General features: G+C 45.0%; 1 protein-coding gene and 1 pseudogene across 2 annotated transcripts; one reads left to right on the top strand and one right to left on the bottom strand.

Moving 5' to 3' along the window:
- The first annotated feature begins 127 nt into the window (after positions 1–127).
- LOC135527638 (circumsporozoite protein-like) lies at positions 128–602 on the top strand (annotated as a pseudogene).
- Positions 603–21,853: 21,251 nt separating this feature from the next.
- LOC135540056 (myoD family inhibitor-like) lies at positions 21,854–64,612 on the bottom strand. Of its 2 annotated transcripts, XM_064966377.1 has the most exons (5): positions 64,062–64,612; positions 62,757–62,906; positions 33,493–33,630; positions 23,635–23,961; positions 21,854–23,457 (listed from the first exon to the last, which is right to left on the bottom strand). In XM_064966377.1, exons 3-5 carry the CDS (start codon positions 33,614–33,616, stop codon positions 23,201–23,203), a joined length of 708 nt encoding a protein of 235 aa, XP_064822449.1. In that variant the 5' UTR covers positions 33,617–33,630; positions 62,757–62,906; positions 64,062–64,612; the 3' UTR covers positions 21,854–23,200. The 2 variants fall into 2 exon arrangements, with proteins under 2 accessions (XP_064822449.1, XP_064822447.1); XM_064966375.1 differs by lacking the exons at positions 62,757–62,906; positions 64,062–64,612 and having other exon boundaries at positions 33,493–34,404.
- Between the last annotated feature and the right edge of the window lie 7,477 nt (positions 64,613–72,089).

Raw genomic sequence — 72,089 nt, 5'->3', positions numbered from 1 at the left:
TAACCATAAGCATAACACTAGCCATAACCCTAACCCTTGCCATAACCCTAACCCTAGCCATAACCCTAACCCTAGCCATAACCCTAACCCTAGCCATAACCCTAACCCTAGCCATAACCATAACCCTAACCATAGCCCTAGCCATAACCCTAACCATAACCCTAGCCATAACCCTAACCCTAACCCTAGCCATAACCCTAACCATAACCCTAACCCTAACCATAACCCATAACCCTAACCGTAACCCTAGCCATAACCCTAGCCATAACCCTAGCCATAACCCTAACCCTAACCATAGCCATAACCCTAACCATAACCCTAACCCTAGCCATAACCCTAACCCTAGCCATAACCCTAACCATAACCCTAACCCTAACCCTAACCATTACCCTAGCCATAACCCTAGCCATAACCCTAACCCTAGCCATAACCCTAACCATAGCCCTAACCATAACCCTAACCATAACCCTAGCCATAACCCTAACTCTAGCCATAACCCTAACCCTAGCCATAACCCTAGCCATAACCCTAACCATAGCCCTAACCCTAACCATAACCCTAACCATAACCCTAACCATAACCCTAAACCTAACCCTAACCCTAGCCATAACCCTAGCCATAACCCTAACCATAGCCCTAACCCTAACCATAACCCTAACCATAACCCTAACCCTAACCATAACCCTAACCATAACCCTAACCATAACCCTAAACCTAACCATAACCCTAGCCATAACCCTAGCCATAACCCTAACCCTTAATCCAAAATAATTCAAAATAAAAATACATGTTTTAAATGAGAAGTAGGCATTGGTCTGAAGCCAAAAAAAAAAAGGAAATTCCCATGAGCACCACATTGCCTATTCCACCCATGTCTACCAAGGTTTTCCAGCACACAGCTTTGACCTACTACAGTAGCTATGTTGGTCTATTGTACTTTAAACACTGTGTATGCAGTTTGCTTAGGATTCAAACCTTCTCAAACAGCCTAATTCACATTCTTAGAGGAGGTGCTCCCACAATATTGTGATTTTTACTGCAAAAGATGGTGAACTACACCTGGGCAGGGTGAAGCCAGAGGAAACTCTGGTGGAGGTCCGTAGCGGTCCTGACGTGCAAATCGGTCATCCAACCTGGGTATAGGGGCGAAAGACTAATCAAACCATCTAGTAGCTGGTTCCCTCCAAAGTTTCCCTCAGGATAGCTGGCGCTCGAAGTCTCGCAGTTTTATCTGGTAAAGCGAATGATTAGAGGTCTTGGTGCCGAAAACGATCTCAACCTATTCTCAAACTTTAAATGGGTAAGAAGCCCGGCTCGCTGGCTTGGAGCAGGGCGTGGAATGCGAGCTGCTGAGTGGGCCACTTTTGGTAAACAGAACTGGCGCTGTGGGATGAACCGTACGCCGGGTTAAGGCGCCCGATGCTGACACTCATCAGACCCAAGAAAAGGTGTTGGTCGATATAGACAGCAGGACGGTGGCCATGGAAGTCGGAATCCGCTAAGGAGTGTGTAACAACTCACCTGCCGAACCAACTAGCCCTGAAAATGGATGGCGCTGGAGCACCGGGCCCATACCCATCTGTCGCCAGCCACGGGAGCCTCGAGGGCTACACCGCGACGAGTAGAACGGCCGCTGCGTTGAGCGCGGAAGCCCAGGGAGCGGCCCGGGTGGAGCCGCCTCGGGTGCAGATCTTAGTGGTAGTCGCAAATATTCAAACAAGAACTTTGAAGGCCGAAGTGGAGAAAGGTTCCATGTGAACAGCAGTTGAACATGGGTCAGTCGGTCCTAAGAGATGGACGATTTTTTTGCCTTTTCCCCCAGCATTGTCCCAGCCATATCCACACAGCAGGAAGAATTAAGTCCTCCACAATAGTATGGGGCTTGCCTGTCCTAGCCACTCGGTAGCTCACCATATAAGATGCTTCTAGCCCCTTCTTATTAATGGTATCTGTTGCTTTTATACATGTCTTACTACTCGAAAGTCGTCTTTATTCTTGCTCAAAAAACTCCTGCGGTTTAATTTTCGTTTCATTTCTAAATGTCTGCGCAAGAGTGAAGGTTTCCCATGAGAGAGTAACGGTTAATGTGATTGGTTGTTCATTATTTGACTAGACTACCTGTATTTGACATTGTGCGGTTATTTCGCTGAACAGTAGATGGTTTCGTTTTATTTTTGGCAGTGAAACGAGGCTACTCAGGCGAGAAAAAAACCTCACCCAAATGTATAGCCCCGTTGGAAAATATAAATGTAATGATTTTTTGGCGTACCCCCGACGGCATTACCCCAGTTTGGGAATACCTGGTGTAGAGAATCTTTGTACCATCTCAACCACTGTGAAATATATTTCCCATAACAAAAATATTGTATTTTCAGCTGTTTGATGCTGGTGTACAAAACCTAAAGATCCACCGCTACTTACACTTGCTTTCCATGAGGATGACAGATCTATAACTCACATTTCTATGTGAATTTGATTTCTGTAACCATTAGCTTACCAGTGTAATATTGACATAAGCTCAGAAACACGTATTTTGCAAACACGGTCCTGTTTTTTCAATGGGCAGTTCATTACCTCTGTCAAATGAATATGTAGCTTAAAGTTGTGTGTATTTGTATTTATTTTTTCAAAAAAGATGGTGACGCTAATAATACACATTTACAATAGGCCTATATCTAAAAATACATATAGCATAGTGAGACAAACACTGAGTGCGCAAAACATAAGATCACCTGACATTGACTGAACATGTGAATCCAGGTGTAAGCTATAATTCTTTATTGATGTCACTTGTTAGAGCCACTTCAATCAGTGTAGATGAAGGGGAGTCGACACGTTAAAGAACAATTTTTAAGCCTTGAGACAATTAAGACATGGATAGTTTGTGTGTGTCGTACAGAGGATGAATTAGCAAGACAAAATATATAAGTGCCTTTGAATTTGGTTTAGTATTAGGTGCCAGGCCCAACGGTTTGTGACATGAACTGCAATTCTGCTGGGTTTTTCACACTAACAGTGTCCTGTGTGTATCAAGAATGCTCCACCACCCAAAGGACATTCAGCCAACTTGACACAACTGTGGGAAGCATTGAAGTCAACATGGGACAGCATCCCTGTGGAATGCTTTAGACACCTTGTAGAGTTCATTTTTTTATTTTCCCAGGTAAATTGACTGAGAATACATTGTCATTTACAGCAACGGTCTGGAGAATAGTTAGAGGGGAGAGGAGGGGGGTGGGGGATGAATGAGCCAGTTGTAAGCTGGGGATGATTAGGTGGCCATGGTGGTATGTAGGCCAGATTGGGAATCCATGCCCTGACGAATTGAGGCTGTTCTGAGGGAAAAAGGTGTTCAATATTAAGAAGGTGTTCGTAATGTAAAGTGTGTGTGTGTATATTGTAGCGGTTTCATGGGTTGTGTGGTGGATGGACGTTATGTAGTTATGTTAGTTATGTTAAACAACTACCTCTTCCTCTACTGTATGTATTTATTTATTTTGCTCCTTTGCACCCCATTATTTATATTTCTACTTGGCACTTTCTTCCACTGAAAATCTACCATTCCAGTGTTTTACTTGCTGTATTGTATTTACCTTATCTCACCTCATTTGCTCACATCGTATATATACTTGTTTATACTGTATTATTGACTGTATGTTTGTTTTACTCCATGTGTAACTCTGTGTCGTTGTATGTATCGAACTGCTTTGCTTTATCTTGGCCAGGTCGCAATTGTAAATGAGAACTTGTTCTCAACTTTCCTACCTGAGTAAATTAAGGTGAAATAAAAAATAAAATAAAATGTGAAACGAAAGCCGTGACCATTACTTCACAGAAGAGCCAACATTTATATTTTGGCAGAAAGTCCTTCTAGAACATGCAAACTTTCATGTGCCTTAACACACTTGTATGCCAACTGTAAATACAAATAAAATTGTTTAATTACGAGCATAGTTGGCTTTGCCAGAGAAAAAGAGAGCAACATTCCTGCTAGCCATGATTGTCTGAGGTAATGAGTGGGCTGGACATGCTGAAAGATTGAGTTCGGATTGGTCTGCCATATAGCACGCTTCTGTCTGCCATGTAGAACGCTTCTGTCTATATCATGAGCTGGTCAGTATGTGTAGGTAATAATTTCTAATGTGTCTTTTTTAAAAGATATCACATAGTAGAACTACATGAGTGTTGCTCTCCACTTTCTGGAGGACTGAGTTCTAAAATCAGTGGAATTAGAGAATGATGGCTAAGGAGATGGCTAAGGAGATGGCAAATTCTGCCATTTGATTGCAAATATGTAGGCAGAGTCAAAAAGAGAACACACAGAAGGCTGTTGTATAAAACACCTGTTTCCAGATTACATCTTCAAACTGAGGGCAACCATGGCATCCATAACAGACAGGTTGAAGCGTCCATCCATCTATACGGGTAAGATAGTCTTGCTTGCTAGCTACAGTACATTTTCCGAAATGACACCTTTCTTTTTGTCAAAGTTGTTTCCACTGCGACAACTGTCGATAGACTTAGCTGGTCTGGCTATCTGTGTGCCAGAGTGCAGATTAACTGACACATTTAAAAACACTCAACACCCATTGAATATGGCCAGTGTCAGTAAATATTGGCAAAAAAAGTGTCATTAAATTGATGCCAACAGCACAACATAAGAATAGCCTATCCAGCTCTCATTTGTGTCTGGAAGTAGCTAGCAAGCTAGCCAACGTTAGCCAGTTAGCTTGGGCGCTTGACTGCTGTTAGGTCAAAACGCTCAGATCAACCCTACTCCTCGGCCAGAGCATCTAGTGTGTGCTCTGAACATTCTGAATTTACAAACGGACAATCTGACAATGCTCTGAGTTTAAATGTATGACACACCCGTAGTATAACACAGCCTTTAGTCTTGAAATCTTTGGTGGTTCAGTACATGTGAATCCTTAAAGAGATGGGTGGGGCTAAGGATTTAGAGGGTGTGAACGCTGCTGAATGGGTGTAGACAAAGAAGCGCTCTCCACAAGGTGTACCAAAATATTCAAGGGCCATTTTCTCACAAGTTTCTCAACTTTCAAAGCAGAATTACTTTCTCATTGTTCCTCAACTGTAGTGTATGAGATACCATTTTCTAGCTCTGAGTATACTTTTACCCAGTGTAAAAAACACAATTTCAAATTTTGCTACTTAAGACTAACTTGAGCCAGTCGGTCACAGTTAGGCTGTTTGAGAAGGTTTGAATCCTAAGCAACCTGCATACACATTGTTTGAAGTACAGAACAACAGGTTCTGTAGTAGGTCAAAGCTGTGTGCTGGGAACCCTTGGTAGACATGGGTGAAGTAGCCTTCAGACCTACTCAAAAAGTGGCCATTTGTTTTTAATGTCCATGTTTTTTTTTACCCTGGAAGGTGCTTTTCTGCATAAGGTGCGTTTTCACATGCAAATCCAGATATTGTTTTGGAGCAACCAAGTCTGCTATTGGCAGTGCTATTGTAACCTTAGGGGGGGCTTATTTCTCCTGTTTCACTGCATGTACAAGTGATAACCTTTACGTATGTGAGGTGTGAAATGTGGCCCTAAATCTTTTTGTAGGGAGCCAAGGAATGCAACTATTACATTTATCAGTGATGGACACTAGCTAGAATGTGGGCCAATTATTTTATAGCAACATAGCTAGCTACTAATAGAATAGCCCAACTTCTTAAACATTGTTTTGATGAGCAGGTTAGGATGTGACTTGGTCAACTCATACTTTGTACCAAATGCATTGGCTATCAATAAACATCTTACAATGTATACAGTAGAAGCACATGTATGTTCCTTGTTATTTACTTAGTATTATCCTAATTCATCCAGATATTCACTGTTGATGTGTATATAGCACAAACTTACTAGTTAGCGTGTATTCTCAGAAACAATAACACCAGTGTTACTGTGACAGAATGTGTATACTGTAATATAGGTTATAGCCAAGAGGAGGAAATGGTGGCTTGCTAGAGCACAGACATGGTTCGTATTTCAGTGGTGCTTATAAGGACTCCCATAACAATTAAAATGTCGATGTCGTCCCCTCAAACATATTGTAACATTGGGAACCCTCAGAAGTCAATGTGTTATAGGAACAGGGGCGCAGAAGTAGACTGTGGGCTTTCTGTACATTGTAATAATTTATTTTCCATTCCATTGTTTGCTCAGCATGTAATTGTATTTGGTTATGTAAACATTACAAAAACAGGCATTGAATGATAAACAGAAAAAAACATGGATGCATTCTGTGATATTTTTTAAACAATTTCATCCACATCCTCGCTTTGTCATTACTACAATATTGCTGATTGCTCAGCCTGTGTTCTTGGTCTGCATCACATAGCCTGGGAGTCATCAGTCCTGTAAGGGATGGATCCAAATTTGCAGATTGGGTACCTGGAGGAAAATGGGGGAGGGTCATGCTTTTTCAATTTCATTTAAGGGGAGGGTTCAGTATTTTGTCTTAGTCCAGTGTCGGGTCATGTCATTTCTAATTGATGAAATTTCTATTTCTCAGTGTTTCAGAATTAGTTGCTACCGTATATAGGCCATATACAGTATTAGATATATTATTAATAGTTATAAATCTACGATAGCTGCTGGGATGGTGTACAGTGCCTGCGGAACGTATTCAGGCCCCTTGACTTTTTCCACATTTTGTTACGTTACAACCTTATTCTAAAATAGATTAAATATATAAAATCTCAGAACTCTACACAAAATACCCCATAATGACTCATGGAAAATAGGTTTTTAAACATTTTGGCAAATTTATAACAAAACAAATACTTTATGTACATAAGTATTCAGACACTTTGCTATGACACTTGAAATTGAGCTCAGGTGCATCCTGTTTCCATTGATCATCCTTGAGATGTTTCTACAACTTGAATGGAGTCCACCTGTGGTAAATTCAATTTATTGGACATGATTTGGAAAGGCACACACCTGTCTATATAAGGTCCCACAGTTGACAGTGCATGTCAGAGCAAAGACCAGGCCATGAGGTTGAAGCAATTGTCCGTAGAGCAACGAGACAGGATTGTGTCGAGGCACAGATCTGGGGAAGGGAAAATGTCTGAAGCATTGAAGGTCCCCAAGAACACAATGGCCTCAGTCATTCTTAAGTGGAAGAAGTTTGGAACCACCAAGACTCTTCCTAGAGCTGGCCGCCCGGCCAAACTGAGCAATCGGGGGAGAAAGGCATTGGTCAGGGAGATGACCAAGAACCTGATGGTCACTCTGACAGAGCTCCAGAGTTCCTCTGTGGAAATGGGAGAACCTTCCAGAAGGACAACCATCTCTGCAGCACTACCAATCAGGCCTTTTCCACTGGTAGAGTGGCCAGACGGAAGCCACTCCTCAGTAAAAGGCACGTGACAGTCCACTTGGAGTTTAAAAAGGCACCTATGAAACCTAGATTGAACTCTTTGGCCTGAATGTCAAGCGTCACTTCTGGAGGAAACCTGGCACCATCCTTAAGGTGAAGCATGGTGGTGGCAGCATCATGCTGTGGGGATGTGTTTCAGAGGCAGGGACTGTGAGACTAGTCAGGCTCAAGGCAAAGATGAATGGCGCAAAGTACAGAGAGATCCTTGATGAAAACCTGCTCCAGAACGCTCAGGACCTCGACTGGGGCGAAGCTTCACCTTCCAACAGGACAACGATCCTAAGCACACAGCCAAGACAATGCAGGAGTGGCTTTGGGACAAGTCTCTGAATGTCATTGAGTGGTCCAGCCAAAGCCTGGATTGGAACCTGATCGAACATCTCTGGAGAGACCTGAAAATAGCTGTGCAGCAACACTCCCCATCCATCCTGACAGAGCTTGAGAGGATCTGCAGAGAGGAATGGGAGAAACTCCCCAAATACAGGTGTGCCAAGCTTGCAGCGTCATATGGAAAGAAGACTCAATGCTGTAATTGCTGCCAAAGGTGCTTCAACAAAGTACGAAGTAAAGTGTCTAAAAACCTGTTTTTGCTTTGTCATTATGGGTATTGTGTGTAGATTGATGAGGGAAAACATCAATTGAATCAATTGTAGAATAAGGCTGTACCACAACAAAATGTGGAAAGTCAAGGGGTCTGAATACTTTCCGAAGGCACTGTAAAGAAAACTAGTCTGCAATGGATATTCCAACCCTGAGCCCCGGCCTGCTCTGCTCTTATTGTATGCTGCCTAACCAATTCTGTGCTGTGTAGGCCTAAAGTGGCAGTTCAGGAGGAGAGTCAAAGAATTCTTTAGGTGTTTTTATTTTATTAAGCCTAGTCTAAAAAATGCAATATGTTGAGCGTGGACTAGCCTATAGCCTATGTTCTGTTCAGTTTGAGAAAGTAGAGCATGAAGATGAGGAGGAACAGAGGTCAACTTTGATAGCTTGCTACTACTATAATTCATTTGAATAAAAACTAAATGTTTCCTTCCCATGATGTATATATCAAAGTTATTGATCTCACAATAAGCCAGATTTGAGTAAATTCCATTGTGGTGCTGAAACTTGAAGCAGCAGTCGTGGCACAATCAATCAAATGGGCAGCTTATGGTGCTGAAAGTAGACAAATTCAAGTAGGCAAATTGTCAACCAAATCTACCCACCATAACACTCTTTAAATAACAGCCTTTCACTGACACTGAGGTAGGCTATGTTAAAACCAGGACTCAAAAGAAGGTAGTATGAGTAGACCTGCCATAGACCTTTCATTAAAGAAAAGTGCATATGGGATATCATTGTTTAGTTTATCTGGGGTGGAAAGGTAGGCCTACTGTTGACATTCAGAAGCTGAGCTACAACCTTCTATAGCCGAGGAGGCCAACAATTGACTTTGCTTATGAAGTCATCTAATTCTGTCACTATCAATTGATTAAGCTATTCACTTTCTGTATAATAGAAGATGTTTAAACCCAGACAGCTTTTAGGGAAACAGGCCTCCTCTGTCTGGGGTAGAAAGGTAGGCCTACTGTCTGGGGTGGAAAGGTAAGTCTATTCTGTCGGGGGTGGAAAGGTAGGCCTACTGTCTGTGGTGGAAAGGTAGGCCTACTGTCTGTGGTGGAAAGGTAGGCCTACTGTCTGGGGTGGAAAGGTAGGCCTACTGTCTGTGGTGGAAAGGTAGGCCTACTGTCTGGGGTGGAAAGGTAGGCCTACTGTCTGGGGTGGAAAGGTAGGTCTACTGTCTGGGGTGGAAAGGTAGGCCTACTGTCTGGGGTGGAAAGGTAGGTCTACTGTCTGGGGTGGAAAGGTAGGCCTACTGTCTGGGGTGGAAAGGTAGGTCTACTGTCTGGGGTGGAAAGGTAGGTCTACTGTCTGGGGTGGAAAGGTAGGCCTACTGTCTGAGGTGGAAAGGTAGGCCTACTGTCTGGGGTGGAAAGGTAGGCCTACTGTCTGGGGTGGAAAGGTAGGCCTACTGTCTGGGGTGGAAATGAAGGCCTACTGTCTGGGGGAAAATGAAAGTCTATTCTGTCTGGGGTGGAAAGGTAGGCCTACTGTCTGGGGTGGAAAGGTAGGCCTACTGTCTGGGGTGGAAAGGTAGGTCTACTGTCTGGGGTGGAAAGGTAGGCCTACTGTCTGGGGTGGAAAGGTAGGCCTACTGTCTGGGGTGGAAAGGTAGGCCTACTGTCTGGGGTGGAAAGGTAGGCCTACTGTCTGGGGGAAAAGGTAAGTCTATTCTGTCTGGGTTGGAAAGGTATGCCTACTGTCAGGGGTGGAAAGGTAGGCCTACTGTCTGGGGTGGAAAGGTAGGCCTACTGTCTGGGGTGGAAAGGTAGGCCTACTGTCTGGGGTGGAAAGGTAGGCCTAAAGGTAGGCCTACTGTCTGTCTGGGGTGGAAAGGTAGGCCTACTGTCTGGGGTGGAAAGGTAGGCCTACTGTCTGGGGTGGAAAGGTAGGTCTACTGTCTGGGGTGGAAAGGTAGGCCTACTTTCTGGGGTGGAAAGGTAGGCCTACTGTCTGGGGTGGAAAGGTATGCCTACTGTCTGGGGTGGAAAGGTAGGCCTACTGTCTGGGGTGGAAAGGTAGGCCTACTGTCTGGGGTGGAAAGGTATGTCTACTGTCTGGGGTAGAAAGGTAAGTCTATTCTGTCTGGGGTGGAAAGGTATGACTACTGTCTGGGGTGGAAAGGTAGGCCTACTGTCTGGGGTGGAAAGTTAGAACCTACTCCGTCTGGGGTGGAAAGGTAGGCCTCCTGTCTGGGGTGGAAAGGTAGGCCTCCTGTCTGGGTTGGAAAGGTAGGCCTACTGTCTGGGGTGGAAAGGTAGGTCTACTGTCTGGGGTGGAAAGGTAGGTCTACTGTCTGGGGTGGAAAGTTAGAACCTACTCCGTCTGGGGTGGAAAGGTAGGCCTCCTGTCTGGGGTGGAAAGGTAGGCCTCCTGTCTGGGTTGGAAAGGTAGGCCTACTGTCTGGGGTGGAAAGGTAGGTCTACTGTCTGGGTTGGAAAGGTAGGCCTACTGTCAGGGGTGGAAAGGTAGGCCTACTGTCTGGGGTGGAAAGGTAGGCCTACTGTCTGGGGTGGAAAGGTAGGCCTACTGTCTGGGGTGGAAAGGTAGGCCTACTGTCTGGGGGAAAAGGTAAGTCTATTCTGTCTGGGTTGGAAAGGTATGCCTACTGTCAGGGGTGGAAAGGTAGGCCTACTGTCTGGGGTGGAAAGGTAGGCCCACTGTCTGGGGTGGAAAGGTAGGCCTACTGTCTGGGGTGGAAAGGTAGGCCTACTGTCTGGGGTGGAAAGGTAGGTCTACTGTCTGGGGTGGAAAGGTAGGCCTACTGTCTGGGGTGGAAAGGTAGGCCCACTGTCTGGGGTGGAAAGGTAGGCCTACTGTCTGGGGTGGAAAGGTAGGCCTACTGTCTGGGGTGGAAAGGTAGGTCTACTGTCTGGGGTGGAAAGGTAGGCCTACTGTCTGGGGTGGAAAGGTAGGCCTACTGTCTGGGGTGGAAAGGTAGGCCTACTGTCTGGGGTGGAAAGGTAGGCCTACTGTCTGGGGTGGAAAGGTAGGCCTACTGTCTGGGGTGGAAAGGTAGGCCTACTGTCTGGGGTGGAAAGGTAGGCCTACTGTCTGGGGTGGAAAGGTAGGCCTACTGTCTGGGGTGGAAAGGTAGGCCTACTGTCTGGGGTGGAAAGGTAGGCCCACTGTCTGGGGTGGAAAGGTAGGCCTACTGTCTGGGGTGGAAAGGTAGGCCTACTGTCTGGGGTGGAAAGGTAGGTCTACTGTCTGGGGTGGAAAGGTAGGTCTACTGTCAGGGGTGGAAAGGTAGGCCTACTGTCTGGGGTGGAAAGGTAGGCCTAACTTTTGAAAGTACCATGCTCAGATTCCATTATTTGTCTATTGTTGCAAACAAGTTCCACTGATTTGGCATTGGATAGATATTATAAGATGAGCACATAGACCTCTCTCTCTCTGTCCATTAGCCTGTCATTTCAGTTAGTTGTATTAATAAAGATTCTGCTAATATGTAATGATATTGAATTGTGTAACATGTTGTAGGGAGATTTGAATTTAACATTGAGCTTCAACCAATGCCATACTATTGGGGGGCGACACCTCGTCCCAACACTAAAAACCATTGAGGAAATGGGAGAGGCAGGACTTGCAGCGCATTGAGCGTCACAAATAGAATCAAGTTCTATTTTACGTCTGGCTTCGCAGACACTCGTGAGCAGTGAGCAGTGTGGGTGCAATTTCTATTTAACTAGGCAAGTCAGTTAAGAACAATTCTTATTTTCAATGACGGCCTAGGAACAGTGGGTTAACTGCCTTGTTCAGGGGCAGAACGACAGATTTTTACCTTGTCAGCTCGGGGATTCAAACTTGCAACCGTTCAGTTTCTAGTCCAACGCTCTAACCACCAGGCTACCCTGCCGCATCAACATCACCAGCGTTCATTATACTGTATAATATGCTCATTGCACAGTATATTCATTATATGTTCTCCTCTCTAACAATGCACTGCACTGTTTTACAACATGTATCCATGTTTAACTAATCCAGAATTATGGCAAGAAGACAAGCTTGGAGTCGGCACAAAAATGTCTGTGTATCCAGTTACTGTGTTGTGTGCCAGTAAGACTACTGAGGAGACCACAACCCAGCAGGCTCCCGTCCTCGGCCTGTTCTCTACTGTAGCAGGGAGAAAAGAAATTGGCATGAGTCAGCCGTTTGTTTCTGCTCGGGTCTCACGGAAGCAGCATAGGCCCTAGTGAGTGGGTGGAGTAGAGCTAGGAGGGGAAAGAGACCAAGTTTAGGATAGAAGGCAGCTTGCAAAGGCAGCCTATATCTGGCATATGGGAGCCTTATTTTACATCATCAAGCGGGCCCCACACCATCATATACCAGTGGTGGAGGTGGTTATGCATAGAAGTGTCATAATTAGAACAAATGAAAGGTGCTATCTCGAACCTAAAACAGTCATTTGGCTGTCCCTATAGTAGAACCCTTATTAAGAAATCTTGGTTCCAGGTAGAACCCTTTCCACAAAGGGTTCTACATGGAACCCAAAAGAGTTCTACCGGGGACAGACACATTTGTGTTGTTCATGGTCCATCTAATATAGTGGAACAATAGAATTAGCCACTTGTGTATTTGTAACATTGAGAAGGACAAAGCATTGTGAGCCATCATTTTAAAGCATTACAGCAAAGATGGTTGGCAGTGTACACACCACGTAACATTGGATTGGATGGGAATGTCAGCTCTATTAATTGTATTTCTGTGTGATTACCTCATTGCACCTCCACTGTTATTCCCCCTCTGTTCTGTGGTGTGTAATCATCATATATCTTCCTTATAGACGTCTGACAGTGAGATTAATCTAGCTATCCTAATGTTCCTGGAGTGAGACGAACTGTCACATAATCAATCTATTGATAAACGAACAGATAGATTCCAGCCCAGTTTTTAATTGCAGTTCTGAGGTGTGACAATACAATACTATCACTGCAGCACATGACTGGAGAACATAGGAGGTTAGGCCTTGGAATTGCTGCAGGATCAGTGTTGTATTATTAACCAATTCTAATGATTAGGGTTGTGGTTATAGCTAGGGTTTGTGTTGAGCCGGGGTGTGGACACGAAGATAACTTTAGAGTTGAGATTACTGTTTGACTTTCAGTACAATATAATACCAATACCTTAAAATATACTTTGAAATAATGGCACAATAATGAAGACACTTTTAAAACAGAAAGGGGGTCTCTAAATGTCACCTAGTTTATCAGAGGTTGAGCCATCCCACTAGGCACACACTGGTCGAATCAATATTGTTTCCATTTCATTTTAACTAAATGACGTTGAAACAACGTGTAATAGACGTTGAATTGACATATGAGCCCAGTGGCTTTGAAAGCATATTGGTGAATGACTTTGGACTGTCTGAATGGTTTCTGTGTGTATGCAGCCTGTGAGGATGACTAGGCAGATGCAGAGCTGAGGACTAAAGACACATGGGGCCACAGCAGTCATGGTCCTGTTGTTTACATCAAACAACCATCTGTTCTCAGTCCATACACATGCTTTCTCTTATCTTACATGTCTACTCATACACCATCCTACAATCTCTTTCTTGCTCTCTCCATCTCCCTCTTGCTGTGTGTGTGTGTGTGTGTGTGTGTGTGTGTGTGTGTGTGTGTGTGTGTGTGTGTGTGTGTGTGTGTGTGTGTGTGTGTGTGTGTGTGTGTGTGTGTGTGTGTGTGTGTGTGTGTGTGTGTGTGTGTGTGTGTGTGTGTGTGAAGGCTTCTCAGAGGAGGAAGGGGAGGACCATCCTACTCAGAGAATTTCAGAAAAAAATAAAATGTGAAACATTCAAAGTTATCCTTTTTAGATAAAACTATACTAAATATATTCACCCCACCAAATATCTGATTAAAACACTTTTGCAATGAAGGTCTACCGTAGGCTCAACAACACCCTCTAGCGTAGCACCATGGAGTAGTCAGAGGACAGCTATTTTCCATCCTCCTCTGGGTACCTTGACTTCAATACAAAACCTAGGATGCGTGTGGTTCTCACCCACTTCCATAGACTTACACAGTAATTATGGCAACTTCCGGAGGATGTCCTCCAAACAATCGGAGCTCTTGCAGCATGAACTGACATGTTGTTCATCCAATCAAAGGATCAGAGAGTTAATCTAGTACTGAAAGCATAAGCTACAGCTAGCACTGCAGTGTATAGAATATGGTGAGTAGTTGACTCAAAGACAATAGTTGAACAGTTTTGAACAACAACAACAAAACATGTAATGAAGGAGAAGCAGCGAGAGAGAAAGAGAGAGCCAGCTAATGCAGCTTATTTAGCCTAATCTCACAGACGTCCTCCTCTTCATCTGAAGAGGAGAGGCGAGAAGGATCGGAGGACCAAAATGTAGCGTGGTATGTTTTCATGATGAAATTTAATAAAGAAAACACTGAACACTGAAACACACTATACAAAACAATAAACAAATAACGACCGTGAAGCTAAATGAGAACTGTGATGACACAAGCAATCAACATAGACAATCACCCACAAACAAACAGTGAAACCCAGGCTACCTAAGTATGATTCTCAATCAGAGACAACTAATGACACCTGACTCTGATTGAGAACCATACTAGGCAGAAACATACAAATCCCCAAATCATAGAAAAAAAAACATAGACTGCCCACCCCAACTCACGCCCTGACCATACTAAATAAATACAAAACAAAGGAAATAAAGGTCAGAACGTGACACCTACTCAACAACCTGACTCAAGCAGAGAGGAACACTATTTATGTTAGGTAGTGTAGCATTTCACTACACTCGCATTAACATCTGCTAACCATGTGTATGTGACAAATAACATTCGATTTTGATTTGGGCAAAGGCTATCCAACACTGCAACTCTTCCAAGTCAAGGTAAGCATTTGGTTTTATTAATTTATTGCCACAGGGGCCTGCCAGTGTAACTGCTAAACTGCTTGCTGTACACTGTCCTGTGTGATTGTACCCATAGATATGTAGTTTACTTACACATTCTAAGTTCTAGTTTCGTCACTATAACTTTAATATGGTGACAACGGTGTAGGCTGTATATATTGGTTAGCGGGCATGGTATGAAGGTTTGGCTTGGAGAGGTTTTTGTGCCTGGTCACAGACCGCTATTTTGTTGTGCACTGAAGTCCACACGCGAAGGGGACACGTGAGAAGAGGAGAGCACGTAGATGCGAGAAGGAATTATACAACAAGCCAAGTTATGATGCTGTGGCTGCTATGAAGGTGAACTGTGTGCGATGATCAGGGGTGTATTCATTCCACCGATTCTGTTTTGAAAATATTTCTTAAACGGAAGCAAAACGAACGAAACAGGGAGGGAGCTATCTTAGTTTGTCCAATAGAAACTAGTTTAAGTTGCAAATTAAAAATGTTGCAACTGTTTGGACTAATGATTACACCCCAGATCAGCTAGATGCAGGCAGTAGTGTGCAAAGTGGTATTGAATGTGTCACTGTGTCACCTTGATTACTCCAATTTGTCATTCGACCTGTTAAAAACTACGTTATATACTTTCATTTGTAGGTTAGGTTGTAGCAACCTCATGATGGGTAAAGGGAAAATTAGAGTATCATGTAGTAGCCTAAACCTATCGATGTTACATTGAGTCGGGTGAATTTAATAGAAAGGCCATGCTCATGAAAAATCTTGAACAGCACGAACCACCACTGGCATGTGTGTTCTATAATACTGTTATGGTTTGGATACAAGCTTAAAGCACTAATAGTATCTGCCTCAGACAGAGAGCCAATTATTGTAGAGAATATTCAGTCCGATGTAAAAAGAACCGCAGCATCTACCCACAATTTTGGGAACAAAAAAAGCACTTTAAGAGTCAGATGAAATGTCAAGGCATTTATCGAAAGTGGAAGTTTAATAACAGCTTGAAGTGGAATTAAAAAGGTGACAGTACTCAATTTAATTTGACTATTTTTATAGAGTCAGTATTCTAGAAAAGTTGCGGGTTCTAGGGAGCTCTCCGCACCACTCAAGACTGCCCCACTTCAACCACTAGCTCAAAAAGCTGTCTGATGAAGAGCATAGATTTCAATACATCAAACCATTCCACGACCCACCCTAACCTGATTACATTGCCATAAAGGCCCTCTACATGAACATCAAGATGAAAATTAGGGTCTGTGTTCTTCTCCAAAGCACAGCATCACCACAGTGTCTAACCGTATTGTATGTATGCACTCTCTGGCCATCGTAGCATTCCATTGACCCGCACATTAATAAAACAGAGTAGATCCTCCTCGTCTCCCTGACTCCTGGAGAAAAAGGGAGAGATGAATTTACAGAAGCCAAAGGCGAGTCGCTCTTCATGTCAGGGGTATTCATTTCTGATTTTCATCACAGCCTGTGACCCTCTCACCTCTATTAGAATGCAGCCGCTGTAATTTCATGGTTAGTATTCAATAGCCACTTGTCCCCTGCGCCTGCTGTGTGCATGGAACATCTCTAGAGGTGTGTGTGTGTCATTTATGATGTGTGTGACTGTATGTGTATGTGCGTGTGAGAAAGACTGTGTGTATGCGTGTGTGACTGCAACTGTATTTGTGTATGTACTAAGAAAGGGAAATGGCTTCCTCCAAAACAGTTGCAGATGTCGAGATGTTCTCTCTCTTTCTCTCCTCCCCATCTGAGGCCCAGTATGAATGGTTTCTCTGTGAGACCTGCAGGGCTGGCATCCAGTGCTGCTTGTGGCCCTGAGGCTAGACACTCAAACACTGGCCCAGTTATCTCTGACCTCTACACAGGGACAGTGGGATGGACAGGCTGGGGTATTGACCTCACAGCCAACGCATACTGTACACACACACACACACACACACACACACACACACACACACACACACACACACACACACACACACACACACACACACACACACACACACACACACACACGCACGCACGCACGACTCGTTACGGAAGTTCACATCTGTGAGTATCTATGTGGGTATAGTATACAGAGGGGGTTAGAGGTAGAGAGAGAAGCATGAGAGAGTGGTTTATAAAGAGAACAGAGTGAGATCCCCTCTCACTTTCTAACAGAAAAATGTCCCAGCGTTTCTCCACATATTGATGCATTGGCCCAAACAGGCATTCCTACTCAACGACTGTGGTCTGTTCTGCATGAGCCAGTTGTTGATCTGTTTTCTCCACAAAGACAAGGATGGGGGAGGAGGGAGGTGAACAGAACAAAGACATGGTTATGGGGAAAACAAGATGAAGTAATCATTTAAAAAAAAAAGATGTTAAGATTATTGGCACCCCTGTTTCAATACTCCGGTAACCTCCCCTTGTGAGAATAAACACACTGGGCATTTTGTTTTTAAATCATGAGATTGGAGAACAAATTATGAGGAATTCTGTACTGCAGAATGGTCTAAGATCCCTCCCAATGTGTTCTCCTATCGTATAAAACATTTTAGAAAAAGGCTGTGCCGTTATCCTCAAGGGGAGGGTACCAGAGTATTGGAAAAAGGGGTGACAATTTTGACCGCTATCTTTTGAGGATATATATTTTTCAAAACTTGTTAAACAAAATATTTTTCTGAGCAATTGCATTAGTATAAAATAATATAATTTCCTTTTTTCCCATACAATATAGCTCATTATTTGTATTATTTATTTGAGTCTGTTTTGGAAAGACGTGGAGGAGCTTAACCAACGTGAATTGAGATGCTCACCAAAAACAGATGCTCACCATAAAAAAATATTTTTAATTTAAGCAAGGTTAAAAGATGAACGTTTCCGCATTCAATACATCAGAACAGTCTTTTTTTGCTCATCTTCATCAAGGGTGCCAATAACTCCCTTCAGGACTGTACAGTCGTGGCCAAAAGTTTTGAGAATGACACTAATATAAATTTTCTGCTAACTCAGTTTGTATGATGGCAATTTGCATATACTCCAGAATGTTATGAAGAGTGATCAGTTGAATTGCAATTAATTAAAGTCCCTCTTTGCCATGCATTTCAGCCCTGCCACAAAAGGACCAGCTGACATCATGTCAGTGATTCTCTAGTTAACACAGGTGTGAGTGTTGATGAGGACAAGACTGGAGATCACTCTGTCATGCTGATTGAGTTTGAATAACAGACTGGAAGCTTCAAAAGGAGGGTGGTGCTTGGAATCATTGTTTTTCCTCTGTCAACCATGGTTACCTGCAAGGAAACGCATGCTGTCATCATTTCTTTGCACAAAAAGGATGCAAGGATATTGCTGCCAGTAAGATTGCACCTAAATCAACCATTTATTGGATCATCAAGAACTTCAAGAAGAGTGGCTCAATTGTTGTGAATAAAGAATGGTACCAACACATCCTCAGAGAACTTCTCCCAACCATCCAGGAACAGTTTGGTGACGAACAATGCCTTTTCCAGCATGATGGAGCACCTTGCCATAAGGCAAAAGTAATAACTAAGTGGCCTGGGGAACAAAACATTGATATTTTGGGTCCATGGCCAGGAAACTCCCCAGTCCTTGATTCCATTGAGAACTTGTGGTCAATCCTCAAGAGGTGGGTGGACAATCAAAACCCCACAAATTCTGACAAACTCCAAGCATTGATTATGCAAGAATGGGCTGCCATCAGTCAGGATGTGGCCCAGAAGTTAATTGGCAGCATGCCAGGGCAGATTGCAGGGGTCTTGAAAAAGAAGGGTCAACACTGCAAATATGGACTCTTTGCATCAACTTCATGTAATTGTCACTAAAAGCCTTTGACACTTATGAAATGCTTGTAATTATTCTTCAGTATTCCATAGTAACATCTGACAATAATATCTAAAGACACTGAAGCAGCAAACTTTGTGGAAATTAATAATTGTCATTCTCAAAACTTTTGGCCATGACTGCAGATACTCTATTTAGGTCCTATCAAAATAAAGTGTTACTCAATACAACATGATTGAATCTTAAAGGCAATATTCCAGTGTTAAATGGAGACTGTGTTCATGGTAAAAGCTGCATATATCCCCTCAATCAGAAATGACTTTTACATTTCTATGGTGCAATCTGTTACACTTCAGTGATACAGACGGAATAGAGCCCTTAGTCTGTTCAGAGAAGAGGCATTTCAGTAAATATGGACATCATGGTAGATACATAGAGGAAAGACCAGTCTGCATTGGTGCCTGATGACAAAAAATATAGACACCATTTCACTTCTAACACGGTCATTTTATTACACATGGTCCTGGGTAAACACTAAACATGTATTGGACATAATGCTTGTATCAACTACTTTCATCAGAGCAAGCTAAGGTTTCATCTTGACACCCATGAGATGTCTCAAGGCCCATTTCACGAGACAAGACATGGAAAAGGAAAAACTCAGAGAGAGATTGTAGTGGAGTGGAACCTTGCACTGTCAGGGAATGCAAAATGTCACTGTTCACTCGGGCAGTATCAAGTTGATTATGTTCCAGTTCTATCCTAACTATTTAAGAGTTAACACCACAATTTGACTACATTAGATGCGGTTCCTGTTTGATCCAGAGTGCATCCAAAACAACAAACATTATTACGGCTTCCTATACGTATACAGTTGACGTCGGAAGTTTACATACACCTTAGCCAAATACATTTAAACTCAGTTTTTTACAATTCCAAATACATTTAATCCTAGTAAAAAATCCCATGTTTTAGATCAGTTAGGATCACCACTTTATTTTAATAATGTGAAATGTCAGTATAATAGAGCAAATTATTTATTTCATTTTAAACCATTTTGCCACAAATTTGGAAGTATGCTTGTGGTCATTGTCCATTTGGAAGACCCATTTGCGACCAAGCTTTAACTTCCTGATGGATGTCTTGAGGTGTTGCTTCAATATATCCACAAAAAGTAAAACTTCCTCATAATGCCATCTATTTTGTGAAGTGCACCAGTCTCTCCTGCAGCAAAGCACTGCCACAACATGATGCTGCCACCCCATGCTTCACGGTTGGGATGCTGTTCTTCTGCTTGCAAGCCTCCCCCTTTTCCTCCAAACATTAACGATGGTCATTATGGCCAAACAGTTCTATTTATGTTTCATCAGACCAGAGGACATTTCTCCAAAAAGTACAATCTTTGTCCCCATGTGCAGTTGCAAACCGTAGTCTGGCTTTTTTCTGGCGGTTTTGGAGCAGTGGCTTCTTCCTTGCTGAGCGGCCTTTCAGATCATGTCGTTATAGGACTCATTACAGTGGATATAGATACTTTTGTACCCATTTTCTCCAGCATCTTCACAAGGTCCTTTGCTGTTGTTCTGGGATTGATTTGCACATTTTGCACCGAAGTCTGTTCATCTCTAGGAGACAGAATGCATCTCCTTCCTGAGCGGTATCATGGCTGCGTGGTCCCATGGTGTTTATAGTTGCGTACTATTGTTTGTACAGATGAACTTGGACCTTCAGGCATTTGGAAATTGCTCCCAGGAATGAACCTTTTTCTGAGATCTTGGCTGATTTCTTTGATTTTCCCATGATGTCAAGCAAAGAGGCACTGAGTTTGAAGATAGGCCTTGAAATACATCCACAGGTACACCTCCAATTGACACAAATTATGTTAATTAGCCTAACAGGAGCTTCTAAAACCATGACATCATTTTCTGGAATTTTCCAAGCTGTTTAAAAGGGACAGTCAACCTAGTGTATGTAAACTTCTGACCCACTGGAATTGTGATACAGTGAATTATAAGTGAAATAATCTGTCTGTCACCAATTGTTGGAAAAATTACTTGTGTCATGCACAAAGTAGATGTCCTAACCGACTTGACAAAACTATAATTTGTTAACAAGAAATGTGTGGAGTGGTTGAAGAAACGAGTTTTAATGACTCCATGTCTTTCATTACTATTTACACCCAGTAATACAATACAGATGATCTATCTGTAAAGTCATTAGTCTTTGGAATCAAGCAATTGGCTAGTTTGATTAGCCATAGCCTACAACCAAGTTTAAAACCTTCCACAGAATATAGGACATAAAGATTCTGCAACAGCAAACTCTTTGATTTGCTTTGGTGCTTCTGAGAGACAAAGGGCACTATTCAATCTGCATCTAGAAGTTCAGCTCTACAGCATGATTGACTACATTCACGGTAAACGCTGCAAATGTGGGCCCAATCAGAAATGACCTTAAAATGCATAGAGCTGAATCTGTAGAGTTTCAGATTGAATAGACCCCAAAGTCATAAGAGGAACAACACATTTTTTGCTGAGGGCAATCAGGACCCACTGGGTATAAAATATACAAACATAATCTTAGTAGAAAAATACATTATATCTCATGAGTTGCCGGGCAGAGTTGGAGTGTGCAGGATCTATTCTATTCTATTCTATTATGATAAAACTAATATACTTACCATTCAAAATGCTAGCATATGGATCATACTTAGCATAATATCTGCAGATATTCTAAATGAAATGACATTTTGAAGAACGACTGCTTTGCAGCGAGAGACGTTGGAACTGATAACATAGAAATGTGATTTCACATTGGAAGAGAAATGCAAATATCTAAACTAAAATCTACACAAAATAAGATGGATTAATAGAATTTTTGTTGCAAGGAGAGACAATCCAGGCCTGGAGTAAAGCAGAGGCCTTCCGTTCACATACTATACAGTACAAGAGAATGAGCAGATCAGGTAAAAGCATTGAGAGTTTGAATGATCTCTTCCAGTCTATCAGTTAGTAACCATCTGTAATCCGTTTACAGCCAGACATATAGACAGTTACAGGAAGATGAAAGACGGGCTCTCCTTTCACATGTTTGAGTCAGATGGAGGATGTGTCGATTGTTTGGTCGGTCAACAACGCCCCTACAAACACTCATCAACTCAACTAACCATAAAATCTCGATTAGCTGAATCAGGTGTGCTAATGCTGGCTATGGAACAAAATGTTTGTAGCAGTAGCTAGGTTTCCATCCAGTTTGAGACAGATGTTCATGCAAATATTATAGAATTCGCATAAAGAAAATATGCGCATATAAATCAGTGCCTGATAAAGCAGTGACACAAAATGTACTTTTCCGCTCCAGTTTTCATGTACCAAATATAAATCCAAATCTAACATCTAAAGTAAATCTAAAGTGTTTCCATTGCATTTTCAACTCCAATAGTTTAGTCACAAAAACTGCTGTGTTAAATAACTCTGGTCTTGGCAGATGAGCTCCAGCCACCAGCTCTCAGATACCGTGCAGGTAGGCTCGTCTACATGATACGGTTATTATGGATAAGAGGGAGAATATTTGTACTTGTCAAATGGCAGTCAAGCGTCGATCATCACTTCCCCATTTCTCGCATAATACATTTTACCGGCACAAAAAGATCCCTCGGCATTTTTGTATTTTTGTTTTTTTACAAATCTTCACAGCTATCCTGATTTTTGTTAATACGGTATGACTTCACTCGCATACACTTTGGATGGAAACGTAGTTAGTTTTGACGCGTTTCCATTGGTTTGTAGCCAAGCCCCCTACTCCCAGTCCTAGTCATCTACAGTAGACACACCCTCCACACAGGACCGTGCACGCTGAGAAAAACAGTTAGCACTAAAACTGGAAGACTTTAACCTTGCCAAGGACAAACTAGGGTCCTGCTCCAATCTGAGCGACCATTTTCCTATTACTCTGCTGTCTTATCTACAGAAACACTGAAATCCTGTTGAATGGAGCCATTTTCTCATTTGCCTGCGAGGTCATTTTCATGCATGGAGAGATCCATTCATTGTGCTGCTGAGCCTCTGGAGACAGGGGGTTCTGCTGTAAGAAGAGACAGCTCACTGAGACAGATCACTGAGGGTCCAAAGGAAGTCCAGAGAGAGAAGCCGTTCAGAACCATCGCTGGAGCACAGCTAGCATGGTGTATACACATCTGCATAGCAATGGGAGATATCCATAATTGTCCTTAACAAACTAACAGGCAACACAGAAGAGAGATGAGCAGGACAAGCCAAAGAGTAGTCCATGTCCTTTGATTGGTCAATTCCAATGGATTGTCAACAACATTGACCAATGCCAGCACTAGATCTTGGTCAAAGCCAATGATATGTCCTTACATGGACCAATGGCAACTCTCAATATGTCCTCAATATTGGCCAATGACCCTGCACCTCCACTACCCTGTCTACTGAGCCTGGGCTTTGTCTGTGTGAGACAGAGAGATATCACCCACTGCAGTTTGGGAGGCTCAGGAGGAGAAACAGAGGCCACAGCACTCCATACAGATCTCCAGGCAGTCTGCAGACTCGCAGCACGCGTCGATGATCCCACAGTCCATGTCACATGGCAGCTCACAGTCGCCGCACTCCTCCGAGGCGCAGCAGCAGCAGAAGCACGCCGAGTCGTCCCCCGCACACGAACCACAGGTGGCACAGTCCAACACGATGTTACACAGAGTCAGGAACTCACAGAACAGACAGGCCAGGATACAGTGAACACAACAGTCTGAGGGAGAGATGGGGAGTTATTCATCTTTATTTGGCCTGCTAAGGTGGTTGGGAATGCATACTGTTTGGGAGAGGATGGGGGAGAGACGGGTTGGAGAATAATAGCAGATGAGACATAGGAGGAGGGAGGAAGTGCAGGATACAGTGAGATAGACTAGATCAGGTAGCAACTCACCTTCCTGTACCTCTGTAGGTATCTGGGAGCTGTTGCTCTTGGAGGAGCTCTTGCTCCTCTTGCTGCTCTGAGAGGTGATGGAGGGGTTGGACTGGAGCTTCTTGGAGTTCTTCATCCCCGACGAGGAGGAGGAAGAGGCTGCTTTAGGGAGGGAGCCAGGGGCAGGCCGATCACAGGGGCCTCCGTTCCTCACTCCGTTGGTGTGAGGGGCGTGCGTGCAGTTGGGGCCGTGTGTGTGAAGCTTGGCTCCATCTCGTGGCTGGCTGGTTGGCTGTGTTAGGCAGGGTTGGGCAGGGTGGATGTGGGTGGATCGAGCCTGGGGCTGACCTGAGGACAGGAACAAAGAAAGAAAATAATAACATTTACAATAGTTGCTTTTGTTGTAATAGTGGGACACATGGGAAACGTAGTCATTGATACAGCAGGCCCCAATGGCTCCTGGGAAGGGCCATGTGTATTATGATGACTTCTGACCCGGCTCATCTAGATGCTTACACGACAACCCACAGACAGACACTCTACGCTAATGTCCTCTCCTCTCCTTTCCTCTCCTCTCCTCTCCTCTCCTTTCCTTTCCTCTCCTCTCCTTTCCTCTCCTCTCACTGACATGAATAAACAAGAACAAGTTGGTGGGAGAAACGTGTCTTAGACACAACATCATTACAGAGAATCCCCATAGGAAATAGGCCTTCAGTTTGACCAGGTCAAACCAAAGAACATTAAGAATCTATTCAAATCACTCACCAAGGACAATTGGTACTTCATGGTCTACCACTGGCAGCTGCACATTGCTAGGTGCACCCTGCATTCATATGTCACTCATGACTGTGATGCATATATGGTTGCTAGTTTTAGGGTTTTGATTTATGTGGACAGAGGGGCTGAAATGGCCTGGTTCTCTCTCCTCACAGTCTCAAATGTAGGCTACACACACACACACACACACACACACACAACCCTGGTGTGTTTACAGCCTACAAACCCTCTACTGTTCCTCCTTTAACTCAGACCAGGGTTGATCTTGGCTGCCCAACTTGCACCTCTTCGTGTATTTTACTCTGAGCAGTGCCACCAATACTCATTTCCTGAGGTGTGAAAGCACACCACCTTTGTCAAAACAAACACCTTGAAAAATATATGATATATTATGATAATATTTAATACCATCCTTTCGAGGCCCTAAATATTTTCTTGACCTGAACACACAAATGGAGAGAGGTGTGACTTCACAGGGTAGAAAACCACTGCAGGACATCCAAAGAGAAACACACACACAGACACACACACCGGGGGCTGAGATGCAGTGAGGCCCAGCGGGCAGTAAAACCGTCCATTAGACAATCATTCAGAGACAGATAACCCTGCTAGGGCTGTTTTGATTGGCCCATGGCCGGGGTCACACAACCAATCGAGTGTGATTTAAAGATTCTTTCATTCAGCATTTTCTAACCCCATTCCAGATGTCTGGCAACCCACGGGGTAGTGTGTGTGTGTGTGTGTGTGTGTGTGTGTGTGTGTGTGTGTGTGTGTGTGTGGAAAAAATATTGCGTCTTCTGAAGTATGTCATAAGTCAATACCTGCTGCTCTGCTGTTATGTCTCCTTTCTCCTTATTCCTCGCTCTCTCCCCCACTCTCGCTCTCCTTCTCTCCCCCACTCTCGCTCTCCTTCTCTCCCCCACTCTCGCTCTCCTTCTCTCCCCCCACTCTCGCTCTCCTTCTCTCACCCACTCTCACTCTCCCCCACTCTCTCTCCTTCTCTTTCCCTCGCTCCTTCTCTCTCCCCCACTCTCGCTCTCCTTCTCTCTCCCCCACTCTCTTTCTCTCGCTCTCCTTCTCTCTCCCCCACACTCTCCCCCACAATCTCCCCCACACTCTCTCCCACACTCTCTCCCACTCTCGCTCCCCCACTCTCTTTCCCTCGCCTCTTCTCTCTACCCCACTCTCTCTCCTTCTCTCTCTTCTCCTCTCTCGCCCACTCTCTCTCTTCTCCTTCTCTCTCTTCTCCTTCTCTCTCTCTCCTCTCTCTCCCCCCCTCGCTCTTTGTCTCTCCCCCTCGCTCTTTGTCTCTCCCCCTCGCTCTTTGTCTCTCCCCCTCGCTCTTTGTCTCTCCCCCTTGCTATCCCCCGGTCTTTCACTTAGACCATTCACACATTTTAAAGATACAGTACAATGCTGTGTAGTACATTACAGCATAACGGTTTGGTTCTGTCTAGAGGAGGAGAAGAGAGAGCGAGGGATGGTGAGTAGAGGAGGAGACAGGATGTGTGGCAACCATTGTTCTCCAAATGATCGGTAAGGAGGAACAGTCAGACCCATCCAAACCCTGGACCCCAGAGAGAGAGAATCTTCCCTAAAAACCATGTCTCAGCTTTTCACTTCACTAGAAGACATGCACACACACACACACACACACACACAGACACGCACACACAGACACACACACACACACACACAGAGAGACATAATTGCAGCCACCAACCCTAATCAGAGTCAGTTTTAGTGAAACCACACAGAGCGATGCCTTTACCCCACATCTCTCTGCTCGTCATTCTCTAAGTAGCACAGTGAAATGCCGTCCATGTCTGGTTACCAGTACATTCCTCTGGTTGGTAAAGACAACATCAGCAGGAGTACAATATTGTTTGTTTACCGAATGCCATTGGAGTCTTTAAAAAAGGATTGCTGGAAATGGAACAAGGGATAACTTCCTTCAAACTGGACAGAGAGAGAGTTTTCAACGGTGTCTGGATATTATTTAGAGTGGTATGAGAGTTCATTCACCCCTCTCCCCTGTGTGTGGGTGTCGGGGGGGGGGCAGTCAACAGGCGGGTCTCTTGGGCATCTAGCAGCCAGACAGACAGACTGACGAGGTTTCAGAGGAGTCATGACTGTCTCCATATAAAGCCTAAGGACAAACAACAAGGCTGGCACACACACACAGAGAGAGAGAGAAACAGCTCTTTGTGCAACACACCCTGCGATAGAGAGAGTGTGTGTATGTGTTTGTGAGATAGAGAAACAGACGACAGTGTGTGAGAGAAAGATCCGTTCTGCGGATATACACCCCTAAGCTTTGGCTGTCTTGTCTATTCTGGGTCAGGAGTGATGTAAGGGCGTGCCACACAAACACAATGATTCAGCAGCACATAGTTAAAAATAAGAACAAATAAAAAGCCAAATGACTGTGGGCTTAGCATGATGAAACTGGCACACCACAAACTGAAGGAGAAGAGGGGAGAAACACAGAGCAGGAAGGAGGGTGAGTCAATAGTGTAGCCTGGGCCGGAGAATATGTACAAAACAGTGTGTGAGAGAAACAGAGCGAGAGACAGAGAGAGTGTTAATTTTGATTGTTTATTTCACTTTTGTTTATTATCTATTTCACTTGCTTTGGCAATGTTAACATGTTTCCCATGCCAATAAAGCCCTTGAATTGATTTGAGAGAGAGAGACAGGGTGAGACTGGGAGAGGAAGAGAGGCCCAGCGTAGGCCCAGCCTGTTGCCTGCAGCGATGGGGGTGTGGTATGTCTGGCTTGAGAGAGGGTGAATCACAGTCGGCTGAATGCTCCCCTCCCCTCCCACTCCCTCTCTCCCAAATCCCTCCATTCACTCACCTCCCATTACCCTCCAAACTGCCAACCTCCTCCTCACCCCCCCTCTCCAAATCACACCACCTCCCCTTCAGTCACCTCCCTCCCACCACCTCCCCTTCAGTCACCTCCCTCCCACCACCTCCCCTTCAGTCACCTCCCTCCCACCACCTCCCCTTCAGTCACCTCCCTCCCACCACCTCCCCTTCAGTCACCTCCCTCCCACCACCTCCCCTTCAGTCACCTCCCTCCCACCACCTCCCCTTCAGTCACCTCCCTCCCACCACCTCCCCTTCAGTCACCTCCCTCCCACCACCTCCCCTTCAGTCACCTCCCTCCCACCACCTCCCCTTCAGTCACCTCCCTCCCACCACCTCCCCTTCAGTCACCTCCCTCCCACCACCTCCCCTTCAGTCACCTCCCTCCCACCACCTCCCCTTCACACCTCCCCCCTTCAGTCACCTCCCTCCCACCACCTCCCCTTCAGTCACCTCCCTCCCACCACCTCCCCTCCAGTCACCTCCCTCCCACCACCTCCCCTTCAGTCACCTCCCTCCCACCACTCTAGACTTGAGGCTATGATTACTACTGATCACTGCACCTCTCTACCTTTCCAACCTCCCTCCTCCTACCTCCCTCTTTCCCCCCTTTTCCTCCCTCTCTCCTTCAGTGACTCAGCAGTCTGACCAGGAGACAGTAAACAGAATGCTGTTGATGCCAGGCCAGCTGAACTCGGTCAGAGCTGTGAGGGACATGTTGGGGACCTGTTTTCCCTCCCTACATATAGAACAGAAACACCTGAGTGACGCCCAGAACTGTTACTACAGATCACAGCTAATCACAACTAAGTGCTTTACATGGTAAGTACTGTCACCTTGTCCTTCTACTGTCACCTCATTCACCACCAATGGGACTTGATGAGGACTGGGAGGTGGGGCGTGTTAAAATGTGTGACCCCTCAAAAACACTGACCTCATAAGCCCCTGGCTGCTTCAGCTCATTTCAATAACAATCTCTACAGGGATTGGGACTCTAATCTCAGAAGAGCAGAGTGTGGTATTTCTAAAGAGTGGTATTCCAATGGAAGTGTGGCTTATTTCCCTATACAGAGTGGGCAATGGGGGCTGAGAGAGGATAAACGCCCTACTTTACTGGGAGAATGGGGTGAAAATATGGAGAGAGGGAGAGAGGAGAGAGGGAAGGAGGAGAGAGGAGAGAGGGAAGGAGGAGAGAGGAGAGAGGGAAGGAGGAGAGAGGAGAGGGGAAGAGGGGAGAGGGAAGGAGGAGAGAGGAGAGAGAGAAGGAGGAGAGAGGGAAGGAGGAGAGAGGGAAGGAGGAGAGAGGAGAGAGGGAGAGAGGAGAGAGGGAAAGAGGAGAGAGGGAAGGAGGAGAGAGGGAAGGAGGAGAGAGGAGAGAGGGAAGGAGGAGAGAAGAGAGAGGGAAGGAGGAGAGAGGGAAGGTGGAAAAGGTGAAAGGTAAGACAGAGGAGAGAGGGAAGGGGAAAGAATGGGTCAGAAGTAAAGTTGGGGTTAGGTGTCACTCTTTCCACGCTGTCTCTGTGTGTGTGTGTGTGTGTGTGTGTGTGTGTGTGTGTGTGTGTGTGTGTGTGTGTGTGTGTGTGTGTGTGTGTGTGTGTGTGTGTGTGTGTGTGTGTGTGTGTGTGTGTGTGTGTGTGTGTGTGTGTGTGTGTGTGTGTGTGTGTGTGTGTGTGTGTGCGCGCGTGCGTGTGTGTGTGAAGGAGGAAGAAGAGGAGGATGAGGACAGATCAATCTCAGACTGGTGTGTAATTAAAGGCACTGTGTCACAATCCTGTTACATTTTACACCAGCAACACTCTAACCTGGTCCACATCCCCTTTAATGAGCCCATCATCATACTGACCTCACCATGCTGTCAACTCAGCCTTTCCACTGCACTGTTGTGTGTGTGATTGTACGCCTTTCAACTAAAACGTTAACTAAATATTGCTCCATTTCAGCTGTTATTAACTTGTCTGTATGGAGCATTTTCTGACTGAAGTTGTACAAATGAGTCATGAGGACTGATGAATCCCTGTGGGTCCTTAACTCTCTGTGTTCCACTGTGGCACCAGACAAGGGAGTGAGGGAATGTGAGTGAGGGTCTGACAGAGAGGTGGTGGTGATGGTGGTTAGAGTAGCAGCAGAGCAGACCTGAGGTTTGGATGAAAACAGTTCAAAACATACACGAGTACCCCCAAAGGAGAGGTCAGTCATGAGTCAGACAGCTTTTCACCCCTCCCATGCTACTTACTGGCAGGGTGTATAGCACTGTGACAGGTCACTCACACTGACGTAAGAGCTTGACTGATGCTTTACTGAATCAATGTGCTAGAGACACAGAAACACACCACTCAACTACTGAAGAGAACAGCATACACACACATGCAGGCACAGCACACACAAACCTGTGCACACACTCGTGCATGCACTTACGCACTTGTGCACACATGCGCCACATTAACACACACCCGTTAACGGCTCTCTCTGCACATTAGTCTCAGACAGCTTGTCAGAGGCCCAGCGCCAGACACATGCTACAGCCATGATGTCATCACTGTGAGACAGAGCATCTAGGTTGCAGAATGCAATCTCGCTTCTGTTTTCCTCCACACACGCATCATTTACATGATGACATCACGGCACATACACACAGACATCTAGTCAACTAGTAGCAGCAAGAGCCACAAGTTCATATTTGATATAATCAGTAAACAGGCCAAACTCTCCCTCTCTTTATGGCTGTGGTTGTAGCAGAGTAAGTGGATCTAGAAAGTTAGTCACAGTGTTGCTGATGATACAATAGTGTTCAATTTACGACTTCGACACACACGCATGCACAAAAACACACATACACACATAATACGAGCCCCCAGACTGACTCACCAGCCATCTGCATCAGCAGAGAAAAGCAGGCGTAACAGAGATTGCATTGCTTATAGATGCTGATCTAAGGTCTGTTTTGATTTCTTCCCCTAATGGTTAAGGTTAGGCTTGGGGAAGGGAAAGCTGATCCTAGATATGTACACCAGAGTGGGAGGAGGGTTTGAAAGCAGGTGTAGAGGATGGATTGAGGGAGGTACAGGGAGATTGAGGGATGTATAGGGGGATGGAGGGATGTATAGGGGGATGGAGGGATGTATAGGGGGATGGAGGGATGTATAGGGGGATGGAGGGATGAGGGGGATGGAGGGATGTATAGGGGGATGGAGGGAGGTATGGAGGGAGTGGATGGGATGTATAGTGGGATGGAGGGAGGTATAGGGGGATGGAGGGATGTATAGGGGGATGGAGGGAGGTATAGGGGGGTGGAGGGAGGTATAGGGGGATGGAGGGAGGTATAGTGGGATGGAGGAGGGAGGTATAGGGGGTGGAGGGATGTATACATTTACATTTACATTTAAGTATTTAGCAGGGGGATGGAGGTGATGTATCTAAATCATTAAGGGGGGTGGAGGGATGTATTCCTTGAGGGGGGTGGAGGGATGTATAGGGGGATGGAGGGATGTATAGGGGGATGGAGGGAGGTATAGGGGGAGTGGAGGGATGTATGCCCTTGCTTGGGTGTAGGGGGATGGAGGGATGTATAGGGGGATGGAGGGATGTATAGGGGATGGAGAGAGGTATAGGGGATGGAGGGAGGTATAGGGGGGTGGAGGGATGTATAGGGGGATGGAGGGATGTATAGGGGGATGGAGGGAGGTATAGGGGGATGGAGGGAGGTATAGTGGGATGGAGGGAGGTATAGGGGGATGTATAGGGGGATGTATAGGGGGATGGAGGGATGTATAGGGGGATGGAGGGAGGTATAGTGGGATGGAGGGAGGTATAGGGGGGTGGAGGGAGGTATAGTGGGATGGAGGGAGGGGGATGGAGGGGGATTGGAGGGATGTATAGGGGGATGGAGGGAGGTATAGGGGGGTGGAGGGAGGTATAGGGGGATGGAGGGATGATAGGGGGATGGAGGGATGGGATGGAGGGAGGTATAGGGGGGAGGGATGGATGGGAGGTATAGGGGGATGGAGGGAGGTATAGGGGGATGGAGGGAGGTATAGGGGATGGGGGATGGAGGGAGGAGGGAGGTATAGGGGGGTGGAGGGAGGTATAGGGGATGGAGGGAGGTATAGGGGGATGGAGGGATGTATAGGGGAATGGAGGGATGTATAGTGGGATGGAGGGAGGTATAGGGGGGTGGAGGGAGGTATAGTGGGATGGAGGGAGGTATAGGGGGATGGAGGGATGTATAGGGGGATGGAGGGGGATGGAGGATGGAGGGATATAGGGGATGGAGGGAGGTATAGGGGGATGGAGGGATGTATAGTGGGATGGAGGGAGGTATGGAGGGGGGGGATGGAGGGATGTATAGGGGGATGGAGGGATGTATAGGGGGATGGAGGGATGTATAGGGGATGGAGGGAGGTATAGGGGGGTGGAGGGAGGTATAGGGGGGAGGGATGGAGGGAGGTATAGGGGGATGGAGGGATGTATATGGGGGATGGATGGATGTATAGGGGGATGGAGGGATGTATAGGGGGATGGAGGGATGTATAGGGGGATGGAGGGATGTATAGGGGGATGGAGGGATGTATAGGGGGATGGAGGGAGGTATAGTGGGATGGAGGGAGGTATAGGGGGTGGAGGGAGGTATAGGGGGGGATGGTGGAGGGAGGTATAGGGGGATGGAGGGACATACGGGATGGACACTTGAGGGATGTATATTGGGATGGAGGGAGGTATAGGGGGATGGAGGGAGGTAAAGGGGGATGGAGGGATGTATAGGGGGATGGAGGGATGTATAGGGGGATGGAGGGATGTAAAGGGGGATGGATGGAGGGATGTATGGAGGGAGGGGGATGGAGGGAGGTATAGGGGGATGGAGGGAGGTATAGGGGGATGGAGGGAGGTATAGGGGGATGGAGGGATGTATAGGGGGATGGAGGGATGTATAGTGGGATGGAGGGAGGTATAGGGGGATGGAGGGAGGTAAAGGGGGATGGAGGGAGGTATAGGGGGGTGGAGGGATGTGTAGGGGGATGGAGGGATTTCAACATTACCCAGCCCAATTCCCCCATAACCCTAAATACTGTCCTAGTATTACCCAATCTCTATCTCTCTCTCTCTCTGACACAGCCTCTTAAACACACCATCATTACAGCTCGTGGAGTTACTTTGTGGAAGCTCAGTAACTATCAGGAAGTAGCTCACGTTGCTTGGAGCAGAGGACCCCTGGCCGGACTACAGTGGGATGATGTGTGTGTGGATAGAGGTTTTGGGGGAGACAGGAAGGTATGTGTGTATCAGTATATTTGTGTACAGTATCTGTATGTTATTGATGCCAGGGCTGCTTTTCCAGCAGGAAGTGAATGCAGTACTGTATTGGGGGACCATATGGTGTTAGGGGGTCAGTGAAGGACATTTTGTTCAGCTCTGTGAACCACCTTTACCGTTTTGACTTCTTGTGACCCATCAACGAAACAAACCAGTGTTTCAGGACCAGGCCTTGAACTGTGACCCCCCGAATCAGGTCTGACGATACACTGTAAGCCCAGGTCTATATTACTACATAAACTATGGTTCATACTTCACAAAGATGCCCAGGAGAACACGGGGGAGAGACGGACACGTCCAAAAACTATACTGTCAGAGTCACCTAGGTACAGTAGTCATAGCGACTCCCAGCAATCACAGTTACCACCAAACAGAGAGGAAATAGTCAAATGGAGGAGAGGTGTTTCATTTGGTTTGCAGCATGTGGCGTTTTGCATGTAGACACGTGTGCTTTAGCAATTTGGAAACTAACAGGCAGGTATCCTAGTGGTTAGAGCGTTGGACCAGTAACCGAAAGGTTGCTAGATTGAATCCCTGAGCTGACAAGGTAAAAATCTCTTGTTCTGCCCATTGCTTCCCAGTAGGCCATCATTGTAATTAAGAATTTGTTTGACATGCTTATTTAAAAATTAAAAATAAATGGCTAAATATTTATTTTTAATTTTTAAATCCCTCTGTTAACAATTCAATTCAGAGGCATGAGAGAGTGTGTATCTAACCTATTTCTTAGGGCTGTGTGTTCATTCAGGGTCCAGACGGTGTGACTCACAACACCGGGGCTCAGTAATGGAGCCCAAACATTCAAAGCCATTTATGTATTTGTATGTGTGTGCGTGAGAGAGTGTGTACATATGTGCAGACAGACGTGTGTGTGTGTGTATGCTTGTATATGTAGGTGTGTGTGTGTGTGTGTGTAACTCACAGGTAATGCTCTTGCTAGGTGTCGTCAGGTCCGGCTGTGAGAGACTGTTGTTGTTGTTGCCGTTCTCCGCGTCTCCTAGCAACCCCTCTGGTTTAACCTTTGGCCTCTCGATGAGGGGCTCCATGCTCCTGTCCAAATCTGGAGGTAACAGAGAGAGAGGAGAGACAGACAGAGGGACAGGACCAATGTTCCCTCTAAGCTGTGTGGGCGCACAGCTCCCCTCAGACTACCACACTGAAAAAATGATGCGCAGAGAAGCACAAGATTGAACTTCACTCAACTTTCTAAAGTTTTTCCCATTAGTTAACACTATCTCCGTTTCCCCGTTAGTTAACACCATCACCGTTTCCCCGTTAGTTAACACCATCACCGTTTCCCCGTTAGTTAACACCATCACCGTTTCCCCGTTAGTTAACACCATCACCGTTTCCCCGTTAGTTAACACCATCACCGTTTCCCCGTTAGTTAACACCATCACCGTTTCCCCGTTAGTTAACACCATCACCGTTTCCCCGTTAGTTAACACCATCACCGGTTCCCCGTTAGTTAACACCATCACCGTTTCCCCGTTAGTTAACACTACCACCGTTTCCCTGTTAGTTAACACTACCACCGTTTCCCCGTTAGTTAACACTACCACCGTTTCCCCGTTAGTTAACACTACCACCGTTTCCCTGTTAGTTAACACTACCACCATTTCCCCGTTAGTTAACACCATCACCGTTTCCCCGTTAGTTAACACCATCACCGTTGCCCCGTTAGTTAACACCATCACCGTTTCCCCGTTAGTTAACACCATCACTGTTTCCCCGTTAGTTTACACTACCACCGCTTCCCTGTTAGTTAACACTACCACCATTTCCCCGTTAGTTAACACCATCACCGTTTCCCCGTTAGTTAACACCATCACCGTTTCCCGTTAGTTAACACCATCACCGTTTCCCGTTAGTTAACACCATCACCGTTTCCCCGTTAGTTAACACCATCACCGGTTCCCGTTAGTTAACACCATCACCGTTTCCCGTTAGTTAACACTACCACCGTTTCCCTGTTAGTTAACACTACCACCGTTTCCCGTTAGTTAACACTACCACCGTTTCCCGTTAGTTAACACTACCACCGCTTCCCTGTTAGTTAACACTACCACCATTTCCCGTTAGTTAACACCATCACCGTTTCCCCGTTAGTTAACACCATCACCGTTGCCCCGTTAGTTAACACCATCACCGTTTCCCCGTTAGTTAACACCATCACTGTTTCCCCGTTAGTTTACACTACCACCGCTTCCCTGTTAGTTAACACTACCACCATTTCCCTGTTAGTTAACACCATCACCGTTTCCCCGTTAGTTAACACTACCACCCTTTCCCTGTTAGTTAACACTACCACCCTTTCCCTGTTAGTTAACACTACCACCATTTCCCCGTTAGTTAACACTACCACCATTTCCCCGTTAGTTAACACTATCATACGTAATTTCCGGTCACAACTTGCAGACTTGTTTACGTGTTGCTGTGCATCTTGTGCATTTTGTTGCCAACCTTACTTTGCTACCTGACAACTTTACGGTTTTTACTTTTTAATTACCGTTTACATTTTGGGTTTTTCCCTCTCAACTTTTTTTCATTCAACTTTTTTACTCCGGACGCTTTATCTGGACGTGATTCGTCAGGAGCTCCACCAGCCGAAGCTAAGTAGTAACATTAACATGATGCTTTATCTGGACGTGATTCGTCAGGACCTCCAACAGCCGGATCTAAGTAGTAACATTAACATGATGCTTTAATTGGACGTGATTCGTCAGGACCTCCACCAGCCGAAGCTAAGTAGTAACATTAACATGATGCTTTATCTGGACGTGATTCGTCAGGACCACCAACAGCGGAAGCTAAGTAGTAACATTAACATGATGCTTTATCTGGACGTGGTTCGTCAGGACCTCCAACAGTCAAAGCTAAGTAGTAACATTAACATGATGCTTTATCTGGGCGTGATTCGTCAGGACCACCAACAGCGGAAGCTAAGTAGTAACATTAACATGATGCTTTATCTGGACGTGGTTCGTCAGGACCTCCAACAGTCAAAGCTAAGTAGTAACATTAACATGATGCCTTCTAATTGCAGTCGCTGTACTCATAATATACAGGAGAACGATCACCTTATGGCGAGGATAGCTGTGCTGCAAGCCCAGCTTCAGAAGTCATCGTTAGGCAAGGGTCATTTCAAGTGTAATTTCAAGGGTAATTTCAGTGTAGGAAAGGATGAAACAGCGTCTGTGCCACCAGTAAGTACAGATAGTAAAGTTAGTATAAATCCCCTCGCCAGTCCCCACAGCCGGACAACTTTCTCATGGTTTCTGGAGGGAAATGCTGTTGGAATGCTCAACCGGTGTTGCTCATTCAGCCAACAGAAACTTTCAACCGGTTTTCCCCATTAAGCAGCGAGTTGGAGTCTGAGGCCGAGCCTTCTCTGGTCTCTACTCCTCCCGTTACGGGGTCTGAGACTCCGAAGCTTCCCACCATTAGCTTTGACAAATTGAAAACCCTAGTCATTGGCGACTCCATTACCCGCAGTATTAGACTTAAAACGAACCATCCATTGATCATACACTGTTTACCGGTGGGCAGGGCTACCGACGTTAAGGCTAATCTGAAGATGGTGCTGGCTAAAGCTAAAACTGGTGAGTGTAGAGAGTATAGAGATATTGTTATCCACGTCGGCACCAACGGTGTTAGGATGAAACAGTCAGAGGTCACCAAGCGCAACATAGCTTCTGCGTGTAAATCAGCTAGAAAGATGTGTCGGCATCGAGTAATTGTCTCTGGTCCCCTCCGAGTTAGGGGGAGTGATGAGCTCTACAGCAGAGTCTCACAACTCAATCAGTGGTTGAAAACTGTTTTCTGCCCCTCCCAAAAGATAGAATTTGTAGATAATTGCCCCTCCTTCTGGGACTCACCCACAAACAGGACCAAGCCTGACCTGTTGAGAAGTGACTGACTCCATCCCAGCTGGAGGGGTGCTCTCATCTTATCTACCAACATAGACAGGACTCTAACTCCTCTAGCTCCACAATGAAATAGGATGCAGGCCAGGCAGTAGGCTGTTAGCCAGCCTGCCAGCTTGGTGGAGTCTGCCACTAGCACAGTCAGTGTAGTCAGGTCAGCTATCCCCATTGAGACAGTGTCTGTGCCTCGACCTGGGTCGAAAACTAAACATGGCGGTGTTCGCCTTAGCAATCTAACTAGGATAAAGACCTCCTCCATTCCTGCCATTATTGAAAGAGATCGTGATACCTCACATCTCAAAATAGGGCTGCTTAATGTTAGATCCCTTACTTCAAAGGCAGTTATAGTCAATGAACTAATCACTGATCATAATCTTGATGTGATTGGCCTGACTGAAACATGGCTTAAGCCTGATGATGAGCCATCGATGGCTCTGAACGAACTTTATTTAACTCTTTGCAAACTGGAAACCATTTATCCGGAGGCTGCATTCATCGTTGTTGGGGATTTTAACAAGGCTAATCTGAAAACAAGACTCCCTAAATTTTATCAGCATATCGATTGCGCAACCAGGGGCGGAAAAACCTTGGATCACTGTTACTCTAACTTCCGCGACGCATATAAGGCCCTGCCCCGCCCCCCTTTCGGAAAAGCTGACCACGACTCCATTTTGCTGATACCTGCCTACAGACAAAAGCTAAAAAAGAAGCTCCCACGCTGAGGTCTGTCCAACGCTGGTCCGACCAAGCTGACTCCACACTCCAAGACTGCTTCCATCACGTGGACTGGGACATGTTTCGTATTGCGTCAAATAACAACATTGACGAATACGCTGATTCGGTGTGCGAGTTCATTAGAACGTGCGTTGAAGATGTCGTTCCCATAGCAACGATTAAAACGTTCCCAAACCAGAAACCTTGGATTGATGGCAGCATTCGCGTGAAACTGAAAGCTCGAACAACTGCTTTCAATCAGGGCAAGGTGTCTGGTAACATGACTGAATACAAACAATGCAGCTATTCCCTCCGTAAGGCTATCAAACAAGCTAAGCGTCAGTACAGAGACAAAGTAGAATCCCAATTCAACGGCTCAGACACAAGAGGCATGTGGCAGGGTCTACAGTCAATCACGGACTACAGGAAGAAATCCAGCCCAGTCACGGACCAGGATGTCTTGCTCCCAGGCAGACTAAATAACTTTTTTGCCCGCTTTGAGGACAATACAGTGCCACTGACACTGCCTGCAACGGAAAAATGCGGTCTCTCCTTCACTGCAGCCGAGGTGAGTAAAACATTTAAACGTGTTAACCCTCGCAAGGCTGCAGGCCCAGACGGCATCCCCAGCCGCGCCCTCAGAGCATGCGCAGACCAGCTGGCTGGTGTGTTTACGGACATATTCAATCAATCCCTATACCAGTCTGCTGTTCCCACATGCTTCAAGAGGGCCACCATCGTTCCTGTTCCCAAGAAAGCTAAGGTAACTGAGCTAAACGACTACCGCCCCGTAGCACTCACTTCCGTCATCATGAAGTGCTTTGAGAGACTAGTCAAGGACCATATCACCTCCACCCTACCTGACACCCTAGACCCACTCCAATTTGCTTACCGCTCAAATAGGTCCACAGATGATGCAATCTCAACCACACTGCACACTGCCCTAACCCATCTGGACAAGAGGAATACCTATGTGAGAATGCTGTTCATCGACTACAGCTCGGCATTCAACACCATAGTACCCTCCAAGCTCGTCATCAAGCTTGAGAACCTGGGTCTCGACCCCGCCCTGTGCAACTGGGTACTGGACTTCCTGACGGGCCGCCCCCAGGTGGTGAGGGTAGGTAACAACATCTCCTCCCTGCTGATCCTCAACACTGGGGCCCCACAAGGGTGCGTTCTGAGCCCTCTCCTGTACTCCCTGTTCACCCACGACTGCGTGGCCACGCACGCCTCCAACTCAATCATCAAGTTTGCGGACGACACAACAGTGGTAGGCTTGATTACCAACAACAACGAGACGGCCTACAGGGAGGAGGTGAGGGCCCTCGGAGTGTGGTGTCAGGAAAATAACCTCACACTCAACGTCAACAAAACTAAGGAGATGATTGTGGACTTCAGGAAACAGCAGAGGGAACACCCCCCTATCCACATCGATGGAACAGTAGTGGAGAGAGTAGCAAGTTTTAAGTTCCTCGGCATACACATCACAGACAAACTGAATTGGTCCACTCACACAGACAGCATCGTGAAGAAGGCGCAGCAGCGCCTCTTCAACCTCAGGAGGCTGAAGAAATTCGGCTTGTCACCAAAAGCACTCACAAACTTCTACAGATGCACAATCGAGAGCATCCTGGCGGGCTGTATCACCGCCTGGTACGGCAACTGCTCCGCCCTCAATCGTAAGGCTCTCCAGAGGGTAGTGATGTCTGCACAATGCATCATCGGGGGCAAACTACCTGCCCTCCAGGACACCTACACCACCCGATGTTACAGGAAGGCCATAAAGATCATCAAGGACATCAACCACCCGAGCCACTGCCTGTTCACCCCGCTATCATCCAGAAGGCGAGGTCAGTACAGGTGCATCAAAGCTGGGACCGAGAGACTGAAAAACAGCTTCTATCTCAAGGCCATCAGACTGTTAAACAGCCACCACTAACATTGAGTGGCTGCTGCCAACACACTGACACTGACTCAACTCCAGCCACTTTAATAATGGGAATTGATGGGAAATGATGTAAATATATCACTAGCCACTTTAAACAATGCTACCTTATATAATGTTACTTACCCTACATTATTCATCTCATATGCATACGTATATACTGTACTCTATATCATCGACTGCATCTGTCAGGATTTGGCCAGGGTTGTTCCAGTTGTTTGTCAGTAGATGTCCCCATTGTGCTTTTTGTCCCTGTGTTTTTCCCTTGACCCTCATTATTGTTTGCACCTGTGTCTCGTTTCCCCAGATTGTATTTAAACCCTTTGTTTCCCTCAGTTCTGTGCTCTGTGTTTGTATGTTAGCACCCTGCCCTAGTGTTCTGTGTGCTCTTGTCGATTCCGGGTAACGTTCTTGTGGTATTCTGTTTTTTTGTTTTAGTTTAGTTTTGGTGAGTTTCTTTTTAGATCTTTTTGTGTTTTTCCTTCCACCTTTTGGATTTGCCATTTTTTATTTTTAGGATTTTTTCTTCATTAAATACACCGTCTTAAGTACTGCTGTGTCTGCCTCATAACTCAGTTGGTTAAGTGACTGTTTCTCACTGCCCAGGTTCGAAACCGGGTCCTTCCTTATGTAATACATGTATCACTAGCCACTTTAACTATGCCACTTTGTTTGCATACTCATCTCATATGTATATACTGTACTCGATACCATCTACTGTATCTTGCCTATGCTGCTCTGCACCATCACTCACTCATATATCCTTATGTACATATTCTTTATCCCCTTACACTGTGTATAAGACAGTAGATTAGGAATTGTTAGTTAGATTACTTGTTGGTTATTACTGCATTGTCGGAACTAGAAGCACAAGTATTTCGCTACACTCGCATTAACATCTGCTAACCATGTGTATGTGACAAATAAAATTTGATTTGATTTGAATTTACTGTGTTAAACAAGGCCTCACCTCCTGGTTACACTTGTGACCATTTCCCCCGTGCATCTCGCAAAGGCGGAGGTGTTGCTAACATTTACGATAGCAAATTTTCATTTACAAAAAAAATGGCGTTTTCGTCTTTTGAGCTTCTCGTCATGAAATCTATGCAGCATATCCAATCACTTTTTATCGCTACTGTTTACAGGCCTCCTGGACCATATATACCGTTCCTCATTGAGTTCCCTGAATTCCTATCGGACCTTGTAGTCATAGCAGATAATATTCAAATTTTTGGTGACTTTAATATTCACATGGAAAAGTCCACAGACCCACTCCAAAAGGCTTTCAAGACAAAATCATCTCAGTGGGTTTTGTCCAACATGACCTACTCACTGTCACAGTCATACTCTGGACCTAGTTTTGTCCAATGGAATAAATGTTGTGGATCGTAATGTTTTTTCTCATAATCCTGGACTATCGGACCACCATTTTATTACGTTTGCAATCGCAACAAATAATCTGCTCAGATCCCAACCAAGGAAAATCAAAAGTCGTGCTATAAATTCACATACAACACAAAGATTCCTTGATGCCCTTCCAGACTCCCTCTGCCTACCCAAGGACGTCAAAGAACAAAAATCTGTTAACCACCTAACTGAGGAACTCAATTTAACCTTGTGCAATACCCTAGATGCAGTTGCACCCCTAAAAACATTTCTCATAAGAAACTAGCTCCCTGCTATACAGAAAATACCCGAGCTCTGAAGCAAGCTTCCAGAAAATTGGAACGGAAATGGCGCCACACCAAACTGGAATTCTTCCAACTAGCTTGGAAAGACAGTACCTTGCAGTATCGAAGAGCCCTCACTGCTGCTCGATCATCCTATTTTTCCAACTTATTTGAGGAAAATAAGAACAATCCGAAATGTATGTTTTATACTGTCGCAAAGCTAACTAAAAAGCAACATTCCCCAAGTGAGGATGGCTTTCACTTCAGCAGTAATAAATTCATGAACTTCTTTGAGGAAAAGATCATGATCATTAGAAAGCAAATTACGGACTCCTCTTTAAATCTGCATCAGTTTGTTATATCTGGAGTACTTCTCTTGTCTTATCCGGTGTCCTGTGTGAATTTAAGTATGCTCTCTCTATTTCTCTCTCTCTTTCTTTCTCTCTGAGGACCTGAGCACTTGCACCATGCCTCAGGACTACCTGGCATGATGACTCCTTGCTGTCCCCAGAGGTGCTGACTTGCTGCGCCCTCGACAACTACTGTGATTATTATTTGACCATTCTGGTCATTTATGAACATTTGAACATCTTGGCCATGTTCTGTTATAATCTCCACCCAGCACAGCCAGAAGAGGACTGGCCACCCCTGATAGCCTGGTTCCTCTCTAGGGTTCTTCCCAGGTTTTGGCCTTTCTAGGGAGATTTTCATTGCCACAGTCCTTCTACAGCTGCATTGCTTGCTGTTTGGGGTTTTAGGCTGGGTTTCTGTACAGCACTTTGAGATATCAGCTGATGTATGAAGGGCTATATTTAATTTGATCAACGTTTCCCTGTTAGTTAACACTATCACTGTTTCCGTGTTTGTTAACAGAGGCAACGTTGCCCTGTTAACACTCAACTACACTTGTTTTGAGATCAAAGCCAGAGCTTAATTTAACCATGTGTGCACATTTTGTTCATATCCTTTGCTAGTTAGAGTTATTAGTCCAGTTATAGATAGTTTGTAGTCAGCAATAAGGGAGTGATTACCTCCTACAAGATTACAAAAGTGTACATTTCTAGACATTATGAAAATCAAGTGAGGTAAAGAGCTTTTTTCTCTTAAAGGGACAGTGCTGTATTTTGAGACGACTGTTAAACTAATTTAAACAGGTACAGCAGTAAACACGTGCCGGAAGTTACACGGAAGCTCAGCAGACCTGAAAATTGCTCAGTGATTAACATTTTTTGAGGGAACATTGGACAGGACACACATTCATCTGGAAGTAACATAGAGAAGAGAGAGACTGGGACAGGACACACATTCATCTGGAAGTAACAGAGAGAGAAGAGAGACTGGGACTTCATCTGGGACAGGACTGGGACACATTCACCTGGAAGTAACAGACAGAAGAGAGAGACTGGGACAGGACACACATTCATCTGGAAGTAACAGAGAGAGAAGAGAGAGACTGGGACAGGACACACATTCATCTGGAAGTAACAGAGAGAGAAGAGAGAGACTGGGACAGGACACACATTCATCTGGAAGTAACAGAGAGAGAAGAGAGAGACTGGGACAGGACACACATTCATCTGGAAGTAACAGAGAGAGAAGAGAGAGACTGGGACAGGACACACATTCATCTGGAAGTAACAGAGAGAGAAGAGAGAGACTGGGACAGGACACACATTCATCTGGAAGTAACAGAGAGAGAAGAGAGAGACTGGGACAGGACACACATTCATCTGGAAGTAACAGAGAGAGAAGAGAGAGACTGGGACAGGACACACATTCATCTGGAAGTAACAGAGAGAGAAGAGAGAGACTGGGACAGGACACATTCATCTGGAAGTAACAGAGAGAGAAGAGAGAGACTGGGACAGGACACACATTCATCTGGAAGTAACAGAGAGAGAAGAGAGAGACTGGGACAGGACACACATTCATCTGGAAGTAACAGAGAGAGAGAGAGACTGGGACAGGACACACATTCACCTGGAAGTAACAGAGAGAAGAGAGAGACTGGGACAGGACACACATTCATCTGGAAGTAAGAGAGAGAAGAGAGAGACTGGGACAGGACAGGAAGTAACAGAGAAGAGAGAGACTGGGACAGGACACACATTCATCTGGAAGTAACAGAGAGAGAAGAGAGAGACTGGGACAGGACACACATTCATCTGGAAGTAACAGAGAGAGAAGAGACTGGGACAGGACACACATTCATCTGAGAGAAGAGAGAGACTGGGACAGGACACACATTCATCTGGAAGTAACAGAGAGAGAAGAGAGAGACTGGGACAGGACACACATTCATCTGGAAGTAACAGAGAGAGAAGAGAGAGACTGGGACAGGACACACATTCATCTGGAAGTAACAGAGAGAGAAGAGAGAGACTGGGACAGGACACACATTCATCTGGAAGTAACAGAGAGAGAAGAGAGAGACTGGGACAGGACACACATTCATCTGGAAGTAACAGAGAGAGAAGAGAGAGACTGGGACAGGACACACATTCATCTGGAAGTAACAGAGAGAGAAGAGAGAGAAAAGAGAGACTGGGACAGGACACACATTCATCTGGAGGTAACAGAGAGAGAAGAGAGAGAGAAGAGAGACTAAGACAAAGGCAATACACATTCACAAAGCCTTTATGAAGGTTACTTAAAAAGGCTATAAACTGTTCTACTTGAATTCTTCTGAAGTTATTGAATGTCTCCTCTTCCTCCATACATGTTGCTGAGAACAGCTGAAACATCAATATTTTATCACTGTGGCTGCTTTGTTCTGTCTTTGATAGAGTTGCCAATGTACTCAAGGACTACCACATATAATACGCATACACATGGACCGAGAACACACACACACACTCTGTTTCATACTGTAGATTCCACTAGCAGGACATATCCCTTCTGCCATTGAATGTCTACTGCTAGCCATTTCCAACCTTCAAGCTGTTCACTGGATGGGACAGGCTGTATAATTACTCCTCTCCCTCAAAGACAGAGTGAGTGAGAACATCATTGTGTGAGGGAGTGTATGAGTATGTGTGATGTGTGTGTGTGTGTGTGTGTGTGTGTGTGTGTGTGTGTGTGTGTGTGTGTGTGTGTGTGTGTGTGTGTGTGTGTGTGTGTGTGTGTGTGCGTGTGTGTGTGTGTGTGTGCATCTGGAGAATCCAACCCCTTTTGACTGTTTAGTAGGGGTGTGTGTGAAATCTGCATTGTGTTTGTGAGGACATATGTATATAGTGCATTAAATGTATGTATATAGTGCATTAAATGTATATAGTGCATTAAAAGTATGTATATAGTGCATTAAATGTATGTGAGTATACATGTTTTATATGCGCCTGCTGGAGCCAGGCGGTCCATAATGAAGCTGTAATTATGCAGGGCAACACACAGGTTGTGGGCCTCTGAGAGGTGCAGACTCATTCCTGGGCAAATGGGAGCCAGCTGGGTTTGATCTGCCATCCCACACACACACACACACACACACACACACACACACACACACACACACACACACACACACACACACACACACACACACACACACACACACACACACACTCCTGCGGAAGGCCTCAACCACCCCAGCCCCGTTTATTTACTCTACTCTCTCTTCTCTTCTCTATCCTGTCTCTTCCTCCCTCCTGCTTCTCAGTCTCTCACTCTTCTGTCCTCATCTCCTTTCCCTCTATTTTACCATTCTTTCCTCTATCTTTCTTCATCCTTCCCTCACTCCCTCCCATCGTGGTGAAGTAGGTATTCATGGACTCCCCTAAGCAGTCAGCCACTGCCTGCTAACAGTGACCACAGCAGCCGTTCTGATCTACTCCACCTCTACTCACATTTAGTTCTCACATAAGATACACAACTTTCTCTCTCGCTATTCTTCCTCCCATCTGGACCATAAGACTCCTACTCTCATCAGAAACACACAGGGAAGGGGAAACACATGAGACTACATTATAGAGTGAGACAGATCCTCTACCGCAAGCGCCGGGCCTCTACCGCAGGCGCCGGGCCTCTACCGCAGGCGCCGGGCCTCTACCGCAGGCGCCGCGCCTCTACCGCAGGCGCCGGGCCTCTACCGCAGGCGCCTGGCCTCTACCGCAGGCGCCGGGCCTCTACCGCAGGCGCCGGGCCTCTACCGCCGGCGCCACGCCTCTACCGCCGGCGCCACGCCTCTACCGCCGGCGCCACGCCTCTACCGCAGGCGCCATGTTGTTTCTCTGTGGTTTATAAAAACCCAAGGTGCCTTACTCGCTCATATTTTCTACTTTTTTAACAGCTTATTTAAAACTGCTGTTGGGAGAACTTTAAAAGACATCTTTAAAACTACTGTAAACGTCTGCTTTTACGGAAAAGATTGGTTCCTTTGTCCGTAACCACATGTTGCAGTATATTCTTTAACTGTGTTGTTGCAAAATCAAATGTATTACCACACTCTCGTTGTGTGTCAACTTTGCTAAAAAAGGTTTCTGGGAAGCTGTGTCTGTCACGACTTCCGCCGAAGTCGGCTCCTCTCCTTGTTCGGGCGGCGTTACCGGCTTTCTAGCCATCGACGCTCCATTTTTCATGTATCCATTTGTTTTGTCTTGTTCCCTGCACACCTGGTTTTCATTCCCCAATCAATCTACATGTATTTATTCCTCTGTTCCCCATCATGTCTTTGTGTCAGATTGTTTATGTTACGTGTGTATTGTTGACGCACCAGACTGGCTTGTTTTTTCCGTGTTATTTTTCATGAAGATGTTTATTGTTAAACATAATTCTTGTGACTGTTTTGCACGTTTTGCACTTTTGCCTAAATAAAGTGTGCGCCTGTTCACAAATCTCTGCTGTCCTGCACCTGACTTCGCTACCAGTACGCACACACCTGACAATGTCCTTACAAACAGTACACATGAACTACAACACAGTAGCCATTTTCAAGGTGAGATCGCCTGCACTGTTATTTCCTCTTTCTTTTATATTTTAGTGAGCAAAATCCAATACTCCCAACTAAAATCCATATTTGACTTTTGAGACATCAAAAACCCTCAAACAACATGGTGGAAGTAAACATGTTTACACAGAGAAACGAATCATCATCATTATTATTAATATCAAAGCCAGCAAAACAACATGCTAGGATAAATAGGAAAAGTGTGTGTGTGTGTTCTCACTGCGAGTGTTGACCTGGATGTGAGCAGGATCATAGAAGAGGGGAAATGCTTCCTCTACACCCTGTCTCTCCCCCGCTCACACACCGCCCCATATACAGAGACACACACTCCTTGTGTCCCTCCTCCAAATGTGGAAGACATTTCAAAGGCAGCGGCCGCCATGCTGCTTCCATTATAGTCAATCAGGGCCTGAACCAGATATTAAAGCACTAGCCAGGGGAGCCGCCGTCAATACACTGACTGTTCTCTGTGTGTGTGTGGTTCTGAAGTATGTGTGTCTGAAAATCAGTGGCATCTATTGTTCACTCTATTGTTGTATCATTCTTTCTATCTATACTGAACAAAAATATGAACACAGCATGTAAAGTGTTGGTCCCATAGTTCATGAGCTTAAATAAAAGATCCCAGACATTTTCTGGAGGCAGAAGAATATTATTTTGCTAAAATTGTGCGCACACATTTGTTTATATCCCTGTTAGTGAGCCTTTCTCCTTTGCCAAGATAATCTGACAGTTGTGGCATATCAAGAAGCTGATTAAACAGCATGATCATTACACAGGTGCACCTTGTCCTGGAGGCAATAAAAAGCCAATCTAAAATATGCAGTTTTGTCACAACACAATGCCACAGATGTCTCAAGTTGTGAGGGAGCGTGCAATTGGCATGTTGAGTGCAGGAATGTCCACCAGAGCTATTGTCAGATAATTGAATGCTAATGTCTCTACCATAAGCCGTATCCAATGTCATTTTAGAAATTTGACAGTATGCCCAACCAGCATCACAACCACAGACCACATGTAACCATGGTAGCCCAGGACCTCCACATCCGGCTTCTTTACCTGAGAGATCGTCTGAGACCAGCCACCCGGACAGCTGATGAAACTCAGGAGTATTTCTGTCTGTAGTAAAGCCGTTTTTGGGGAAAAACTCATTCTCAAAAACCCCTGCTCAGTCATGTGAAATCCATAGATTAGGGCCTAATGATTCTATTTCAATTGACTGATTTCCTTATATGAACTGTAACTCAAAATCATTGAAATTATTGCATTTATATTTTTGTTCAGTATATCAGCATTCTATCAATAATTATATCATTTAATATCTTGTTCTATCGTTCTTTTTATCTATCCTGTACCTTGAACAGTTCTTATGGTTTCTCGTAGACATGAGGGTTAAACACCAAAACAAATGGGTTGTGCCTCCAAGCCCTTGTCTGCCCTTAGTATGCCACCACCATTGGACCAAAACAAATCTGAACCCAATATCAAATGTGACTAGAGCCAATTCTATAATGGCACTCATGCCAAACCCCCAAACCACCAAACCGTGAAGTGATTTCCGAGATCTGAGAATGGTGAATCTCTAATTCAAATCAGACCAAAGTAATCAAGCAATGCTGGAGCTAGCTGAGTATACACACACATGTTGGTGTGTGTTTGTGTGTGCGTGTGTGTGTGTGTTTGTGTGTGTGTGTGTGTTCTCGTGTGCGTGCATTAGTAATGTGGGAAAATTAAACACAGATACATAATCGGGATATTATTTTTGACTCGATGGGGAGGAGGATGGGGTGATGATGGGTCACTGGATCAGCACAAACTTCCAGTACGGACGGTTTGTTATGTAGATGTACAAAGGAGTGAAGATGGATGCCGTTTAAATACTATGAGGGTGGTTGATTAATCAAGAGTGAGGCGGACTTGTGGTTAATTAAGATTGGATGCAGGTGAGCAAATTAGAGAATGACCGATAATCGGTTGGGCCAATATTTGTTACGATATTAACCTGTGACTATCGATGCAGCCGATGTCCCCTACGTAGTATGAGCACACTAGCGCCTTGTGTAAAATGGTGCAAACTGGTGAGGAACATCTGGCTGGACTGCATTTTGTTAGCTAACCACTTATGCTGGATATATTTTAGCTTAAGGACACTTGATTGATGACACACGGCATGTATACATTTTAAAAGTGTTCAAGGAACGGTTCAAGGAACAGAACCGAAAAGTAGAATATTTTTAAAGGACCAGTGATCCATACTGTTCTGGAAAAGAACCGTTATTTTGATGGGAACCGGTTAGTAATGTTCCTTTATGTAACAGACATTTTTTTCTAGTCCCACAACAAAATGCAGTAAAGCGCCTATGCAAAGCCATCACTGAAACCTATTCCAGTGTCTGCCTGCAGCCTGGAAATCTTTACCTGTGTGTGTTTAAGCACAGAGAATGGATTAACCTTTTCAATGCTAGTTAGGGATACCATCGGCCTAGTTATCACGTAGGATTTATTAACTACAAAAAGGTAAGATGTATTTTACATTTTGGTACCACTCTGCACACACACAAGCTGGTTAGCTGGCTGCTCAAAAGGACATTCAAAGTTCCTCCATATAAGCCAATCCTCCTAGGTATAATTCTGTGTAACTAATTCATATAATGCATGTCATAAGATGCCCAGTGCTTCAAGCCTCCTCAACCCTCTCTCGCTCTCTCCACACTTGTACAATTTCAGATGCATCTTGCGCCATAGGCTACACTTGTCTGTTCATCACACATGTAGACAACTAGCTTGCCAGCTCTATCCACACTGATTGGTGAAGTAATTCAATTAGCTAAAAAAAGAAATAAAAATAGTGGACTTCATAGGTTAAAAAAATAGAAAATAACAATTTAAACCTGTACTTTTTTGGGGTTCAAACACATTCAGAACTTTATTTTGCTGGTCGGAACAGTGGAACGAAACAAAAAAGATTGTGGTTCTGTTCAGAACTAAACTATTGGAAAATGATTTTGCTTCCAACCCCAGATGTCCATATACAGTGCCTTGCGAAAGTATTCGGCCCCCTTGAACTTTGCGACCTTTTGCCACATTTCAGGCTTCAAACATAAAGATATAAAACTGTATTTTTTGTGAAGAATCAACAACAAGTGGGACACAATCATGAAGTGGAACGACATTAATTGGATATTTCAAACTTCTTTAACAAATCAAAAACTGAAAAATTGGGCGTGCAAAATTATTCAGCCCCCTTACCCCCCTTACTTTGTAGCGCCACCTTTTGCTGCGATTACAGCTGTAAGTCGCTTGGGGTATGTCTCTATCAGTTTTGCACATCGAGAGACTGACATTTTTTCTCATTCCTCCTTGCAAAACAGCTCGAGCTCAGTGAGGTTGGATGGAGAGCATTTGTGAACAGCAGTTTTCAGTTCTTTCCACAGATTCTCAATTGGATTCAGGTCTGGACTTTGACTTGGCCATTCTAACACCTGGATATGTTTATTTTTTAACCATTCCATTGTAGATTTTGCTTTATGTTTTGGATCATTGTCTTGTTGGAAGACAAATCTCCGTCCCAGTCTCAGGTCTTTTGCAGACTCCATCAGGTTTTCTTCCAGAATGGTCCTGTATTTGGCTCCATTCATCTTCCCATCAATTTTAACCATCTTCCCTGTCCCTGCTGAAGAAAAGCAGGCCCAAACCATGATGCTGCCACCACCATGTTTGACAGTGGGTATTTTGTGTTCAGGGTGATGAGCTGTGTTGCTTTTACGCCAAACATAATGTTTTGCATTGTTGCCAAAAAGTTCATTTTTGGTTTCATCTGACCAGAGCACCTTCTTCCACATGTTTGGTGTGTCTCCCAGGTGGCTTGTGGCAAACTTTAAACGACAGTTTTTATGGATACCTTTAAGAAATGTCTTTCTTCTTGCCACTCTTCCATAAAGGCCAGATTTGTGCAATATTAGACTGATTGTTGTCCTATGGAAAGAGTCTCCCACCTCAGCTTTAGATATCTGCAGTTCATCCAGAGTGATCATGGGACTCTTGGCTGCATCTCTGATCAGTCTTCTCCTTGTATGAGCTGAAAGTTTAGAGGGACGGCCAGGTCTTGGTAGATTTGCAGTGGTCTGATACTCCTTCCATTTCAATAGTATCGCTTGCACAGTGCTCCTTGGGAGGTTTAAAGCTTGGGAAATCTTTTTGTATCCAAATCCGGCTTTAAACTTCTTCACAACAGTATCTCGGACCTGCCTGGTGTGTTCCTTGTTCTTCATGATGCTCTCTGCGCTTTTAACGGACCTCTGAGACTATCACAGTGCAGGTGCATTTATACGGAGACTTGATTACACACAGGTGGATTGTATTTATCATCATTAGTCATTTAGGTCAACATTGGATCATTCAGAGATCCTCAATGAACTTCTGGAGAGAGTTTGCTGCACTGAAAGTAAAGGGGCTGAATAATTTTGCACGCCCAATCTTTCAGTTTTTGATTTGTTAAAAAAGTTTGAAATATCCAATAAATGTCGTTCCACTTCATGATTGTGTCCCACTTGTTGTTGATTCTTCATAAAAAATACAGTTTTATATCTTTATGTTTGAAGCCTGAAATGTGGCAAAAGTTCGCAAAGTTCAAGGGGGCCGAATACTTTGGCAAGGCACTGTATAGGCTACAGGACATTACAAAACAACATACTGGCCACCAGCTAGCTAGAAAATTTGAGGCTAAGGTCAGCTCAACTACTTTATTTGTTATAACACATAGCAACACATAGCAAGCCAATTGTCTGCAAAAAAGTTCACTGGGTTAAATGACTCGTATTCTCTTTGTTGACAAATTGTTGCTTGTAAGAGAGTGACTGGTCTGAGACTGTCTTAAAGAGACAGCACACTTTATGAAAAAAGAGATCAGGCTGCTTCGAGGCATATATAGGCAAATATAATAGACTAAGATAAGTCCCAAATTGAAGGGAAACTGTGTGATTGTTTGTCATTTAGTCACCATAGATTCCACTGAAATCAGCCAAGACAAGCTCAATAACTCAATGCATGCACAAACTCCTATTGAATATGCATTCACCTGTATTGTGAGTAGGTCTATGGCATCTTGATTTCCCCCAGCTCTCACAGCCTCACGTCACAATGAGACGTCCAGCCATGTTTATCAAAAGTCACATTTTATAAGTTGTTCGAAACATAAAATGTTGAAGTATTTAAAGTTAAGTTTAGGCATTAACTCCAAATTCTTAAGGTTAGGAATTCACTCCGGATGGTTAAGGTGAGGGTTAAGGATTGGGATAGGCTTCAAACAAAAACATCAAAAATAACTTGCAATCTGCCATCATCGTCTGCAATGCCCTAGCAAAACTGAAACCTACTTGAATGTAACAGCGCTCACTGTTGCCCAGTGGCCAGTTTCCACGTCATCTCCCGACATCCTCAGACATGGACGGACGTTGAATACTGACTTGTGTCATGGGTGATGGGTGTTGTTTTACACTGGTTGTATCCTGTGCACGTGGCGAATACACTTAGAAATTTATGTAGTTAGATTGTCTCTGGGAAATTTTGTCATCACCATTTTCAAATTTAATGATATTGAAAAACGGCATAAAATATCAGCCTTAAAAAATCCATATTGGTCGTTCTCTAAAGCAAATTGGCATGGTCACAGCTCTAATAGGCCGCATTTCAATATGACTGTCTAGGCCCATATATGGAGTTCCTGCTCCAGGCCACATTCCAATATGACTGTCTGGGCCCGTATATGGAGTTCCTGCTCCAGGCCACATTCCAATATGACTGTCTGGGCCCATATATGGAGTTCCTGCTCCAGGCCACATTCCAATATGACTGTCTGGGCCCATATATGGAGTTCCTGCTCCAGGCCACATTCCAATATGACTGTCTGGGCCCATATATGGAGTTCCTGCTCCAGGCCACATTCCAATATGACTGTCTGGGCCCATATATGGAGTTCCTGCTCCAGGCCACATTCCAATATGACTGTCTGGGCCCATATATGGAGTTCCTGCTGTGTCGTCTGAAGCTTAAAGCTCCCCTCCCCAAAACTGCGTTATAAACTACACTCATGAGCGGCAATACACAGGAATATCACCATATCACAATAAAGCTGGACCATGTGGATGATAGAAATATGAGCTAGCAAACTCTGTAATGTGTCAAATTTGGCCAAAGAAGAGAGAGACCCAATTACTCTGACTCCATGAGGGGTCTATACTGATGTATCAGTAGGTAGGTTGATACTCTGACTCCATGAGGGGTCTATTTATTTTTGATTTTATTTCATCTTTTTTTAACCAGTTAGGCTAGTTGAGAACAAGTTCGCATTTACAACTGCGACCTGGCCAAGATAAAGCAAAGCAGTGCGACAGAAACAACAACACAGAGTTACACATGGAATAAACAAGCGTACAGTCAATAACACAATAGAAAAAAAGAACGTCTACATACAGTGTGTGCAAATGGCGTGAGGAGGTAAGGCAATAAATAGGCTATAGGAGCAAAGTAATTACAATTAAGCAGATTAACACTGGAGTGATAGATGAGCAGATGATGATGAGCAGATGATGATGTGCAAGTAGAGATACAGGTGTGCAAAAGAGCAGAAAAGTAAACTAAAACAATATGAGATGGAGGTAGGTAGATTGGGTGGGCTATTTACAGATGGACTATGTACAGCTGCAACGATCGGTTAGCTGCTCAGATAGCTGATGTTTAAAGTTAGCGAGGGAAATATAAGTCTCCAGCTTCAGCGATTTTTGTAATTCGTTCCAGTCACTGGCAGCAGAGAACTGGAAGGAAAGGTGGCCAAAGTTGGTGTTGGCTTTGGGGATGACCAGTGAGATATACCTGCTGGAGCGCGTGTTATGGGTGGCTGTTTTTATCATGACCAGTGAGCTGAGATAAGGCTGAGCTTTACTTATCATAGACTTATAGATGATCTGGAGCCAGTGGGTCTGGCGACGAATATGTGGCGAGGCCAGCCGACTGGAGCATACAGGTCGCAGTTGTGGGTGGTATAAGGCGCTTTGGTAACAAAACGTATGGCACTGTGATAGACAACATCCAATTTGCTGAGTAGAGTATTGGAGCCATTTTGTAGATGGCGTCACCGAAGTTGAGTATCGGTAGGATAGTCAGTTTTACTAGGGTAGGTTTGGCAGCGTGAGTGAAGGAGGCTTTGTTGCGAAATAGAAAGCCGATTCTAGATTTGATTTTGGATTGGATATGTTTACTATGAATCTGGAAGAAGAGTTTACAGTCGAGCCAGACACCGAGGCATTTGTAGTTGTCCACATATTCCAGGTCAGACCCGTCCAGAGTACTGATGCCAGTTGGGCGGGCAGGGAATGGTTGAAAAGCATGCATTTGGTTTTACTAGCGTTTAAGAACAGTTGGAGGCCATGGAAGGAGTGTTGTATGGCATTGAAGCTCATCTGGAGGTGAGTTAACACAGTGTGCAAAGAAGGACCAGATGTATACAGAATGGTGTCGTCTGCATAGAGGTGGATCAGGGAATCACCTGCAGCAAGAGCGACATCAGTGATATATACAGAGAAAAGAGTCGGACCGAGAATTGAACCCTGTGGTATCCCCATAGAGACTGCCAGAGGTCCGGACAACAGGCCCTCCAATTTGACACACTGAACTCTGTCTGCGAAGTAGTTGGTAAACCAGGCGAGGCAGTCATTTGAGAAACCAAGGCTATTGAGTCTGCCGATAAGATTGGCTGAGAGTGTGGACAACATGTAAACTATACATCTTTAAAAAAAAGAAACACATTTTTTTATGATATCCAATTGGTAGTTACAGTCTTGTCCCATCACTGCAACTCCCCTATGGACTCGGGAGAGGCAAGGGTCGACGTCCATACGTCCTACGAAACACAACCATGTCAAGCCGCACTGCTTCTTGACACACTGCTCGCTTAACCCGGAAGCCAGCCGCACCAATATGTCGGAAGAAATACTGTCCAGACGGTGACCGAAGTCAGCTTGCAGGCGCCTGGCCCGCCGCGATGCAGTACCTTAGACTGTTGCGCCACTCAGAAGGCCCCCTGTAAACTATATTTTGTCTCCAAATGTTTATTGAAACCATAAATAAACGTGCACAATGAGCATTTGTTATCTCTCAAATACATTGTTACAGTTGTTGATTCGTGTCACGACTTCTGCCGAAGTCGATGCCTCTCCTTGTTCGGGAGGCGTTCGGCGTCGCCGGGCTTCTAGCAATCATCGATTTACTTTTCATTTTCCATTTGTCTTGTCTTCCCACACACCTGGTTTCAGTTCCATAATTACATGTTGTGTATTTAACCCTCTGTTTCCCCCATGTCCTTGTTCGGAATTGTTTATTGCAAGTGCATGTGAACGTATGCTGGTGTGTGACGGGTTTTGTTACCTATTGTTTGTTTGTTCTATTTTACGGTAGCTTTTATTATTAAACTGCTCCGTTGGAACACAGTTTTGGCTCTCCTGTACCTGACTTCCCTGCCGCCAGTACTCACCCATTACAATTAGCTAGCTAGCAAATTTTTGCCATATTAGCATTGAAATGAAATCAGTAAAAACACCTCAAAACAACAACAAGATAAAACTAGCTGAAACAAGCCACCTACGATTCCCCACATGGTAGCTTCTTGTCATTGTTGCTAGTTAACAGACCGTTCAGAACATTACAACACACGGCTTCCGGTCCCATTGATGCGCGCACATCATTTGTGACGTTGTCAACCAACCCTTAAATAGAAAGAGACTGGAGACGGTTAAGCTGTATTTTTTTCATTAGCAGGGAAAGAGAGGGGTAAAGGGGAATCCTTAGAGGCAGCAACATGGCACCCAGTTCTAAAGTCTGCAGTTGGCTACTCTTTCAGCGGCCATCTTAGCCCCAGCCTTCCTCTCCTCACAACTCTTACACTCAATTGTCCTCCCCCAATCTCCCCCACGACCTCTGGATCTCTCTCTCTCTCTCTCTCTCTCTCTCTCTCTCTCTCCTGTTATCTGAGTGTTCTTTATTATCTCCCCCACCCACTCTCTCTCTCTCACTTGTTATCTGAGTGTTCTTTATTATCTCCCCCAACCCACTCTTTCTCTCTCTCTTGTTATCTGAGTGTTCTTTATTATCTCCCCCACCCACTCTTTCTCTCTCTCTCTCTCCCTTGTTATCCGAGTGTTCTTTATTATCTCCCCCACCCACTCTCTCTCTCTCCTGTTATCTGAGTGTTCTTTATTCACTGGAAAACAGAAAACAGAGCATGAAAGAGATTGGGATTGGAGCCTGGCATATGAGTGGGTGAGTGAGTGGGTGAGTGGGTGAGTGAGTGAGTAGGGGATAGAGTGTGGAGGGGATAGAGTGTGGAGGGGTTAGAGTGTGGAGGGGATAGAGCGTGGAGGGGATGGAGTGTGGTAGCAGAAAGAGAAAAGAGACAGAGGATTTACGTGGAGTCTTTGAAACTCCCTAAATCCTCTGTCCCTGTCTCTGTCATACAGCCTTTACTAATGCCCCTCTGAAGCTGTGTGTGTGTGTTTGTTTGTGTTCGTGACTGACAGAAGCCTCTAGAGTCTCTAGAGAAGCAGAGATGCTTATAGAGTAAAGAAAGATTCCACAACCTGACTGTGTAGGGATCTACCTCTGTGTCTTTGATCAGGCCAGGCAGAAACATAACATCACACTGGCTAGGTTTCAAAATACACCTTGTTCTGTATACACAGTAGTGCACTAGCATTGACCATACCACCAAGTGGAGCCCTATCTGGTCAAAAGTAGTGCACTAGATGGCTGTCATTCACTCTCTCAATGGATTATTCTCCCTTACAGAGAAGTTTAGGCCATTCACATCTGCCAGTTTCCTGGATTCAGTGCCCAAGACAAGTCCTGTCATCATTCAAGCCCAGGAAGTGAGTGAGCACGGACCATTATCCAAACACCTGTATCTCTGTCCCAGAGCGAGCAGCCATCCATAGTAGAGGTCAACCGATTAATCGGAATGGCCGGTTAATTCGGGCCGATTTCAAGTTTTCATAACAATCTGTATTTTTGGACACCGATTTGGCCAATTAAAAAAAAAATATATATATATATATTTTTTTACACCTTTATTTAACTAGGCAAGTCCGTTAAGAACACATTCTTATTTTCAATGACGGCCTAGGAATGGTGGGTTAACTGCCTTGTTCAGGGGCAGAATGACAGATTTTTACTTTGTCAGCTCGGGGATTCATTTTTGCAACCTTCTAGTTACTAGTCCAACGCTCTAACCACCTGCCTTACATTGCACTCCACGAGGAGCCTGTGTGGCAGGCTGACTACCTGTTACACGAGGGCAGCAAGAAGCCAAGGTAAGTTGCTAGCTAGCATTAAACTTGTTTTTTATAAGATAATCAACCTTCACATAATCACTAGTTAACTACACATGGTTGATGATATTACTAGTTTATCTAGCGTGTCCTGCGTTGCATATAATCGATGCGGTTAATTTCTCATCGAATCACAGCCTACTACGCCAAACGGGTGATGATTTAGCACTATCGTTGCACCTAACCATAAACATCAATGCCTTTCTTTAAAATCAATACACAAGTATATATTTCTAAACCTGCATATTTAGTTAATATTGCCTGCTATCATGAATTTCTTATAATTAGGAAACTTGTGTCACTTCTCTTGCATTCCGTGCAAGCAGTCAGGGTATATGCAATAGTTTGGGCCGCCTGGCTCGTTGCGAACTGTGTGAAGTCCATTTATTCCTAAAAAAAACATAATTAATTTGCCAGAATTGTCATTATTATGACATAACATTGAAGGTTGCACAATGTAACATCAATATCTAGACTTAGGGATGCCAACCGTGAGATAAAATACGGAACGGTTCCGTATTTCACTGAAAGAATAAACGTTTTGTTTTCGAAATGATAGTTTCCGGATTCGACCATATTAATGACCAAAGGCTTGTGTTTCTGTGCGTTATGTTATAATTAAGTCTATGATTTGATATTTGACAGATTAGTCTGACTGAGCGATGGTAGGCAGCAGCAGGCTCGTAAGCATTCATTCAAACAGCACTTTTGTGCGTTTGCCAGCAGCTCTTCACAATGCTTCAAGCATTGCACTGTTTATGACTTCAAGCCTATCAACTCTCGAGATTACGCTGGTGTAACCGATGTCAAATGGCTAGCGAGTTAGCGGGGTGCGTGCTAATAGCGTTTCAAACATCACTCGCTCTGAGACTTGGAGTAGTTCTTCCCCTTGCTCTGCAAGGGCTGCGGCTTTTGTGGAGCGATGGGTAACGCTGCTTCGTGGGTGGCTGTTGTCGATGTGTCCCTGGTTCAAGCCCAGGTAGGGGCGAGGAGAGGGACGGAAGCTATACTGTTACACTGGCAATACTAAAGTGCCTATAAGAACATCCAATAGTCAAAGGTATATGAAATACAAATGGTATAGAGAAAAATAGTCCTATAATAACTACAACCTACTTGTCTGAATTGTCCTTGTTATACTATCCTTATGAGGACTTCTAGTCCCCACAAGGACAGTAAAACCAAACACACACACACAAACGCAACCCCACACCCTGTCAAACAATACAGAACAATTCCCACAATAATTCCTCAGGGATCCTTAAGAGAGTGTGTGTGCATGTGTGTGTGTTGTAATTAAGAAATTAATAAGACAAAAAAGGAAAACAATTAGACATGGAGATACACTCATGTCCTCTGTGGCATCTCCTCAATGAACCCACACACACACACGCACGCACGCACAGCATAGCCTAATCTGCCCTGAAACCCAGCCAGGACTCAAAGACACACTTGAGAGAAAAGCGCTTTCTGAGGGGAGTGCTGGATAGAGTCCAGAAAGCCAGATTATTGTTGCTTAGAGAGAATGAAGCAGTGTAAGCTCATTAAAGACTGAAACTGTCTGCTGTTTAACAGGCCTAAGAGGAATTTAATTGTGTTACTTTGTCTCAGAGCTTCTTCTTCTGGGAAAAACTCAAGCTAGTGTTTAGTTAGTGTCTCTTTTGTGGCATGCATCTAAACACACACAGAGGTCATGACAGGTCAGGTTCTCTTTGATGTGTAGAGACACACACAAACACACGTTTGAGAGACCACGCATCTCTGTTCGGTAAACGGAATCAACAGAGAATCTTTGCTAACAAGGGTTCAAAGGTCTCCATTATAACCACATTTCCTATGCAACCGTTAGACACACCACCTCAGGGTTGCTCTGTGCCTTCAGTAGATTCTCTACACTCCAAGGACCCGTTATGGTTGAGCAGCAACACAACCTCTGCATCGCTGCTTTCCTGCATTCTGCAGAGGAGAAGCTACACTAGGCCAGCTCAGCGAGGGCCAAGTGTGTGTCAGAGTTGGAGAGGTTGGGAAAACAAACTCTCGTGCTTTTTCATAGTTCAACTATGTCGTAAAAATGCCTCAAACTGCACCACGTTTATTTCCGTCAGTGAGAGAAAGCAAATTACACACACAGCCTCTAACACACATGAAGAGAAAACACACACAGCCTCTAACACACACTAACACACACAGCCTCTAACACACACTAACACACACAGCCTCTTAACACACACAGCCTCTAACACACACTAACACACACAGCCTCTAACACACACTAACACACACAGTCTCTAACACACTAACACACACAGCCTCTAACACACACTAACACACACAGCCTCTAACACACACTAACACACACAGCCTCTTAACACACACAGCCTCTAACACACACTAACACACACAGCCACTAACATACACAGCCTCTAACACACACTAACACACACAGCCTCTAACACACACAGACTCTAACACACACTAACACACACAGTCTCTAACACACACTAACACACACAGCCTCTAACACACACTAACACACACAGCCTCTAACACACACTAACACACAGCCTCTAACACTAACACACAGCCTCTAACACGAGGGGGAAGAGGGAGAAGGGATAAACCCGTTGGTATTTAGATGGTAGAAATACTCCCATGTAAACAAGCTCACTGATTGCATCTTTACAGCCTAGTGTGAGAGTGAGAAACAGAGAGAGAGTATGTAGTGATAGAGGGCAACGCCTGGACAGCAAGCCTTGAATCAGCAACCCTGCAGTTAGCTGTACAGGGCACCTGTGCTTTCAGCCCTCTAGGCAGATGCCGTAGAAGGAAAGAGTAGACCGTTACATTGCCATATGGAACCAGGGTGGTAGCAGATTTTCTGGGCAGAGCACAGCACAAATAGACCAAATAAGTCAGGACCACTCTCCACACACAAACACACATCCCTGTGGTGCCAGCCCAGCTAGAACAAATCAATGGGCCCTGTGTGTGTGTGTGTGTGTGTGTGTGTGTGTGTGTGTGTGTGTGTGTGTGTGTGTGTGTGTGTGTGTGTGTGTGTGTGTGTGTGTGTGTGTGTGTGTGTGTGTGTGCGTGTGTGTGTGTGTGTGTGTGTGTGTGTGTGTGTGTGTGTGTGTGTGTGTGTGTGTGTATTCTCCTCGTCTGATACACACGGGGTGCAGTGCTGGTCTGGGATTCTGAAGTTAGGGGTGGGGGTGGGGTGTGGGGAGCTGGTGGTGTGTGGGGAGCTGGTAAGTGATGAAAGCAAGTCCTTGTTGCCCTCTATGGAAGTGAAGCCAGTTCTCATTCCATTCCTCATTCCGCCCTCCCATCCCTTCCTTTTCTTCACCGACCTAAACTCATATCCGTCCTCCCAAATCAACTCACCCCCTTTACACCCCTTCTTAGGTGGTTACGGGTAACTTTTACCTGGAGCTAGTGGTTAGGGAGACCTGCATGTTGGGACAACATCTGTGAAGACTGAAACTAAAAACAACTTAATTACCTTAAAAAATATGACTCATTATCTGATGTCCTACTTACATTTCTGATGGTTAGCCTCAAAGGTCTGTATGTGTTGAGGGGTGTATACAGTGCATTCGGAAACTATTCAGACCCCTTTCCTTTTTCCACATGTTGTTACGTTACAGCCTAATTCTAAAATTGATTAAATACACTTTTTCCCCTCATTAATCTACACACATTGCCCCATAATGACAAAGCAAAAACAGGTTTTTAGAAATTTTTGCAAATGTATAAAAAAATTACAACAGAAATACCTAATTTACATAAGTATTCAGACCCTTTGCTATGAGACTCGAAATTGAGCTGAGGTCGAAGGAATTGTCCAAGACAGGATTGTGTCAAGGCACAGATCTGGGGAAGGGTACCAAAAAATGTATTCAGCATTGAAGGTCCCCAAGAACACAGTGGCCTCCATCATTCTTAAATGGAAGATGTTTGGAACCACCAAGACTCTTCCTAGAGCTGGCCGCCCAGCCAAACTGAGAAATCTGGGGAGAAGGGCCTTGGTCAGGAGGTGAACAAAACCCGATGGTCACTCTGACAGAGCTCTGTGGAGATGGGAGAACCTTCCAGAAGGACAACCATCTCTGCAGCACTCCACCTATCAGGCCTTTATGGTAGAGTGGCCAGACGGAAGCCACTCCTCAGTAAAAGGCACCCGACAGCGCACTTGGAGTTTGCCAGAAGGCACCTAAAGATTCTCAGACCCTGAGAAACAAGATTCTCTGGTCTGATGAAACCAAGATTGAACACTTTGGCCTGAATGCCAAGTGTGGAGGAAACCTGGCACCATCCATGAAGCATGGTGGTGGCAGAATCATGCTGTGGTGATGCTTTTCAGCGGCAGGGACTGGAAGACTAGTCGGGATCGAGGGAAAGATGAACAGAGCAAAGTACAGAGAGATCCTTGATGAAAACCTGCTACAGAGCGCTCAGGACCTCATACTGAGGTGAAGGTTCACCTTCCAACAAGACAACGATCCTAAGCGCACAGCCAACACAATGCAGGAGTGGCTTCGGGACAAGTCTCTGAATGTCTTTGAGTGGCCCAGCCAGAGCCCGGACTTGAACCCAACTGAACATCTCTGGAGAGACATGAAAATATACCGTGCAGCGATGCTCCCCTTCTAACCTGACTGAGCTTGAGAGGATCTGCAGAGAAGAATGGGAGAAACTCCCCAAATTTGCTAGTAGCGTCATACCCAAGAAGACTCAAGGCTGTAATCTCTGCCAAAGGTGCTTCAACAAAGTACTGAGTAAAAGGTCTGAATACTTATGTAAATGTGATATTTCCATTTTTATTTTTTATACATTTCCAAAATGTATAAAAAGTTGAGCGGGAAAAAAAAAACAATTTAATCAATTTTAGAATAAGGCTGTAACGTAACAAAATTTGGAAAAGGTCAATGGGTCTGAATTAGAGGTCGACCGATTATGATTTTTCAACTCCGATACCGATTACTGGAGGACCAAAAAAGCCGATATCGATAAATCGGACAATATTTTTATTTTATTTGTAATAATGACAATTGCAACAGTACTGAATGAACACTTATTTTAACTTAATACAATACATCAATAAAATCAATTTAGCCTCAAATAAATCATGAAACATGTTCAATTTGGTTTAAATAATGCAAAAACAAAGTATTGGAGAAGAAAGTAAAAGTACAATATGTGCCATGTAAAAAAGCTAACGTTTAAGTTCCTTGTTCAGAACATGAGAACATATGAAAGCTGGTGGTTCCTTTTAACATGAGTCTTCAATATTCCCAAAAATACAGATTTCCGATTGTTATGAAAACTTGAAATCGGCCCCAATTAATTGGCCATTCCAATTAATCGGTCGACCACTAGTAGACACACATGCATCCACATGTTCCTATGTTATTGTATTCTTCTAGAATATAGATCCTAGTGTTCTGGATCCAGACTTGCCCTATAGAAGACTCCTCCCACCATGTAGGATTTTTGTGGCTTGTTCCTATGGCAACATATCACTCGACATCCCAGTTGACTTCCCTAACCCCGCCTCCCTCTATCCTATCTTAAACAGCACTGTCCTCTTACCAGTACTTCCTGGAGCTTTAGGATGCAAATAGAGATGAAACAAGCAGCCAATAGAGTTAGAGCAAAGGTGGGATGCAGACACTTCTAGCCAATCAAAACACAGAAGCATTCACATACGCCTACCTCCTCCCTCACACCCATCAATAAATCTCTCCACAAATAAATCTCACTATGACCAATCAGGCTTTATGTTGGCTCTTTGTTGCCTAACTCCAAACCTCAACAGGAAACCGAAAAGAGGGATAGAAGAGGGCATGAAGCCCTGAGCTGTCCCTACAAGCACCAAAGGTCGTCATTCCTTCAGGCTCTTTGTTGCACTGCACACACACAGTATCCCTACTGTACTTCATACTGTTGCTTTGACAGTGAGCTGAGTTAGGTGTCCTGGTAGGAAGAGAGTACAGAGACAGATCTGGTCTTCATTATGATCTACTGTACAGACTTTCACTATGTCTACTCCACTGGGAGAACAAACACATTGTTCAGGACTTGTTTAACACACACACACAATACAGACATACTGTACAGACATACTGGTCCCTTTCAACGCTCCATGTGTGTACAGTCTCTCTCTCACACATGAATGAATGTATGCACGTACACACACATGCACAAGCATACATACACATGTGCACACTGCTCTGCTCCCTATCTTAGTTAAGCTCGTACACAAACACACTCCAAAAGCATCCAGACAATCACTGTCGATGGTAATCACTTCTCCCGTTCACCGAGACAGGCATGTTCCAACCCACTACACACACAGCTCTTCTCCCCCTCTTTCAGACTCCAAGGATGGGATGGAGAGGAAGGAGGGCCGAGTGTCTGCCGCTTTTTGGTTTTCCTTTATGTTAAGACTTAGTCAACCAGCTGAGGGGAGCTTCTTACTAATTAGTGACCTTAATTCATCAATCACGTACAATGGTGGAGCCAAAACCTGCAGACACTCGGCCCTCTGTGGAATGAGTTTGACACATGCCCTAGACCTTCAGTACTGTCAATGCCACAACAGTTCACTCACCTGTGGTGTGTGTGGGGGTTGGAAAAGGGGTGGAGGCTGGGATGTCCGTGGAGGGGTTGGGGTACAGAGTGGGGGGGTGTGGGTCCCTATCATCAGGGGGCTCAGGTGAGCTGACAGGGGGCTCCTTTCCTCATCCATGGGTGTGGCACACTAGGGGTGGGGGAACAGGTGTCAAGCCTGACAGAGACACAGAGATACACAGAGAACCCTGTCAGACAACATGAGAGAGAGAGAGAGAGAGAGAGAGAGAGAGAGAGAGAGAGAGAGAGATTGACCATGCTTAGAACCCCAATCAGCAGAGCACTCCAGCATGGAAACAGAAAAAGGATCATAAAATCAAACTACCATACACTGTGTGTATCTTGACCCTTTCCTCCGAATGTTTCAGGAAAGTTCCAGAATCCTAACAGAGTATGCAGAAGTTGGCCAACATCGGGGATTAGAGAGCACCAGCTCAGCTGCATGTGCGTGACCATCTCTGTGGGACAGCTGTGCTCTGGCGTGCTTATGCTCCTCAAGCAACACAGACAGCAAGGCCTCTGTCACAGCTCGGTATGGAGCACAACCAGCCAGCCATTGACATGTTCATATTTCATGTATTGCACTCACATGGGAGATTCATTTTATTTCAGAAAACCCATCTCCACTTCTTCTATCTCATGACTGTCTGGACGCATTCTAGAACCTTCTGGGCTAGAATTTATTTTGCCCTGGTCGAGATAACTGGCTAACCTTTAATTCAATGGGCTTCTACACTTTTGTCACTTTTAGTCATCTAAACGGGCTGTAGCCTACACTAAACACTTACAGTAGCATAGTACGTCAAAATATGTGTCAAAATATCCTGTCTGATATGTGCATTCTCTATACATAGATGATCTGCTAATAAAATGAAAATGGTATCAAACTTTGAATTACTTTTATTTTACATTTAAGGGTGTTAGAAAACTTTATGAAGTTGGCAAAGTCCTCAACTAAACTGCTGTGTTGATCCTTGATCACAATTAAAGGCATCTGATCCTTACCTTAACCCTGACCTGGGCTTGAGGAGAAGAGGTACTGGTTCAACCCTGAACCTAACCTTAACCAATTCTGAAATTAAAAATCGGTTGCAAGTCAGAAGTGTCCATATAGTTCTCATTATATTTACATTGCATTACTGGTTTCTTTCTCCTGACGGGTCCATGCATGCTCACCCCGAGCCAGCCGACTCAACCCTGTGGTCCTGTTCAAACTCGATTTATATTGAAGCAAAAGGCGACAAGTTAGACAACAACATGGATAGAACTCCTCAAAACCACTTACCTTACTGTTGGCTGCGACACAGGGCACTCGTTGTTCGCTAATTCATTCTCTGACCCCTTTCCCAGGTAGACTAAATTCTCCTCTCTGACTTTCCCGTGCTCTCCACTCTTCTGCTCTACTCTCCTCTAACTTTCCCCTCTCGTTGTCACCACAACTCTTCTTCTCGTCTCCATAAACTCCTTCATGCGTAATTTTAGGACATGTCTTGATGCAGAAGTGGACTGTTAGGATTTTTTCGAAAAGTTTTTCCTCTCCTTCCAACCCCCCTCGGGGACTCTATCTCCGTCTGTCCCGTTCCTCCGCCTGTCAGTGTGAATGTGGGTTCGAGCTCTACAGGCAGTCTCCAGAACAGTCTTTGTTTCGGGTTCAACTTTCCCAGCCGTTACAGAGGTTTGACATAAGCTACAATGCTCTCTTTACAAAGTAAAAAGAATATGTTTTTATAACTTTCCAAACTCACGAGTTGTCTACTGCTGTAGATGATTCAGCGTTGAAACTTTGGATGTCATCAGGCTTGCCCGTACGCACTCCTCCTGCCTGTCCCGCCTCTCTCTCCCCTCAAACGCTTGTCTGGGGAAAGCTCCAGTCTGTTAGAAAAGAAACGACAGTCAACACTGATTACCGTGCTTCCTCCAGGCACGAATTTAGAATTACCCCTAAACTAGAGCCACGGATTGACTAACATGGGATCTCAGATGAGTTATACTATTATATCGACGCATACCTCGAAGTGATAATTTGGATTATGATAGCAAGGTTTATTATCACCATAGTAGGATAATATAGCTAGGCCTAGTATTAAGCAATAATTCTAAATGATAAAATGTTGAAATTGTTGGACTAGCCTATGCATAAAACAGTAGCCTATATTATGATGTATAAAACCAGCCTAATAATAGGTCTAATAATAATCATAAATCTTTATTTTTTTAAATAATTTTCATAGGAATAGTATTTGTGTCAGATCCTCTCATGTTAACAAATGGTTCATGTTCAAAGTACGTTTAGGTAGGCTACACAAACAATTAATTGTGCATAGCCTAGGCTAACCACAAATGTGATTGCCACGCATCAACAGTTGAAAAAGCCAGCCTCATTCAGTTGAAAAGGCCAGCCTCGTTCAGATGAAAAGGCCATCCTCATTCATTCCCGCGATCCACGCGCCCGCGCAGGGGTCACGTTTATTAAATGTGCGTGCGCAGCAAACATACTCTAACCTTGCGTGCGCCATTTCCCCGCAAATGTTGTTATTTATCAGTTTTGAAGTCTCAGGAAAGTGTATGCATCTCCAAGCACAGCACAGACCATGCCTTAGCACAGCTTCTATCGGTTGATCGATTGTATTGCAAGCAGATATTGCTCTTATGGGGAAATGGAGGTGTTTGGTGCAGGGGGATTATTATAGTGCCTAATATAAAATTAAAACATTACACTAATAATAAAACAGATGTATTTGCATTATGTTTGGTATGGTTATATAAAACAACTTTAGCTAGTTAGCTCATTTTCAAATACTTACTAATTTTGAGCTACTTTACAACTATGCATGTTAGCAAACCCTTCCCCTAATCTTAACCCTTTAACCTAACTCCTAACCTTAACCCTAACTCCTAACCCTAACCTTAACCCTAACCTAACTCCTAACCTTAATACTGGGTGAAAAGGGTCAATATCGGGGGATATCTTTTGCTTTATATTTCCGGATATCTGACATTTTACTACATATACAGTGGCAAGAAAAATTACTGTATGTGAACCCTTTGGAATTACCTGGATTTCTGCATAAATTGGTCCGAATATTTGATCTGATCTTCATCTAAGTCACAACAATAGACAAACATAGTGTGCTTAAACTAATAACACACAAATGATTGTATGTTCTTGTCTATATTGAATACATCATTTAAACATTCAGAGTGTAGGTTGTAAAACGTATGTGAACCCCTAGGCTAATGGCTTCTCTAAAAGCTAGTTGGAGTCAGCTAACCTGGAGTCCAATCAATGAGACCAGAGAGATGTTCTTTAGAGCTGCCTTGCCCTTTAAAACACTCACAATTAGAGTTTGCTATTCACAAGAAGCATTGCCTGATGAGAACCATGGCTCGAACAAAAGAGATCTCAGAAGACCTAAGATTAAGAATTGTTGACTTGCATAAAATTGGAATGGGTTACAAAAGTATCTCTAAAAGCCTTGATGTTCATCAGTCCATGGTAAGACAAATTGTCTATAAATGGAGAAAGTTCAGCACTGTTGCTACTCTCCCTAGGAGTGGCTGTCCTGCAGAGATGACTGCAAGAGCACAGTGCAGAATGCTCAATGAGGTTAAGAAGAATACTAGAGTGTCCGCTAAATACTTACAGAAACCTCTGGAACATGCTAACAACTCTGGTGACGAGTCTACGGTACGTAAAACACTAAACAAGAATGGTATTCGTGGGAGGACACCACGGAAGAAGCCACTGCTGTCCAAAAAACTTTGCAGCATGTCTGAAGTTTGCAAAAGAGCACTTGGATGTTGCACAGAGCTACTGGCTAAAAATTTGATGAACAGATGAAACTATAGTCCTGTTGAGATGTTTGGAAAAAAAGACACAGCAACCCTCCTCCCACCTGTCCTGATTGAGATGCTGTGGCAAAAAAACCTCACCACCTGTCCTGATTGAGATGCTGTGGCACCTCAAAACCTCCTCCCACCTGTCCTGATTGAGATGCTGTGGCAATACCTCAAAACCTCCTCCCACCTGTCCTGATTGAGATGCTGTGGCAAACCCTCCTCCCACCCTGATTGAGATGCTGTGGCAATACCTCAAAACCTCCTCCCACCTGTCCTGAAGATGCTGTGGCACTGCCTCCTCCCATCTGTCCTTATTGAGATGCTGTGGCAATACCTCAAACCCTCCTCCCACCTCCCACCTGTCCTACCTGTCCTGATTGAGATGCTGTGGCAATACCTCAAAACCTCCTCCCACCTGTCCTGATTGAGATGCTGTGGCAATACCTCAAAACCTCCTCCCACCTGTCCTGATTGAGATGCTGTGGCAATACCTCAAAACCTCCTCCCACCTGTCCTGACCTCAAAACAACAGTTCACACCAGACATCCCAAGAATATTGTTGAACTGAAACAGTTTTGTAAAGAGGAAAGGTCCAAAATTCCTCCTGACCATTGTGCAGGTCTGATCCGCAACTACAGAAAACATTTGGTTGAAGTTATTGCTGCCAAAGGAGGGTCAACCACTTATTAAATCCAAGGGTTCACATATTTTTCCCACCCTGCACTGTGAATGTTTACACCGTGTGTTCAATAAAGACATGCAAACATATAATTGCTTGTGTGTTATTAGTTTAAGCAGACTGTGTTTGTCTATTGTTGTGACTTAGATGAAGATCAAATTGTATGACCAAATTATGCAGAAAACCAATTAATACCAAAGGGTTCACATACTTTTTCTTGCTACTGTAAGGAGTAGACAAGCTCCAGATATGCATGTCCTTAATTTCAAACACAAAGTTAGGATATTCTCCTTAATGGACCAGTTTCTACATGCATCCAATCCGGACCTCAGAAATCCCCGTGCTACTGTTTCTTAAGCACATCTCTGCTATTTCTGTTTAAAACATGAGGTGTTGCAAATCCAGAGCTCCAATCACAATGCATGTTTTCTGTAAATATGCAAACATAGGCCATTTTTTGCACTTGTATTTATTTATTTAACAGAAAACAAAAGTTGCACACCCTCAATTTCCCTGTTTGTTATGGACGATGAATGCAGATTGGGTCATCAGCAGCAGTCACTTGCAGTCCAGACCCAACGTAGCGGCAGTGTTGGTCTGTGATCCACTCCAAACCGTGAATGCATAAATCACAAATCAAAATTGTGTTGATATTGCAAGAAAATAATGTCATGTAACTTAATCAAACCACGAGGTAGCTACTCTACCTGCTTCATTCATGATGGGAAAACTAACTGGAACTGGCTCGCCAAGTAGATTGTTAGCTAGCAAGCTAGCTTACATTAACGAGTCATAAAAAGAATACACCTAAATGTTTTAAAATGTTAGCTGTTCTACAGGAAAAGCAATGTCATTATTCGATAGCTAGCTAGGCTGCCAACCAGTGAGCTTTTAACCCCCTATCAAGCCTAGCTAGCTAGCTAGCCCTACTGGCTGCTAGTCAAATTAGCTAACGATCCTTGATTCTAGTTTATTTATTTTTATTGAACCTTTATTTAACTAGAAAAAATGAGTTAAGAACAAGTACTTACTTACAATGATGGCCTATCAAAAGGCAAAAGGCCCCCTGCAGGGAAATAAATACAATATAAATATACTGCTCAAAAAAATAGAGGGAACACTAAAATAACATCCTAGATCTGAATGAATGAAATATTCTTATGAAATACTTTTTTCTTTACATAGTTGAATGTGCTGACAAAAAAATCACACAAAAATTATCAATGGAAATCAAATTTGGAGGTCTGGATTTGGAGTCACACTCAAAATTAAAGTGGAAAACCACACTACAGGCTGATCCAACTTTGATGTAATGTCCTTAAAACAAGTCAAAATGAGGCTCAGTAGTGTGTGTGGCCTCCACGTGCCTGTATGACCTCCCTACAACGCCTGGGCATGCTCCTGATGAGGTGGCGGATGGTCTCCTGAGGGATCTCCTCCCAGACCTGGACTAAAGCATCCGCCAACTCCTGGACAGTCTGTTGGTGGATGGAGCGAGACATGATGTCCCAGATGTGCTCAATTGGATTCAGGTCTTGGGAACGGGCGGGCCAGTCCATAGCATCAATGCCTTACTCTTGCAGGAACTGCTGACACACTCCAGCCACATGAGGTCTGGAGCAAAAGATGTGGGAAAAAACACGCTTTAATGTCCCGGAAAAATAACATGAACAAAAGTAGGAAAACAAATGATCAGAAATATTAACGGACAGCGCGAAACCCAAAATACAAACAAAATACACTCAAACATAGAACAGACAAACAAGCCCGCACGAAACGGAAGCGGGCTGAAATAACTATATTTAACCCTACCCTAACAACCAAACAAGAAACAGGTGATACCAATCAGACAAAACCAAAGGAACACAGAACAACGGATCGGTGATAGCTAGTAGACCGGCGACGACGACCGCCGAGCGCCACCCGAACAAGAAGGGGAGTCACCTTCGGTAATATTCGTGACAGTACCCCCCCCTGACGCGCAGCTCCCGCAGCGCGCCGACGCTGGCCTCGGGGACGACCCGGGGGCCGAGGCGCTGGGCGATCCGGACGGAGGCGATGGAACTCTCTCAACATAGATGGATCTAGAATATCCCTCACCGGAACCCAGCACCTCTCCTCAGGACCGTACCCCTCCCAGTCAACGAGGTACTGCAAGCCCCTGACCTGGCATCTCGAGTCCAGAATAGCTCGTATCTTGTATGCCGGGGACCCCTCAATGTCCAGAGGGGACGGAGGAACCTCCGGAACCTCACCTTCCTGCATGGGACCAGCTACCACCGGCCTGAGAAGAGACACATGAAACGAGGGGTTAATACGATAATACGAACGAAGTAATAATCGATAACAAACCTTGTTTATTCTCCTCAGGACTTTAAATGGCCCTATACACTGCGGACCCAGCTTCCGGCAGGGCAAGCGGAGGGGCAGGTTTCGGGTCGAGAGCCAGACCCTGTCCCCAGGTGCAAACACAGGGGCCTCACTGCGGTGACGGTCAGCGCTCTTCTTCTGCCTTACACTCGCTTGGCGTAATGACTCTTGGTCAGCCCTCCAGGTCTCCTTAGAGCGCTGCACCCACTCCTCCACCGCAGGAGCCTCAGTCTGGCTCTGATGCCACGGTGCCCTGATGCCACGGTGCCAGGACTGGCTGGTACCCCAACACGCACTCAAATGGTGACATGTTGGTAGAGGAGTGGCTTAGTGAGTTCTGGGCTATTTCTGCCCAGGGAATATATCTCGCCCACTCCCCTGGCCGTTCCTGGCAAGACGACCGCAGAAACCTACCCACCTCCTGGTTCACTCTCTCCACCTGCCCATTACTCTCCGGGTGATACCCTGAGGTCAGGCTGACCGAGACCCCCAGACGTTCCATAAATGCCCTCCAAACACGGGAGATAAACTGGGGGCCCCGATCAGAAACTATATCCTAGGGCACCCCGTAGTGCCGGAAGACATGGGTGAAAAGAGCTTCCGCAGTCTGTAGGGCCGTAGGGCCGTAGGGCGACCGGGCAATGGGATAAGACAGCAGAACCGATCCACAATGACCAGGATTGTTGTGTTACCCTGAGAGAGGGGGAAGGTCAGTAAGAAAATCCACCGATAGATGGGTCCATGGCCGTTGTGGAACGGGAAGAGGTTGTAATTTACCTCGTGGCAGGTGTCTAGGAGCCTTACTCTGGGCACACACCGAACAGGAGGAGACATAGAATCGCACATCCCTCCTCAAAGTGGGCCACCAGTACTTCCTCTGAAGACCTCGCACTGTCCTAAAAATACCTGGGTGACCCGACGAGGGTAGACAATGAGCCCATCGAATCAATTGATCACGAACAGCCAGCGGCACGTACCTACGACCCTCCGGACACTGTGGAGGCGCAGGTTCCTCCCTTAGCGCCCGCTCGATGTCCGCGTCCACATCCCATACTACTGGTGCCACCAGCTAAGCTGCCGGAATGATGGGAGTAGGATCGATGGACCTGTCCTCAGTGTCATAGAGTCTTGACAGTGTGTCGGCCTTCGTGTTGAGGGAACCTGGTCTTTACGAGATAGTGAAACGAAATCTGGTGAAAAACATGGCCCACCTTGCCTGACGAGGATTCAGTCTCCTAGCTGATCGGATATACTCCAGGTTACGGTGGTCAGTCCAGATAAGGAAAGGGTGCTTAGCCCCCTCAAGCCAGTGTCTCCACACCTTCAGGGCCTTAACCATAGCCAACAACTCCCTATCCCCCACATCATAATTCCGCTCCGCTGGCCCGAGTTTCTTCGAAAAAAAGGCACAGGGGCGGAGCTTCGGTGGCGCACCCGAACGCTGTGAGAGCACCACTCCAACCCAGCCTCGGATGCGTCCACCTCTACTATAAACACCAAAGAAGGGTCCGGATGCGCCAACACCGGCGCCTCAGTGAACATCGCCTTCAACTTATGAAAAGCTCCGTCTGCCTCTGCTGACCACTGTAAACGCACCGGCCCCCCCTTCAGCAGTGAGGTAATAGGGGCAGCTACCTGACCAAAACCCCGGATAAACTTCCGGTAGTAATTGGCAAACCCCAAGAACCGCTGCACCTCCTTTACCGTGGTCGGAGTCGCCCAATTACGCACGGCCTTTACGCGGTCACCCTCCATTACCAACCCAGAGCTGGAAATGCGATAACCCAGGAAGGAAACTGATCGTTTGGAAAACTCACATTTCTCCGCCTTCACATACAGGTCATGCTCCAGCAGTCGTCTAAGAACCTTGCGCACCAGAGATACATGCGCAGTGCGTGTAGCGGAGTAGATCAAAATGTCATCAATATACACCACTACAGCCTGTCCGTGCAGGTCTCTGAGAATCTCATCCACGAAGGATTGAAATATAGCTGGAGCATTCTTTAAACCGTATGGCATGACGTGGTACTCATAATGGCCAGAAGTAGTGCTAAATGCAGTTTTCCACTCATCTCCATCCCGAATACGCACCAGATTATAAGCACTCCTGAGATTCTGTTTAGTGAAGAACTGCGCTCCGTGAAATTATTCCACTGCCGTAGCAATGAGAGGTAGTGGGTAACTAAAACCCACCGAGATGGAATTTAGACCTCTATAATCAATACACGGACGCAAACCACCATATTTTTTCTTCACAAAAAAGAAACTCGAAGAGACAGGTGACATGGAGGGCCGAATGTACCCCTGTCCCAGAGCCTCGGTGATATAAGTTTCCATAGCCACCGTCTCCTCCTGGGACAAAGGATACACATGACTCCTGGGGAGTGCAGCGTTACCTTGGAGGTTTATCACGCAATCCCCCTG

This window comes from Oncorhynchus masou, chromosome 5 (assembly GCF_036934945.1).
Source record: "Oncorhynchus masou masou isolate Uvic2021 chromosome 5, UVic_Omas_1.1, whole genome shotgun sequence".
NCBI lineage: Eukaryota > Metazoa > Chordata > Actinopteri > Salmoniformes > Salmonidae > Oncorhynchus > Oncorhynchus masou.
This window is presented reverse-complemented; position numbering and strand designations above follow the sequence as displayed.

What these genes read in the sequence shown, in the direction of transcription:
- LOC135540056 (XM_064966377.1), bottom strand. Translation starts at nt 33,616, where the DNA reads ATGGAGCCCCTCATCGAGAGGCCAAAGGTTAAACCAGAGGGGTTGCTA. An exon ending in ACCTAGCAAGAGCATTACCT is followed by an intron (nt 23,962 to 33,492) that starts GTGAGTTACACA and finishes TCCTGTCCTCAG; the next exon opens with GTCAGCCCCAGGCTCGATCC. An exon ending in ACCTACAGAGGTACAGGAAG is followed by an intron (nt 23,458 to 23,634) that starts GTGAGTTGCTAC and finishes TCTCTCCCTCAG; the next exon opens with ACTGTTGTGTTCACTGTATC.